The sequence below is a fragment of the Amborella trichopoda genome, chromosome 3, assembly GCF_054954075.1.
Source record: "Amborella trichopoda isolate Santa Cruz 75 chromosome 3, AtrichopodaSantaCruz75HAP2 v2.0, whole genome shotgun sequence".
Classification (NCBI taxonomy): Eukaryota; Viridiplantae; Streptophyta; class Magnoliopsida; order Amborellales; family Amborellaceae; genus Amborella; species Amborella trichopoda.
This window is the reverse complement of record NC_142338.1, coordinates 11,937,734-11,996,437: the sequence shown is the minus strand read 5'-3', so window position 1 is coordinate 11,996,437 and position 58,704 is coordinate 11,937,734. Positions and strand designations below refer to the sequence as shown.

Here is a 58,704-nt window from a genome sequence, read left to right as displayed (position 1 = left end):
CATGCCATAAGATGTAAACAAAGGAAATATGTGGCATTAGGGCCACACAGTGGGCTTTGAAATAGAGTGTGAGGATAACTTCTCGCTCCGAACCCCTGAGCCGCCTGCCGCCAATTCCTCTCTCTCTCTCTTTATCACTGTCTCTCTAGTTCCAATACTTCTCTCTCTAGCTCAAATCCTCTCTCTCTAGCTCCACTGTCTCTCTAGTTCCAATACTTCTCTCTCTAGCTCAAATCCTCTCTCTCTAGCTCCACTACCTTTCTCTCCAATACCCCCTCTGTCTCTAGCTCCACTACCTCTCTCTCTCTCCAATACCCCCTCTCTCTAGCTCCAATACCTCTCTCTTCATCACTCTCTAGCTCCAATACCTCTCTCTTCATCACTCTCTAGCTGCAATACCTCTCTCTTCATCACTCTCCCTCTTCATCACTCTTTAGCTTCAATACCTCTCTCTTCATCACACACTCGCTAGCTCCAATGCCTCTCTCTTCATCGCACACTCTCTGGCTCCAATACCTCTCTTTCATCACTCTCTCTCTAGCTCCAATATCTCTCTCTCTCTTCATGTCTCTCTGGTGGAGAAGCCAAAGAAAAACTCGGTAGGGCGGGAGCCTGAAGTTAAAGCGAAAAGACCCAAAAGAAGGCGCAGTCCACAATCATATCAAATTATCATATTAAAAATTAAATTAAATTCTATGCAAAATGGACTAATGTAAAGCGCACCAATTTCTACTCCTCTCTCTCTCTCTCTCTCTCTCTCTCTCTCTCTCATCTATGTTGTTATTATTTCTACTCCTCTCTCTCTCTGTCTCTCTCTCTCTCATCTAAGTGTATTGTTATTATTTATAAAAGCGCGATCGAAACACCGAACGAGGGTTTGGTCTCGGGCGCACCACCACCTCCACCACCACCTCCTCAACTCTTCCTCCCCAAAACCAGACACGCATAGAGTAGAGAGAGAGAGGGAAGAGAGAGAGAGAATTTTTGGAGGGGAGAGGGCATCACAGGAGTAAGATGAGCGTGGATCCGGTGTCCAACTCCCATGGCAACCTCGACGCCCAGATTTCGCAGCTCATGCAGTGCAAGCCTCTCTCAGAGCAAGAGGTTTTCTTCGCTCACTTTCTCCATGAATCCACTGTTTTGTTGAGGTGCTTTCTCTCATGTGGAAAACCTAGGTTTTCTTTTGGAAAGAGGGTTGCTTTTCTTTTCTCTCTGGTGTTGGTGCCTTCTTTTCGCTGGATCCGAGTGGATTTGGAATTCTGTTTCGTAGTTTGAGTTGTAATGGGATGGAGTGAGTAGCGTTGGCCTTGATCCGGTACTTTTTGTCTGCTATTCCTTGTTTGGGGTTTGAATGGGGGAGCTTCGACTAGGTCTCTCATTTGTGCATCACATCTCGTTTCAAATCGTTTCTTTTTCCTTACTTTCTCTCCTCTTTCCCTCTCTCTCCCTCTTTCGTTCTTTTGTTCTCTCTTTTCTGTGGAGTATTTTGATTGTTGGTGTTTTTGGGAGCTTTTGTGAGATCAAGCGTTTTTGTCGTGTGATTTTGCCTTATAGGTTTGTTTTTCTCTGTGAAACTGCTGGGTTTTAACTACTGTATGTTGTAATTTCCTGGTCCTCATGGATCAATTCTAAAAGCAGTGATATGCATCTTAATATTGAAAAGGTATCTTCTTTTGGGGTATACATTCGTTCTAGCTAGAATGCACATTGGGGTTAGTGACTCTTTATGGCGGGGTGAGTGGTTGAATACTTTGACACATTACCATTGTATTATTCATCTGACATCTGAGTGCGATATCTTATTTCCAAGGAATTCGCAAACCATAAATATAACTGATGGAATCCATTGTATTAGTTTACTTATTTTGCTTATTGCTGAAAGCTTCCTGATAAATGAATCGACTTTATCATATGCATAGTATTCTATCGTGGATCCCCCATGATGAATATATAGTTCTTATGATATACAATTGTTGCTGAAACAGCAGTGCTTTTCTGTGATGCTTTTAAAGTTACTCTATAAAACTAAATTCTTGATGTTTGCATTTACTATTTCCTTCTATTCTTCTTTTCTCTCTGTGTTTATTATGGTTTTCCACATTTTGCGGTAAAATATTGTTTCTTTTTAGCTGCATATGCCACACACTAGGTTTCAGTTGGCATGTTGCAATCATCTCCCGAGGAATATACTTTGGCTTATGCAAAAAACATGAGCAAAGGCATTTGTGCTTTAGGGAGGATGTTTGGCTCATTGGGTTTGTTCTAGAAATGGGGAATCTAGTAAGGTATAGCAGAGCACAATATTGGGCTTGGGAATTCCCCTGACATGCCTGGGAAAAGTTTAGGTTGGTATCATGTATATGATAGCAGATATGAGTGACCATAGCTTTGGCGTGGGAATTTTTTGTGCTATGCCTGAGTGTAGTTTATGAAGGTATCATGTATGGTATAGAGGATAGGAAGGACTTCTTGTTTTGGTGTGGGGATGGGACTTTGATTATCTTTTTTCACCTTTTTATTGTATTGCTTCCTATAATTTTTTTTTTTTTGGGGCTTTGGTTTGAGCAACATAGAGAGGAGAGAGAATTGGATGGTCTTCTTCCCTTGATTCTGGAGGAGCTCAACAAAGATAGACGAATTAGCTTGTGTGTTTGAATCCCTTGAAGAAGTGATTTTGTCTTTAATGGAGCTCATGAGATTATTAAAAATGCTAGATTTTTTTTTTCTCCCTTTGTGGGTCAATTTGGATTACTCCTAAGAGCTATTTTGGGTGTTGCAGTGGGATGTCAATTTGGTTGCACATTTTGAATGCCTAAATATCACTCACTTCACATCGTCATGTTTGGTTGGTTACTTGGTTACCCCTTGTTTGCCTGCAAGTGAAAATTAATTTACATATTTTTCAAGATGCAGATGGCCATCTGTTGGATTTTCACTAATTGCATTTAATTGAGTGGTTTTGGGTTGGCTCTGCCATTTAAGAGCGCATGGCCAAGGTTACCTTCTACACACACAGTTGGTCTAGCCAGACTTGGAATCTGACCTTGTTATACTGTTACCTACACACACGGTTGGCCTAGCCATACTTGGAATCTGGCCAGGATAGTTTAGGGTCCTACACACATGGGTCGGTCTAGCTAGATGTGGAGGAGGATCTGGATAACATGGACCTATCTAGGCCTAGACCTGGATGGGATTGGATCTATTGGACTTAAATCAAACCTCATAGGTCCACTTTGAGGGTCCAAATTTAGATCAGGTCGGGTTGACCATACCCGATAAGAAGCCTATCATAGACCCCATTTTGCATGCATCTAACCACCCCAACACCCTTTAGGGTGGATAATGCCCTTGCCCACAGTCCCTCTCTCTAATCTCCCCTATACTTTCTTTTTTTGGAATCCGCCTCTCTCTTTTTAACCATCCCATCTATAGACACGTCATGGTTATGCTCCACGAGCCCTCAAAAACTCAGCTTGTCTCTCTCTAGATGTTGGTCCCATTCTTGTCCTCAATGTCCCTCAAAAACTGATAACAAAGCTACTTTCCTTTGTTTCCAATCTGCCCATGAATAGATACTAGAATATCTCTTTCTTCCCAATCCCATGAATCCAAGACCCAACATGCTATATCACATTCAAAATTGATGGCTTGTTTGCGGTCACAGTTTCATCTGCCACCCATCGAAGCCTAACTCTCAATAAATTGGCCACTTTTTGCCATCATAATCTCCAAGGCTCTTATTTTTTCTCTCAAAAAGACAAATCTTTCTCTCTCTAGAGCAACAGGCCCAATTGGGCTATATGGTCCATGGCTACCTGCCCTTCAGTTCCCCTATAATCAAAAGAATGTTGTTTTTAGCTCTTCGCCATCCAACATGGAGGGAAGAAAATGTTCGAGGTAGATTACCGAGATGATTTAGGTAGAGATCTTGGATCTTGCGTTTATTTCGACCTTACGGTGAAGAAGCAAACAATGACTTGCTTTTACGGTGTAGCCTGGTATTTTGCGAAGGATAATAACTCATATGTTCTTTTTGGTGTCGATGATTGCCTCTTGATGATGTGGGGTTGGGTCATGAGCCATATTATAACGTCCCAAATTTATGCAATTGGGAATTTCTAATGGCCTCCGAGATGTGGACTTTGTGTTTTACTTCACAAGAAACTAAAACCATGAAGTTTTGATGTTTGATATGGACCATGCTCTTTGTGCCGGATTATCTCAAGGTTTAACAACGTCTATGAATTCTTTCAACTCTTTTGCTTCAGTCTCAGGTTTTTGGGATATTTTGCTTCCTGTTTCAGTAAGCTTCATGGCCCTTGATATCCTTTTTTTTTTTTCTCTCTCCCTTCTAAGCTAGCGAGGGGATTGAGTGGGTATCCTGCCTATTATATTGATGTATGAAGAATGTACAATAGGTGATAATTACTGTGAAATTGTGTTTAAACCCAGTGTTTGAAAACTCGTCGAGTCGAATCGGACTCGCCCTGTTCGATACAGGAATCGGCATCCCCATACCGGTTCTACCAAATAATGCTAAAACGCCCGTGTCTAGAGAGGACCGGGCAATTCGGAACAGTGAATCACCTAGTGACGTCATGATTCGTGTGTCGCTACAGTAACTCACGCCCCGTGACATCATCCTTCACGTGTCGCTACAGTGTTTTCAATTCTTTTTATTTTTCAATTAGGTAATAACTTTTTTTCAGTGTTTTTTTATTTTTCAATTAAAAATTCAAATTATATGCCCCCACCTTCTTGTGTCATGCTTACGTTAGCATACTGACTTACCCACTTCACTTCCACGTAGCGTACTAGCATCCGCCGTTTATAAAGCTTGTTGTCTTGCTTATTTTATACAACCCTTTCATCCTACATCTTTTCGATGTGGGATAATTATATATGTACCTTTGCTTTATTCAACTTACATGAGGGTTCATGTGCTTTAATCCCACGTCTCTTTCCTTTTAGGTTTTAAGTTTTAACATATTAGTCCACGATTTTGTACCCCGACTGTGTACCCCCGACGGTGTATGCCCATCATGAATAAGAAGACTGTACGTCCGATGGTAGTAATTAAATTATATGATTAAAAAAGGAAAAAATTATTAGAACTAATAATTAGGTGCTCACCACCCCTATCTTTCACCAAAAAAATTTAAATTTACCTACCCAAATAAAACATAAAAATTCTATTAGGCTATTATCTCACGGGATTATTTTATTATATAATTAATAATTAATTGAGTAGTTAATTGAGATTAAAAATTAGTACTATCTCATAGGATATTAGAAAAACAAGAAATAATATTAGTTCTAGTTTATTGAATATTAACAAATATTAGTTTAGAGGATATTTTAAGAGTGAAAAATAACACTAACTCATGCCACTTTAGAATTTAATTCTACATTGACAACCAAATCTTTTATTTTAATTTATTTGCATTATAAATTATGTAATGTATTTTGTTTCCTTACAGTTGTCAATAATACATTTTAAGTTAGATGATCTTATAAGATGTTTTGGATTTGCTATTATTTGTGTAATAAAATACCGATAAAATGTAAACCAACAATTTCAATTTTAGTATATAGTATTATAGTTAGTTAGGTTGTAATAATTTTGGATTGTAGTTAGTTAGGTTGTAAATTTTTTTTTTTTTTTTAACAGATTTAAACCATAATCATCGATTTAAACCATTCTTTATTGTAGCCCATGTATGATTATATATTTCATCCACTATAATTCTATAATTTTTCTTCTATTTGATGTTAATTTAATGGTTAACATAAGTTCATACAGGGAAAGAACATCTTAAGATTCTCATATTTAAAAAAAAATGAAAGTTAATATGGTAGTACCCTCATTTCTTATTGGATTCCTAAAAACCAACATTTATAATGAATTTTAATAATTTATTTGGATTTTTTCTAAGGCCGATTTGGCCGATTTCCAATCCGGATCGCCGATTCACCCATCCAGATGGCTTTTTGTGGTGCCCGATCCGAGGCACTGATACGTTTTTTAAACCACTGGTTTAAACAATAGCCAATCCCAACCTAAAATCGCTTATCTGGATTAGGAATCATGCATGGGTGATTCGATCTTGGCCTGTATCAGCGTTTTATGAATATATATATATATATATATATATATATATATATATATATATATATATATATATATATATATATATATATTTAATATGTACTACTTCTATAGAAACGGTTAAACAACTTTTGTGGTTAGTGCTTCTTAATGTCACTCATGGGGTTCACAGTTTGATCCCTACGACAAGCATTTTTTAAACGAAAAATAATTTTTTAAGGTAAACATTAAAATAGGGTAAGATTTGATCTTGTGATCTTGAAAAACCTATCCCATGGTACAACCAGTACGCCGTTTCACGTTTAACATGGTAAAAGTATGAAATATAGATTATATATGCTAATTGTCCTTTGAAAGAAAAAATGCCAAATCCCCAATCTGGCCCCTATCCAACCAATCCGGATTGACGTCGGTGGTGGACGATTCCCTCCACCGATCCGATTTTTAAAACGCTGCTATAATTGATTCTTTTGTGTTCATCATTTGGTAGAGCAAACATGGTATGGGGATGCTATTTTTATCTTCCAAGCTATCTGCCTTAGAACCCTTTCAATTGCCTCCGATGTCAAAAAGGGTTATTGGGCACAAAGGTTGTTATAAGATATCAGATGTTGTCTTGTGTTTTATCTATCCGTTCATAAAGTTTATAAATATCAATTGGAGGGAGGCTCGTGAACTTCTTGATCAAGTGGGGATCTCAAAAGCATACTCTTTCTGAAAGGAATTTGGAGCTGAACTATGCAATGGCTACAGAAGGGGGGGGGGGGGGGGAGAGTTCGGATGCATACAGTGAATGATTGGCAGTATCTAGAGTGAGAATATATAATGTAGGTCTCTCGGGATAGAAAGTATTGGGGTGGGAAAAGAGAGTGAGAGGCTAGGCATATAGGAGGCTAGAGAGAGATAGAGGTGGTGTGTAGATATAGAAAGTACATGGTAGGTTAGGGGCAAGCTTCAAAAAGTCGGCACCTCACTGCTAGGCAACTAGGCTTTAAAAACACCTAGGCGGCACTTCGATGCAACTTGGCTGAGGGTGGAAACATGCCTTCGGCCAAGGGAAAAAAAATACTTTTCCCCCCCTAAAAAAGGGGGAAAAGGTTTTTTTGGGGGGATTCTAGACTCCCAAAACCCTATGCGCATAGTGCCACCTGCTTGAAAAAATAAAAAAGCCCCCTTAAATATAATAAACAGTAGTTAAGGCCTATAAAATTGATTAAGGCCCTTCTCTCTCTTGCTCATTGATCCATGTGCTCTCTACCTACAAGAAGAAGAGGAAATTGAAGATGGCCTCCAAGTGTTCGATGTGAGGCCTCTCTCTCTCACACACACATAGACCTATATGCTCTCATATAAGAAGAAGATGACCTCCATGTACTCTCTGTCTACCTACAAGAAGAAGAAAACGAAGATGGTCTCCAAGTGTTCGATGTGAGGCCCCCCTCTCACTCTCTCTCACACACACACATAGAACCATATGCTCTCTCTTTACGTATAAGAAGATAATCTCTGAGTGTTCGATGCGAGCCCCCCCTCCTCCCTTCTCTCTCGCTCTCTCTCAAACATGGTGCCTGAGCCTTGGGATATAACTATTAAGGATTCTGTAGTCATAAATGATAGATGGTTTTATGTCAGCATGTCTCCCACCTTGTTACCTATCTGTTACCATTTTGTTTCTGGTGAATACATATTATGATTATACTAATGCAGTTGTCAATTTTTTTACTTTGCTACAACCTTTCTATAATAGAGGCTCTTTTTCCTGATGTATAAACCTGACACTGAGCACTTTCCCCCGGTGCTAACACTGGCCAGGCACTTCATTTGTGTCCTCTATGACTACTTGTTATGAGGCTAGTTGGGAATTTATTCATACACTTATTTATGCAATTTTAAGGTGGTACCAAGTAGTTTATCAAGGGATTCTTAAGATTTCTAATTTTGAATCTCTCGTGGTTGTTATATTGTACTCATGTTGTGTCATCCAGAAGCAAGAGGCTGGTATTTCTTGTCATAGCTTCTGCTGAAGTATGTGTGGAATGGTTGTAAAAGATTTCTTAGGTCATGTTCTTTCATGGATGTTCATTTGATAGCATGGATTCATCAGCCCTCTAAGCATAGTTAGTTCAGAAAAAGTAGCATGGTTGTGTATACCTATCTTCGAAATTTTGAACAACAAACAAGGACGTCATTGAACTATAGATATATCAGGTATGCACCTTGGAAATTGGTTTAATGTAGGAAGACACTCTTTGTATGGTATTAAATTTGATATCTTGCGTTCGAGTAACACCTAAGGTCTTCTCTTTTATCACATTATTTCGCGAAGGGTGTGAGAACATTGTTGCATGTATATAGATGTTGCATGTATATTGATGCTGAGTCTGCTGACAATTGTTTATATTTTTTGTGATAAGTTCTAGTTGAGGACTTCACCCTCTATAAATTAATTTCATGCATAGGACACCTGATATATCTGAATGGTGTCCACATGCATATTCAGTTTAATGTGTTTCTACCTATGTTTCTGTTCTTTTTCAATACTTAGAAAAATGATAAGATGTAGCAAAATGAAAATTTTGTTTCCATTCATGGCTGTGGTCTATCTCGAGACTCAATTAGTTTGTCAAGTTAGCTGTCATTTTAACTTGTTCCTAAAATGCGGATGAATGGATTGAGATGAGCTATTTGATGATAGGAATTTATTGGCTTGCGTCAGTAAATAGTTACGTTTGTTGGGAATCTATTGACATTATTCTAATAAAGAATTTAGGAGAGCTCATTCTAAAAAAAAAAAAGAATTTAGGAAAGCTCATCAATTTTGTTGACATTACCTGGGGCCCATCATACTTTTGATGCATAAGTTATATATATATTCATCTTAAGTGTGACCGAATTAGACTGAAGTGCTTAAGGGTGAAGAAGCCACCCTTACGGAAATTAGAAACCGTGCGCTTATCACATCGAGAAGGACCTCATCCTAGACAAAGGCTCTGGGAAATTGTGAAGGCCTCCACACACTCTAGGGTGTCATGGTTTTTACATGGGTTGCCTACTAATTCAAATTGCCCACAATAGGCATGGTGTAAAAAACGGTGCATCCACATGCAATTATGCATCTGTTGCATGCAAAACTTGGAGAGCCATGATCATCTTTTTGTTAGGTACCCATGTAAGTAGTGTAATAAGCAAAATATATCCTTTGGAGGCTTGACCTTTGATATCTAACCTGAGGCCAACCCTATAGTGGGTGAAGAAACTGTTCTGAGAAGAATGCCGCCCTATGGAACACAAGTGATTTGAGTGGAATGGAAATGTGTGTATTCAAGGATGGGCCGTGCACCATTAAAAGTCTGGTGGGGAATCGTACTTGGAGAGTGAGACACACCATCAAGTCCAACTCCGCTTCTCCTCGAAGTAATGGCAAAGAGCTGTTGTATGTAGAAATAAGTAAGCATTCAAACAAATTGCTGATGTGCCCACACCCTTAACTTGAGTATTGTAATGTCTTGAGTGAAACAGGTACATCTTGTACTCCAAAATTGTAAACCTAAATCATTGCACCCCTCCACTTTCTTAGTGAAAGTAAGGGGCTGGAGGGACCCCACAAAACCCCAGCTTCTTGGCCCAAAGAATTACTGACATGAAATTCGTAGTAAGAAATGGCATTTGTAAAATTTATTACAAGTCTTTAGTTGTCGAAAACATATTAGTGGCTATTTTGCAGGGGGACTTTTGTTATAGTCACAAAATTGAGATTTACTAGGAATCAGATGTCATCTTTTGTTTTGAATATTTTTTTACTAATGCAATTTCAGAAAGAAGTTCATTATGGAAGCAAATGATAGATGCAAATCACATAGAAAGAGATTTTCATATATACAATTCCAAGCTGGAGAGATTTTCATGCATTATGTAATTTTTGTTTGATGATTGTCACTTTCAATTCACTGAAATGGTATTATAGATTAAGGTGATGGGGTCACTTTTTTGTCTGTTTTTTTTTTTTTTTAAGAAAGCTTTTTTGTCTATTTTGTCCATGGTTGATTTCCATACTGTGACTAAGTTACTGGTGCTCAAATGTTTGGCATATTTCTTCCCTTATATTACTTCTTGACTATTAGAGAAATGAAAGAATAAGGGAAATGGATATAAACGATAATGAGTTCCTCGTTACCTAAAACCAATATTTATAGGGTGCGAATGTAGAAGATGCAGTTTTTTCCATTTTCTTTTTTGTTTAACCTTAGCGATTTCAGAATTCAGATGCAACTGTGCCAGTGAAAGATATACATGGGTGTCGAATTGAAGGGTTGTGCAACGTTATGTTTTGATGCAGGTAAGAGTGTTATGTGAAAAGGCCAAGGAGATATTGATGGAAGAAAGCAATGTCCAGGTACAACATTTTTCATTCTCTTCTATGAGAAACAATAACTTTTTCCTTTTATTCCACTTATCATGTTTGGGCTTAAAGAGTGCTCGTGATGTTATTTACTGTTGTCTATTATTTGTCATTTTATTGGTCCGTATTTGGAGTTGCGTGTTTAGTTGCTTGAGAATTTGGGTGTTTCATACAAGTATATAATCGATTGGTACATTTAATTTGTATTACATATGATCTTTATTCCTCAGGTCTTGCTTTTATGATTTGTATGATTTTATTGGGGATCTGCAATATGGTCCAAGAAAGTCTTAAAGTTTTTGGTGCCACTTATATCACCAGTATAATTAGAAGCACGGTACCTGATATGGACTAAAATTGAAAATATAGACTTCTATATTCTGAATAATCATATTGTATGGATTGAGTCATATAAAGTGGTTAGGCCTCATGGTCATTTTTTCAGCAGCTTTTTGGTGGAATCTAAAAAATTTAATGTATTTTGAATATTTATTCCATTGCAATGCAGTTTTAGATTTTATGCGTTATTTTTAAATTTTATTCGCACATTGACTTTTAATCAGTGCAATCTTTTTGGGGTATGATTATACTACTATTTGTAACTTCTCTGCCAAGTAGTGATCCAAACCCTATCGCTTTAAGTTTTGAACTGTGCATGCTTCACAAGTGAATATCGTGTATGCTAAGGTCATTTAAGTTATCTACCTCTCCTGGTGGTTTTAGCATGATCAATTATGTGGAAACGTATATCTTATGCATGGCCTTGAATTTCTTGAGGGTGCCATTTCTACTCAATGTTATGGCTCCTAAATGTTTTAGTTTTTATTGCATTGGAAGTCGTAATTGTGCTTGCATTAACCTTAGCCTAGCTTGTCACAGGTTTTATGGTCATATAAATTTGCTGAGGGACAATTATTTTTCTCACATTGGAGAAATTTATTTGTTAAATATATTTAATTTCCTTTCATCTGTTTTGGTGATACAAGGTGCTCATATCAATGGGTATGTGAAATTTAGATTAGTGAAGTTTACGATAGAATCTATTTGCACTATATAACTCCCAAAGTCTTTAAACTATTTTAAATATTCATTACTCCTTTTCGGTATACAGTCAAATACCTCCCCGTACTCCGTACCCAGCTTGAGTGTTATAGTCCGTATCCGTATACGGAGCAGGCAATAGAGTAGTGCTCGTATCCCATCTTCAATGAGAGTGGACTGGAGCAAGGTTTGTTTCTTGTACTCCCCTCGCAATAGGAAAGAGTGGTCTAGTCTGTTCTGTACACCGCCCGCAGTCGGAAAGAGTGTCTATAATCAACTATGGCCAAATTCTTAGTTTATCATTGTTGCTATCTTGATTTGTTCCTGTGGAGTTCATATTCTGAAGTGACTGAGACGTGTTCTTCCATGTCAGTTATTTTCTCCTATAGGCGGGAATTTGGAACTAATGATACTTCCTTTTCTTTATGCACTACATTGATCGGAAGTTTTGCACGTTAAAATTTTGTTCTCTGACATTTTTTCAACAAATTGGACCTCCAAATTATTATCGAACCCTTTGAATTGTGCGGCTGTTTTTCAAAGGAGCGTATAAAAGCAAAATGAGGGTAAATTGGTTGAATATTTGGTAAGTTAGTGTTGGTTAATTTAGTGTACAAGATTTTAGAAAATTGAGTATGGGGGCTGCAAAGGGCTGAGCATAATGGACAAAATATGAACCAAGCTGCACAGAATTGATGTATAGACAGTGAGTTTAGGTCAGTTGTTTACTCGATTTACTTACAATGTGGTTCTCTATATCCTTTCTCTTGCCAATGCATCTGCATATTCTTTTGATTGTCTTCGTATGTGTTTGAAAGAAACTGTTACTTTTTGAGGCTCACTCTAGAATCCTGACAAAGATTCTATCAAATCGTCAAGGTAAGCATCCCCTTCTTTGGCCCATTAGATAATATTTGCTGACTTCACTTTAATCATGAGGGATCCCTGCTCCCTGCTTGTTCCTGCTTCGACTGAACCTGTGATTCCTGCTGGGCCAGAGAAGGATAGTAACACTGTTTCTCTTTCATTTTTCTGAGATTAGAGGGATCTCATTATTGCAAGGGATTACATATGTGGTTCTGGATTCTTTGGTACTAAGCCTCAGATTCTGGAAAATGTAGTCAGAATTTATTCTATTTTAGATGCTACGAGGGACATCCTTCCTTGTTGATATCAAATGGAAACTTTTACTCAGAGGTTGACTTGCACAGTTGCTTGTTTTTATGAAACTGGTTAACTTTGTTAAATAAAAATGAAAGACTACAAAAAGACAAGGTGTGGTAAAAACGGCAGCCCACAAAACGGGTGCTCAGATTACCGAGGGGGAAAAGAAGTACAAGAAAGAACTCAAAAAGGAAAATAACAAAAAGTAAAAAAAGGCTACAGATAAGAAAAGTGCCAAAAAAAGAGGAGCGAAGATCATCAAGAAGAGAAATGGTATACTAGAAGGCCTATAGAACGATAAGTGGAGAGAGTCCAGAGAAGAGAAAAAGAGCCCAGAGAAAAAAGTAGGCAGCAGATTCCATCGCTGAACTGCGAGAGGTCGAAGATGCCCAGTTGCGAGATCTGTTGGAAAGCTAGCTTCCGTGGGCGAAACGGATGAGAATATGATGCTGAGAACCTCTTCTGGCCTTCCCGTGCAAGAATACATCCCTTAGAGGTAAATTGCAGGAAGAAAAGAATAGAGAAGGGGAAAGAGGGAGTGGTACTCCGACGTGAAAGTAGAAGAGGAGAAGAAAAGGGGGGAAATCGAGCCACAGGAAAGGGCTCTAACTAGGAGAGAGAGAAACAACAGGTGAGGATAGAGCTGAGAGAGTATAGGAGGAGAGAAGGGGTAGAATAAAGAGGCCAGAGAGAATGAAGAGGAAGAGATGGGGTAGAGCAGAGAGACAAAAGATGATGAAAGGGGGAGAATTTGTTAAGAGTAGAGAGAGTCAAAGAGAGAAAGAAAAGAGGAGAGATGGAGCCAAAACACCGGATATAGAAAAGAAGGGGGAGGGAGAGAGTGTCTATTCCAGCATATAATATACATATACATATGTTCTTTCTATTTTCTTCATATTCCAATTTTCTCCTCTTTTTTCTCTCTTTTTTTCCTTTTGCCCATCCTGTTTTTTTGGACTACCTAAGACAGGGGAAAGACAAGAGAGAGAAAGGAAGCATAGAGAAAAGGAGAGAAGAGGGAAGCAGGTTGCAAAGAGAGGGGCTAGGGATTTTTAGCGCACCTATTGTGAGAAAAAAAGAGTAGGGAAGGTGTTGCGAGCTCCTTCCTTAGCAAGGGCATCAGCTACTGAGTTGGCCCTCCTAAATGTGTGTGAAGGTCACAGTTGGCATGTCACTCCATATAAGAGCAATAAGTTCAAAGGTGGAAGTCAGCTGCCAAGGGGGCCGTATGAGGTTAGAAGCCCATCTGATGATGTTACTTGAGTCACACTCCACTTGAATACCAGAGAAATGTGTGCGAAATCGGATAGTCTTCTTATGCCCTTCCAACAGAGCCCGAGCCTCGGTAGTGGTGGAATCTAAAATTCCAAGAGGCCCCGAGAAAAAGAGGAAAATTTCATTGGAGTTTGCTAGGTACCCCTTTACCCTAAAGGTCCAGGGGTTACTGAAAGATGCACCATCTGTGTTAAGTTTGAGGGCCCCCTGTGGGGGACGATGCCATAGGGCTCAGACAATGGGTGAAGGGGAATGTAGTGCCAGCAAACTTTGCCAGCTACCTCTAAGTTGTGAAAGCGAGAAGTGAGAAAATGCGGGAATGCTACTAGCCCAAAGGGAGATCAGAGAGATGAATGAATCTGAGGAGAAAGGACAATGAATGAAAAGGTGAGGGATTGATTATTCTTCCTGAAGGCACATAATACATCGGTTAGGAAGGTAGATTCCTCTCTTCTGGAGTTCTTCCGAAGTTGAAGTGCTGCCTTCAAGAGATCCAAAGAAAGGCCTGGACTTTATAGGGGATGGCCTGGACTTTATAGGGGATGGGAAAGGACCAAATTTTATTGAGGAGAGGGGAGGGATTCAAATTAGGGAGGGGAAGAGTAAAAAGAGGAAACAAAGAAGATGCCCGAGGGGTTGGGGGACCCAATGAGAGAGTCTTCTCTTGAGAGTAAAGAGAATATAGCAGTCAGCAATTGGAGAAGGGAGTTAAAGGTAGGCAATTGAGAGTCAAGAAGGTTCCTTCTGAAGTCGGTTCCCAGACAGAGAAGAGCCCCTGTGTTCTACGTAATGAGCTATGAGGGTTCTTGATTGGCAGCTAAGAGAAAGAGGGAAGGCAAATAAGGTCCAAGGTCCCCAATCCAAAGATCTTTCCAGAATCTGATTCTAAGTCCATTTTCTATCTTGAATCTAGTGGAGGCCTTAAAGGCAGATTTAGTCGAAGCAATGGACTTCCAAGCCCTGGAGGCTCAAGAATAGGGGAGCGAGGCAACCACCCATTATATTCGAGACCATATTTGGCTTGGATAATATGCTTCCAAAGGAGGGGATGGGGGGAGTGACTTATGGCCCTCTGAGGCACCACCGTACTTGCACAGTTGCTTGTTTGTTTGTCTTTTTAGTTTTGAGCATGTATAACCTGCCAGTTTCATACGTAATGTGGTTACCTGTGTTGTGCCTCCGATTTGTTTATTTTTCTGTTGATTGTACAATTATGATAACAACTTTGCATTTTGTTATAACCATAGATCTGGCTATGCATCAGACGGTATGAGTTCTATGTGAATTTTGTTGTTTCCCTGTTTTACAGCCAGTGAAAAGCCCGGTAACTATATGCGGTGACATTCATGGCCAGTTTCATGATCTTGCAGAACTTTTTCGTATTGGAGGGAAGGTATCTGTTCCCACTGCAGTGACATTTCTGTTTATTTTGTTCTGACTCTTTTAGTACATATTTTAATAATAATGAACAAGCTGCCCACTCAAATATATGGCTTGCGAATTGTCATTGAGGATATGGACTGAGTTTTTGGAGATCTAAAACCTACCTTAAGTAAAGTAGTGGGTTTTCCTTGTGTAGTCCTAATATACATCGTTTCACACACTCTGACCAATGTTGAAAAACTTGGAGGTGCCCAGGCATTTTGGGGGCCTGGCTGCCTGGGCAGTGCCCCCCCTGCATAGGAACAAGGGCCGGCCTGCCAACTGCAAATGAGTTTAGGTCCCAGGGAGTTCTTAGGGCAGGGTTTAGGGAGTCCTTAGGGCAGTCCTATCGCTCCAAAACCACTGAAACTTAAAAAATAAATAATCACAGACATTGTCTTTCATTACATTCACATAAAAAACATAAAAATAAATTCAAATTGGCATTTGGCAAATGGCAACAAAACTCGAAGTACATTATAAACTCTGGTGGGTGTGGCCTGGATATTCATATGTACCAAGTCAGAGTTTACTGCTAATACCTGCATATTCATATTTACATTGTGTATGCATGTGAGTCTTTTTTTCCTTACAGAAGTATCAGGTTCTCAGTCTGTTCTGTCATAGCATAACAAAAATAAAAATGTCTTGAGCCAGCTGGAGGGTTTCGGATACTAGTAGCTTACAGATAAATTGTTATATCTTCTGAAGATTCTGTTTCAGATAAAATTATGGGGCCATTTGGGATTTTTTTATCTGTATGGCAGTACATTTTGCTATTTGAATTAATTTGATATGGTTGTGTAGCTGAACCAATTTGCATAAGTTGGAAGAAGAAATCTAAAATTATTTAGTTCTCATTTTTTTTTTCTGTTACTATTTGTTTTGTTATATCAATTCATTCTTGAGTTTAATTAGGCTTTTATATTTTCAACCTTCTTCTATGTTACTCTTCATCTATGATTTCGGTATGCCTTTTTTTCTCAATCATCACAATACTGATATACTTGGCTTACAATCCCACTTTGTCCATTTAATGTAGAGCATGTGCAGTAAGATGTAGGAAATTTTGGAATACCTCGAAAATCTAATATTTTATTTTAAATTTATTGCTATTTACAAGATATTGATTGACGGATTTTGTCGCTCTCGTTGAGGTCCATTGCTTTAATGACTTTATACTATTCTTTGTTGTGTGCTGCAACTTCTACTACAATTTGATATTGGCTTATCCTGGAAGTTCTTTGTGATATCTAATCTTTCTATATCTGTTTGTAGTGTCCAGATACAAATTACCTTTTTATGGGCGATTATGTGGATCGTGGGTATTATTCAGTGGAGACTGTAACGGTGAGTATGAACTGTACTGCCCTGACCTGTTATGTGTGAATAATTGATAAAGGACAGTGCAGTACAAATAGATTGTGCATCTTATAATGGGCTGTGCATGTGTATTAAGGATGTGGTTCTGCTATGATACTACTTTTGGTCTTAATCTCATCTTAAAATATAATAGGTTCTGCAACTTCCCAAATAATTACTTTTTATGGATGATGGTTGAAATTTGTAACTTGTAACCATGTCAGTTTTGAGAAACAACTAGGAGCTTTTGTTGTAAATGTTGATGGGAGTGGGAGCACGTACTCTGAAGAGCAGGTTGTTGCCTTAGTACCAGGTTATTGTCAATTAAAGTTGGAGAAATTTAAATTAAGTTACGATTAATTCTAAATTATTGTCAGCACTTCATGTGGTGTTTTCAGCTGTCTTCTTGTGACAAATTTACCTTAGAAATTCAGAATGCTTAGCGAAATCTTTCTTTCGTTCGTCCCCTTGTCTCCTTTGTTTCTGCATGTTTTATTTCATTTTTTCTCATTTGTTTTTTGTCAATGTTGACATTTGTCCCATTGATCTTTTCTTTGAGTTCGTTGTATGCATAAGAGATTACATGCCGCCTCAGGCAAAAACCCTACTTTGGGGGGATTATTTGGATCCCAAACATTGGGGATGTTCTCTACTCATCAGATCTAAAAAATAAAAGTTGAATTTACAACCTCAAACTACCTGAAAAGGATCCTGCCCAAGAGTGACGTTCTGATATATATATGTGTGTGTGTGTGTGTGTGTGTGTGTGTGTGTGGGGGGGGGGGGGCGGCGGAAGTTTTGTGTGAGATGGACCTTCCATTTTTGGACGTTCTGATCTAGGTGTTATGTATGTATGTATATATGAGTATTCATTTGGTGATTCAAGCGTTTGATACTTTTTGGGCTTTAGACATGTCCCTTCCAATGATTTATCTTGAAGAAAATGGCATTTACTGTTTGGGAAAGAATGTATTACACTAGGTTTGCTTTTATTGACTGTCAGTTGAACTTCTTGTGTTGCATTTGACTTGAATCTTCATGTGCAGTTATTAGTGGCCCTTAAGGTGCGTTATTCTCATCGGATCACTATACTTAGAGGGAATCATGAGAGTCGCCAGGTGCACTTCTCTACTTCAAGTAGCACTTTATTATTTTGGTTCCTGTTTTTCTTTTTCCTTCGTTATTGGATGGATGTTTCCTAATACCGCAAGGGCCATTCTACTTATATTTTAGGGTCTGATTCCTGTAATTTTCAAGTGAAACATGTAGGATGCATTTTGTTATATTTCACTTTATATGTTCGTTTATGTTGATAAAAAACCCTCTATTTATTGTCTTCTTTTCACCAAATTGGTTTTGGGAGTATTCATTATTTTTGCCAGGTGGATTGTTTACATTTCCAAGTGCCGAAAATTCTGGTTTCTGGAGTAGCTTCCAGATTGCTATGCCTCTGGAATACTTGACAGAATGGGACTTTATTCTTTTGCAGATTACTCAAGTTTATGGATTTTATGATGAATGCCTAAGGAAGTGAGTTTCTTACAGTCTTATCTTGTTCTTTTGCAATTTCAGCTCTCGTCTTACTGTATGTCATTGAAGCTTCATATCAGAACCTATATAAAAATGATGGGCGTATTGCCGGATAAACTTGAAGATATCTTTGACAATTTGGTTTCTCTTCATGGTACCTTAATTCATGCTTTCTTGATTCTTGAACCTGAATGACTATATCACACTATTCTAGCTATTCTTTCTGATTCTTCAATAAATGTACTTTCTGTACTTCCATGAGAAATTAGAACTGATATGCTCACTGCATCTTTGTTAGAATTGGAACATTTTTTTTTAGATGCTGGTCATCTGAGTACCATTGGGTTGGGTGGTGTTGGAATATGTTTTGATAAAAAGTTGGACCGTCTTTATTCAATCTTGAGGCATAAGGTTTTTTCTAGTACATAGAGAGCTTATTTGGGAATTGTTTTGCTGAAATTATTCTATGGGTTGTCAAGATTATATCCCCAAAATTTGAGATCCAAGAAGTATCTCTAGTGTGTGTTTTGCTCGAGGAAGTAAATGAATTGTATACTCTACGGGAGTAGGAAATCTCTATCGGGTATAGTTTTCAGCAGTTTTATTTCGACTGAACTGGTGAGGGAACTGGTCTGACAGGTTGGTCAATTTAATTTTTTTTTTAAAAAAAGAAGAGGAAAAAAAGGAAAAAAGCGGGAACTTAAGGAAAAAAAACTAAAAAATGGAAAAAATCTGGAAAAACATGAAAGATGCATTAGAATGAAAAATAACCATCAACATCAGCCATAAGTCAGTAGATTCCATACTCTATTGATTAACATTGAGAAACATCAAATACGTAACAAATATATTGACTCTATTGATTAACATTGAGAAACATCAAATACGTAACAAATACATCGACTAAGTATTGAAGGCGTAAGTCAAAAGTCCGCAATCAACATTGGCACAATTGTATTAATGCTCATAAAATTTAAAACTGAAAAGGCCAAAAAAAAAATACTATGAAATGACCTCTTTTTTTTTTTTTTTTGCTTTTTGAGTTGCTTTTTATCAGTTCTTACTAATTTTAAAGTCGCCTTAAAATTTAAAACCAAAAAGGTGAAGAAGAAATTGTAGGAAATAAATTTCTTTTTATTCTGTTTTTTTTCATTTTCAGTTGCTTTTTACGAGCTCATACTAATTTTAAAGTCCTTCAAAAATCGAAACTGAAAATACAGGAAAAAAAATGCCCCCCCTTCTCTTTTTTTGCATTTTTCGCTTCTAATTTTTTAAGGGCAAATGAAAAAAACCTGTCTAAAATCAAACCAAAAATATAAAGAAATGCACATCAAATTTTCTGTAGAAGCCTGAAACCAAAGAACTGAAAAAAATTCATTTTTTGTTTTTTGCTTTTTCAAACTAAAAAAAAAAGGTTACTTAAATAAATGGCAAGCACTAGGGGGTTGAATAGTTTGTCATTTTGGCCTGATTTTGATATAAAAGTGCCCTGGTTTCCACTCGATGCCTCCTTTTTTTAAGTTAAAGGGAAAGAGAAAATTGCCATATCTTTCTCTCTTAAAAGTGTTTTTTTATCCCCTCCCCAAAAACACTAACCTTTCGTTTAGCAAAATGCCCCAATACAAACCCAAAGTGCCAAGGATACCCTTACATACTTTTTTAATTAAAAAATGGAAAACAAAGGTAAAAATGACCTTTTTTCTCCCCCACCAGGCCTGGCCAATTTTGGCCCTTGACCGGTGGACTGTCCGGTCAAAGACATTGGACCAGCTCCTCCTTCAGTCCACTGTGTTCGATGGGCTAGTCAGTCTAGGGGCCCAGACCGGATTTGACAGGTCGCCAATTCGCCATTTCCCTGACAGGTATGGTATAAATAAATGAAGAAATCTGAGGAAATGACGAAAATTTCCTTACACATTCGATTCAATGTTTGATGCTTATTCCCTCAATGTTTTAGGATAACTAAAGAAATATAACAAATAGGATAGTGAAGATTATATTTTTCTATAATGACAATAATAGCAATGATGCTGTAATACTTCTGCTTGACATTTATTCTATTGTTGCCATATTGGGTGCTCTCCCACTTTGAAGTTTTAGTCTCTGCTCTCTTCTCTAAGTTTTAGTTTCTCCTGTCAGAATAACAAATAAAGAAAGAAAATATAGTCTGATTGCTTGTTTCTAGTGTGACATCAACTTGGATTTGCTCCATTTAAGGATATCCTAGTAATTTGCTACATGCTGATTATTTGTAGCAATAGATCTTGTTATTTAATGATAAAATATATCCTTGTCCTTTAAGTTTTGGTCCCATGCAGCATTTGATACTTGTCTGAAATTGATCTCTTCCCATCTTTTGTGATGGATCCGATATCATGGTATCAGAGAGCACTGACATTAAATTATTCTGACTTTAATCTTATTATGCTCTCTATTTCTGTCCCTTATAGATCAGCCTCTGAACTATGAGAACATTGAACGGCTTATTTTAATCTGGATAGTCATGTTTGCTTATGTAAATCTTTCTTTCACGGTTACTTTCCTTTTTCTTTGTGGTTTTGGTGGATCTTTGTTAATCTTTATACACTTTCCAGGTATGGGAATGCAAATGTCTGGAAGATTTTCACTGACCTTTTTGACTACTTCCCTTTAACAGCCCTGGTGAGAATGCAAAATCTGTTAATTTGTACAGGGTGTTGTTTTTATATGTTGATTTTGGTGAAAGTTTCATGCAATTATTTTCCTATCACTTGTATCATTTTTGTCGGTGTTTCTTGTTTGTTGATGATGCGAATTGTTTTGGCTACTGTTTTAAATATTGTTTGCCATATGCTCTTCCTCATTTCACCTATTCTTGTGTGTATTCGTTTTTGGTATTGGCGTAGGCACAACCTTTTGTTGCTTGTTCTGGCGTTTTATTTGAAGTGATTTGGATACTCATGGAGTTATTAAAAATTTGTCCTTGATGGTGCAATCTGCTTTGTCTGTTATGAGGAATTCACATGTACAATGCATGTTTAGTGCTGGGAACAAAAAAACTATCGGGAAATCTTGAAACAACTCTTCCATCTTATGGTGCTCAATAGTATTATTGTACTGTAAAATATCATAAGCAGTTTCTAGTGTCATGAGAAATCTGTTCATAGTAATATTTTTCTCCTTTCTATAATAGTTGAAGTAGCTTCAGGTTTTTGTTACAAATTCTGGGGATATGGAATGTTCTTGAAGGATAATGATGCTTAGGGACTAATAGTTTAGAACTGGTAGGTCTCCTGCTGTAAATATGTTTAGGGTCTCATAGGTTTTATGCTGTCAAAATGTTCATTATAACTCTCATAGTGGTATATATTTGTCATGTTATCCCCACCTATAAAATGGTGATGTTGGATCCTCCACAAGATATTCATTATATCTCTTGTAATACGGTGTATTTGTGATGTTGTAACATGGTGGTATGGAACTCACCCAAAAATGGCGATCATGGATCCGCTTGAAAATTGTGATGGTGGCCTCTATTTGTGTATCTCATCTCATGCAAAATTGTACATGACCCATCTTTAATAATTTCACAGATTGCCCTGTTTTGCCCCTGTTTCTATCTTGCTTTAGTTTCTTAGTGGACAAAGTAATAAACTAGAACTCAGCTCTCATTGTTTTCTTTTTTCAAAAGAACTATATTTTGGTTCAACATTCAAGACATAAAGTTCACTTGCTTTTATATTGATTCATATGAATTCTAAAGGAATGCTCTCTTTTAGAGTTCCCTGTCTTCTTCTGCTCATGGTTCTAGTTAACAGAGGTTTTCTGCTAGGAAAATTTGAATATAAATCGGGTGACTTCTGAATTTTTGCTCTTCTGTTGAATTTCTGAACAGGTTGAATCTGAGATATTTTGCTTGCACGGTGGTTTATCGCCGTCCATTGAGACCCTTGATAACATAAGGAACTTTGATCGTGTTCAAGAAGTGCCCCATGAAGGCCCCATGTGTGATCTCTTATGGTCTGATCCCGATGATCGCTGTGGGTGGGGCATCTCTCCTCGTGGAGCTGGCTATACCTTTGGCCAGGTATGCAATTCTGTTTTGCATGCTCAAGGTGTGGTTCTCTGGTTCACCTATTGTATTGTTGTAACATCTAACATGCTAGTACTAATTAATAAAGGATATCTCTGAGCAATTCAATCATACCAACAACCTGAAGCTGATCGCCAGAGCTCATCAGCTTGTTATGGAAGGGTTCAATTGGGGCCATGTAAGCTTTCTATCTTCTCAGGCTAGATCATAGGAACAAAGTGAACTAGGAGGGATTATCAGAGTTTTATTTCTTTCTTGCAGGAACAAAAGGTTGTAACCATATTTAGTGCACCAAATTATTGCTACCGTTGTGGGAACATGGCATCCATCTTGGAAGTTGACGACTGCAAGGGGCATACATTCATTCAGGTCAGCTGAGATCCCATTCCCCTGGTTCTTCAGAGAGTTGAATACTTTCTTTCAATACACTTATCATCTTGGTCTCTCTCTGTATATTGGATCGAACAATTAGGACCCTAAACTTATGTGATTTTCTGTTGGCTCCACAGTTTGAACCAGCTCCAAGGCGTGGAGAGCCAGATGTGACCCGGAGAACGCCGGATTACTTCTTATGAAGAAGCCAGGTTAAGGGATGTTGGTCTTGCTGATTTTCTCATAGCAAGTGTTGTTCGATGCTGGGGAATTCAGGTAATATTTGAGATAGGTCATCTAAGTATTGGATTTACATTTATGAATTCTCGAGCCATTTGTTGGGCTTTTTGGGTGGGGCGGGAGAAAGCATGTAACATGGGCAGATTTTTAGGGAGGCTCCTCCATTTATTTGCAGTCAAAACTTTAGTCCTCTGGGTGGGGAGCTGCTGAGAGTAAGGGGTGCATCAGCATGTATCATTTCTATGAAACTTACTTCTTTTGTGTTTGTAGAGGGAGGAATTATATTTTTTTGTTAAATTTCTGTCTTCTTTCTCTTGTTTCTATTAACAGGCTAATTCGAGTGTTTATTTAAGTGATAGCCTTTCTCTTGCCTTCCGATTCTTCCTGTAACCGTAGATTACTTTTAATGCTTTTCTCATCTTCAACACAGTCAGCTGTATGTGCATTGGCAATATTATTGGGATTTTCTTAATTCTTTGGATTATATTAATGGTTAATTTCCGGGACCTGAACATTGCGTTTTGCAAAGGCTTGATAATAAATATTATTATCATTATTTTTTGGTAGTTCAGCTGTAGGATTCAAACTGTGGATGTAATTTTGCAAGTCCTTAACCAATCGGGCCCAAGGCTGAATCCTTGTAAGTTTAGATGTTTGTTTAATACGCTGTTTTTTTTTTTTTTTTTTCATTTGAATCCTTTTTATGTGATCATTCTTGGACAATGCTTCATGGTTCATGCTTGTAATGGATGGGACCCTTTTAGAGAAATAAGGCTGATGCCACAATATAATGTATTTTACTATTTTGCAGTGCATAGGGCTGTGGCATTTCTTTTCATGTTGTTTTCCTAGTGTCATCTTCACTCGCACCAAAAAATTGTGCTTTCTAGTATGCATGAAAATTAACATAAGAGATTGTTTAAAATAAAAATTGCCGTGTCTCGACGTTTAGCTAACCATATGCTTATACACTAGTTAATGGTCAAAGATCCTGTCAGCCCACGGGCTTGAATAGTATAAGCCCAATGGTTTAGATTGAGTCTGGATTAATCTGACAGTCACGACTATATTTGGAATTTTAATTTTAATATTTTTTTACAAATCTAAATCACGTAAAATTTGGGATGTTCATTTTTTTATTTTTTTTTATGTTTTGGAAAAACATTGACAATATTATTGCACCATCAATGCCAAATACATCATCTAAGAGTCAAAAGGACCCTTACCACAAGAATGGCACGAAAGAAATTAACGAGAAAAACAAACATGATATGTTAATACAACAATTAAAGTTGCAGCAGCAACACCAGCTTTAGCCAACTTATCCGCCTTTTTTAATCAATGCGCATCTAATAAAAATATTTAAAAAATGATTTATAAAAATTAAATGGATCAAAATACTTTTAAAAATATTCTTTTGGTGAATTATTGTTTTGATATTTTGATTAGATTTGCTTATTTTTAAAATTAGATACTCTAGATTTCAAATGATTTGATTTTGTAAAAAAAAAAATAATCTAAAATTCAAATACAAAATTCAATTGTGATGGGCCTATTGCTGTTTTAGCTAGCGGGCTGACTTTAGATTATCCTTTACATCAAAATTAACCAAAGGAACTCTTGACCATCAAAATTCAGCTCTCTATCTTTAAATAATGCGCCCACTTCACATCAGTCTATGTAAATTGGAGCTCCCTTATAGTTGCGGGATGAAAAATATAAAAAATTTCTATTATAAATAGGGAAATTATTATAAATATATTTTAATTTTTGTCATAACTTTTATAAACCTTGCTTACGTTCTTTTTCTTCAATTTTGAGCTTTTTGTTTTACTAAAATAACCTTCACGGTAGTCGTATTATCGTAAAGCATCATTATAGTATTTTCAGTATCGTAAAACTTAATCCATGTTATACGACATTTTATATACGGTAAGCAGTTGAAGTGTTATTACAGCATTCAAAACCTTACCCGAAATCTTTTTCTTCGAGTGCCGTAATAGTATCGTACCTTATAAACCCTACTTGAAACTTTTTTTTCCTTTACTTGTATTTATCTATTCTTTATCTCTTTAATTTTTTTTATATTTATCTCTTCTTTCTCACTCAAATTCTTTTTAATACTTATCTCTTCTTTCTCACTCAAATTCTTTTTAATACTTATCTCTTCTTTCTCTCTCTAAACGGTCAGAGAGAGAAAGATTTAGGGAGAAAGAAGAGGTAAATATTAGAAAGAATTAGAGAGAAAAAGAAGAGATAAATATAAAGAGAATTAGAGAGAGAAAGAAGAAATATATACAAATATAATCATAAAGTAGAAAATATCATTTTCTCATTTACAGTTATGTTTGTATTTATCTTTTCTTTCTCTCTCAAAATCTTTTTATAGGTATTTTTTTTTTCTCTCTCTAATTTTTTTTAATATTTCTCTCTTCTTTCTCTCTTTAAACTGCCGGACAGAGAAAGATTTAGAGACAGAAAGAAGAGAAATATTAAAAAGAATTAGAGAGAGAAAGAAGATATAAATATAAAAAGAATTAGAGAGAAAAAGAAGAGATACATACAAACAGAACGGTAAATGAGAAAGGGGTTTCGGGTAGGGTTTTTAGGGTGCGATATTATTATGGCATTACGGCATTTTGAGTGCCGTAATAATACTTCAACTCCTTACAATATATAAAATATTGTATAATTTTTACGATACTTAAAGTACCGTAATGATGCTTCACGGTAATACCACTACTCTAAAAGTTATTTTGGTAAAAAGAAAGTCTAAAATTGAAGAAAAATGATGTGGGCGAGGTTTATAAAAGTTAACAGTTTTTCTTCTTCTAAATAGAGGAAAATTAAGGTATATTTGTGATTATTTCCTTTATAAATACTGAGCAATGCTTTGCTATGTTTCATGTTATCTGATTACATTTAATGATTGCCCTTTAACATTATTGACTTGCAAAAATTTTATGTATAAACTTCATTCTCTGTAGAGATCTTGCCTCTACCTCATTTGGCCTGCTTATACCGCACCGTCTAGAGTATGTAATAATAAAATGGTTCTTGTACCTAGGAATTCCCATCAAAATTAAGTTTAACATAACCTCAGGTTTACAAAAGCTAGCTGTTTCATCTTTTATAGTTATTAGACAAGCCACTTCCAAATCGGTAGAGATTTGGAAGTGCATGGGGGTGATTGGCATTGATTGGCTGATGAAGATGTTCAACACGGTGCTAAGAACAAAGAAAATGCCAGGTGAATGGAGGAAAAATATTGTGATATCTATTTACAAGAACAAATGAGACATATAGAACTACGCTTACTATCGAGGGATCAAGTTTATGAGCCATACTACGAAGCTCCGGGAGAGAGTGATTGAGCAATGACTAATACATTTAGCGAGTGTATCTAAAAATCAATTTGGTTTTGTGTAAGGAAAGTCAACAATCGAAGTTATTTTCCTACTTAGGCAACTAATTGAGAAGTTTAGGGCAAAGGGAAAAGACATCTACATGGTATATTTTAACCTAGAGAAAGCTTATGATAGAGTATATTGATATTTGATTTGGAGGGTTTCAAAAAATAAAAGAGTCTCAAGACACTACATCGACTTGGTGAGAGATATGTACAATGGAGCGCTAGCTAGTGTGCAAACAACTAGTGGAGAAATGAATGAGTTTTCATTCATAATAGGTCTACATCAATGGTCCGTATTGAGCCCGTACCTCTTTGTTTTAGTTATGAACAACCTAACTAGGCGCCTGTAGGATAATGTACCTTGGTGCATCATGTTTGCATATGAAAGTTTTGATCGAGGAGACCCGGAACGACATCAACACAAAGTTAGAACTTTGGAGGGATGTTCTAGAATCCAAATGTTTTAAAATTAGTCGGACTTAGACATAGTAGATGAAATGCAAGTTTAGTAATAATAGGAGTAAAGACGAGGAAGTAGTTAAGATTGACGACTATGAAGTAGATCACACTTTTGATACCATGAGTTGATAATCCAGGGAAATAAAGAGATTGAAGAAGATGTCACACACAGAATTAGAGCTGTGTGAGCGACGTGGAGATGTGCAACTGGAATTTTATGTGATCACCGCATACCAATGAAGTTGAGAGGTAAGATCTATAAGACATGTGAGACCAGCTTTGCTTTATGGGGTGGAATGTTGGGCGGACAAAAAACAAAATGGATGAATGGAAAGACAAAAAGGGATAGAATCGAAAATGATCTATTCGAGAAAGTTTAAGTGTGGCATCAACAAGTAATAAGATGAGATAGAGTAGAATTAGGTGAGCTGGCCATATGTGGCGTCGACACAGTACATCACCTAGGAGGTGCGAGTTAATTCAATTGGAAGGATTTAAAAAGACAAGGGGCAAGCCCAAAAGGACGTGTGACTTCAATGAGGGTATGACCTTAAATAGAGTAGAATAGATGAACAAGATTCGTGTAGCCGACCTCAATGAGTTTGTTATCATTTCTTAATTCTATCTTGCATTCATTTGTTGTGCTCAATGTGCCCCTGGGGCAAGATTTTTTACTTCTGAGTCCTTGACTAACTCGCTCAAATGTTGTTTTATTTCGTTCTCTTCAAAGTTTCGTCAAAATAACCTACCAAAAATCTCCACCATACCATGCCTGCCTTTCTCAGACAATAATGCAAAGTTACGGACCATTGTTCAAAGAATTGCCCATATATTTCTAGGTCAAACCCATTGTATATCCATTTGTAGAGCCCAACACCATGAATTTTGTACAAGTAATGTATGAAGAGATGATCATTATCATTTTTCTAGTGTATGAATTTTTTCAAAATTAACCAAAAGAGGTGAACCCATGTCTTTTGGTTTGATTTCAACAGTGTCGTTTGGTTTGATTTCAACAGGGTGTCGTTTGTATATGGGTTCAATATTAAACAATCAATATGACCTCTAAATCTTGCTAAAAGATGTTTCGATGCTGTAAACTCTTACAATGCCCACAAATATTTTTTCACCTCTAATTATAAAATTTGATGCTCCAAAATGTTGTTGTTCGAGCAGTTCTATAGACACTTAGACATTTTGAAAATGAATGACTCATATAATGTGTAATAGGATGCACTATGGTTAGAACTCGAAATTATTTTTTTTTTCTTTTTTTTTTTTAATATTCATACATCTCAATATCAAGATGATTAATTGTAGGTTTTTTTTTATGTCGTAGCACCTTTTTCTGGTGGATTTTTGATATGCATCTTACTTCTACAATATAAGGTTGGTACCTTTCATAAACTTTTTCCATTTTAAAGTACCCATAACAAAATTTATGGTCTTGAGTAGGAATTGTTGCAAATGGGTAAATTATTGAATAGTTCATCTCTTATAGATACTTTGATAAATTTCCTCTTTACACATAGGCGCACATTATTTAAAATCATGCCTCTCCTTCTTGGCTTGTTCACGGTTAAAGCCCATCTCCCAAACAAAAGCATGCACGTTAAGGGGCAAGGGGAGGTTTCAGATTTTGAACTTTTTAACCTTGTTTGATCTTGGATTAACATAGCATGTCATCATCATTATCATCACCATAGGTTTTTTTTTCAATTAATTGGGGTCGGCTGTACGAATCCTGGTCCGCCATTATATTCTATTTAAGGCCATACTCTCAGACTTAACATAGCATACTGAATCAAACTCACCCTGAGCAATCCCGCGCATGAATTCGTCTCTCATGGGGAATTAATGCAGCCTTTCCATCAAATTAGTAAATTGATTAATGAATGTGACTGATATCCTTTTGATATCTTCATTCAGTCGTCCAGACTGTATTTCGCCATTCGCTACGAACAACTTCCCCATGGCGAATTGGATCACCACTGTTCAACATGTTTCAGGAAGTTGAGCTTTAAGGGTCTTTCACCTGGTCATTTATAGGGCCATAAGCGGGTGTCCTTACCCACTAGTGGTTCTGGGAATCTGAAAAGCAAGATTTAAGTGAAGCTTTTGAGTTTCCAGCATTCATTCATTGGTCCCGGACTTGTAAAATTCCACTTTCAAATGCCATGGGATTTTGTACAGCTTGACACAGTTTCGAATATGCAATTATAATCTCGGGAATAATGCATGATTTGGGTTCTAAATTTGAAAACGGTACTATGACTTTTAGGGCATGCTGTTTTCATTGGAAAGCTTGTTTTTTTGGGGTCTTGGAGAGTTCACTTTCTGTTACCTGAGAAAGATCTTTCTCACACGTTTCCATTGCACGCTATGAAAGAATGGAACGTGTTTTCCCAGCCACTACATACAGAGTCGAGAGCACTTTCTCACACGTTTCCATTGCTTGCTAAGAAAGAATGGAATGTGTTTTCCCAGCTACTGGAGAGTCTACTGGTTTCCTATGAAACAAACATGGGAAAGCAGTAGCCCAACCCAAGGGAAAGAACTTCCTCAGAGTAAACATGATAGGGACTAGGCCTCAATTGCACAAATCAACCATATTTTGGTGTTATTCATGCACTTGGTTTCTGATTTGTGTTGAAATAGTGTGTGCCAATTTAAAATACGAAATCTTAATAGCAAGATTTTAAAAACCGCTCATCTGAATCGCCCATCCAGATTTACGATCTAGTTCGGTAGACTGACTATCTGAATTGTAGAACCAATCATTAAGAAAAAAAGAAAAAAAGGTGGAGTAGGTTCTAACTGGCTGGTATGTTAGAGAACCAGCCAAAACTTGTGAACCGGCCTGGTTCCCGATATTTAACGGGAACCGGTTCACCCCCGATGATCCTGATCTAGATTAGGCAATTCGAATTCCGATTCAAATCGGCATTTTTTTAAACCTTGCTTAAAAGTAATTCACAATTATGTCAGAAAAAATTGTACGCTTACATAATAGAACCTAATTAGTAGGCTTTTTTCACATAAGATGAGTTAAATTCCCGAACTATTTGGATTTCTCTCTTTTATATTTTTCAACAAGAATTAGTAGCGCTTTTCATTTCTAATTATTATTTCTATTATTTGTACTGTACTTAAGAAGTAGCATACAAATTTGATTAATTATGCCTGTGCATTGCATAGCCCATGGCTTGGGATTGTTTGAGCTGTGTTGAAAATTCCAATGTCAACATGGAGCTAGTCAAGAAGGGGCTCTTTTGTGTGGATGACAGCAGATCTAATTGGGGGTGGATTATTTTACTCAAATTTAATATACTCTGCATAACATTATTTTGTTAATTGTTTAGTATATGCTTTATATTTTATTGAGCCAGTCAACTTTTTCAGCAATTTTCAACTATTTTTTAGCTATTTTTAGATATGTGATTTTCAGCATATTATTTTGAATAAAGCAAAAACAAGATAATTTTATAAGGGAAAGTACCCAACAGCAAATAATCCATCATCAAAATTAATTTTATTGAAACAGTGGTAATGAGTACATCGAAATAAGCCCCAATGAATTAAAAATCATTTCTCTTTATCCAAATAAGCCCTAATGAATTAAAAATCAGTTCCCTTTTTTTTTTCTCTCTCTCTCTCTCCTTTTTTTTTTTTTTTTCTGAAGAGTTCAGACACTGTGTTTTGGCAGTGTTTCTATGATAAGTGCATTCAAAAATTTCCTCACCACTAAATATTAGGAGTTGACCAAGATGAGCCATTTTTCACTACCATATGGGGGGAGGAGAAAAATAGCCCTATAACCAAATTTGTCCCACCAAGGAATACCTAAAATGTCCAAAACTGAAATGAATGTATTTCCACGTGCCTCAATGTAACGGCTACAATAAACCCACGGCTGTCAAGCATTGGAATGAGGAGAATATTTCAAAGTTAGGAGCAAGAATCTTCCCCTGATGTAAAATGCAAGAAAAAAGTGTCCAACAATATTTCAAAGTTAGGAGCAAGAATCTTCCCCTGATGTAAAATGCAAGAAAAAAAGTGTCCAACAATCTTTCATTGGAAAGGCTTCTATACTTCCCCTATTAGAAGATCTATGCTTCTCCCTATCATCCAGTAGTTCAATTTTGATCAAGATAGTCACTCACCGTTTGATCTTAGATCTGACTTCAATATTTTATTTTTAGTTTTTTTATACAAATTGTATGAATATAAAATTTGGTATGTGCCATCTTCTCATTAAGACGCACCTATAATAAATATTACAAATAATTTTTTGATAAAATATAATGATTAAAATACCCCTTGAATCTTTCAAAGGTATTTTGGTCATTTTATTTTATTAGAAATATTGTTTCACTACTACGAGTTTAATAGAGGATTGGACGTCCAAAATTTGGTGTCAAAATAATTTATAAAAAAAAATATTAAAAATAAAATAGTATAAAGACGTGACATTGTGATTGTGACAATCTTTTCAAAATGGACGGTTGGATAAGGGGAAATCAATAAATTTTATGTTGTAGGAGAAGCATGGAAAGCGTGCCCATCTTTCATTCTCAAAAGGACTTTTCAAACCCATGCCAAAGAAACAACGACCATTAGAAAAGCGTGCCCATCTTTCATTCTCAAAAGGACTTTTCAAACCCATGCCAAAGAAACAACGACCATTAGAAAAGTTGATTGAACTGACTGGTGGGTTTGTATTTTGCAAGACACATTTGGAGAGAGATGTCATTTCTTTTGCAATTGGCTTTAAAAAAAGGATAATTGGATGAACAAAAAATTTGACTTGTAAACATTTATTTTGACTCGGGATAATTTTGCAATAAAAAACCCTGAACAAATTTCTCAAGTAGATAGGTGGTCATTTCGGGCATCAACTTAATATTGAGTTATACTACATTTGAGTAGGCATTATAATTTAGGAAAAAATTTATAGAGTCGAAGCTCTAACCTATCAAATTAGAGCCCACGTCAAAAATTTCACTAGAAGAGGGTGTTTCGATGCCAAATATCTGCAAATTAATCATTTCGACATCAAGATGCATGGACATGAGAAAAAAAATAGATTTCGAGTTTCGAAAATAGTGCTTGCCACGCATTTTTAGACTGTCCATTTTCAAGATTTTTGAGGTTTCATAGATCTGCTCGATCTACACTAATTTTGAAGCTTTAAATTTTATAATTGGAAATGAAAACATATTTTAAAATTATCACAAAAATTTCCAGTATTGAAACCACATTTCTCGATACTATTTGAACATGTGCTTTACTTCGATTGTTTAAAGCCTCGGCTCTATACAAAACGCACCCTTATATTTGTGGAATTGTATACTATAAAACCATTTAACTTGATACAAGAAAGGCAAAATCATCCCTAACCCTCGTATATAGAAACGGATAACTAAGAATGTGTCTTGAGAGAAACTTTCTCGACTCTGAGCACGATTTCACATCCAATTGCTAAGGGTGATGGTGACCAAACATTAATGGTATTCTTATATGCTTTCTCTATATTTATAAGAACACTAGGCCCCTCACTACCTGTTCCTTTTACCCCTGTTTGGCTGAAGTTCGCTTTGCTCAGCATGTATCTCATGTTCCAATAAAATGCGTGCGAATATTGCCATTTTCGATTTTCGTTTCTCACCAGAATGTAGCATTTTGGAGTTTTAAAAATTGCATCTTCTGACCAATCTTTACAACAGAAATGAAAAACTTAGAGCTTACAGACTTACTGTACTTGTCACAATAAAATTATAGACTCGCCCTGTTGCCAGACCAAGGCTCAATCTTAGATCATCTATGTGCATTCCTTGAACTTTTTGTTAAGCATATCACGTTACTCAAAAATTGTTACAGCCATAAGCATACTATGCTTTTTTTTAAGCAGACATTATCTGTGTCCTAGACAATGGATGATGGTGAATACAGCCATAGTTCCATTGATGACAAATGGCAAGCATTAAGCAGTACCTAAAGTCACGGTCGGATGGTTGTGGATCTCATATCACATACGTGGGTATCAACAAAACTTTTTCATGGAAATATACTGTACAGGATCTGATGCGTGCTGCCATTGATTGAAGAGATGATATCTTCTACCACTATCATCACCATGTCACCTAGTTTTGCTTAGTTGTATAAAACAATCATGAAACATATACAAGACCCATTGCTAGCTGGGAAAAGCAAGCACCCTTTGGGTATGGGGTTCCCTTCAGATTCAGGCCCACTAGTTAATCTTCTGATAAACCTCTCTTCTTTCACCCTCTCTTTACATTATTGAGACCTCTCAAGAATCTTAGCAGTACAAGGTACGGCCCTCTCATTAAGTTCATATGGCCAAGAGAAAAAGTAACATACTAGAAATTTAAACAGTAAAGGGGCAGTGCAGTACTGCAGTGACAAACCAGTAAAGAACTATATTCAAAAGTCCTGATAAAATTTAAGAAAAAAAGGAGTCCTGATGGGGACCGGACCTGCATTGAGAGACAATTTATGAGATCCACTCTTACTCTGGGCTAATAGCATTTCTGAATATTTCTTTCGCAAATTTTGAGCACAGCTGCTGTATTTGACAGATTGTGACTTGTAACACATATAACTGGGAAATCTTGGACAACAAATAAAAAAACAAAAAAATAAAAAAACGATGACCACATTATCAATAATAATTTGGGCCTTCACAAAAGCACATACAAATGGAGCATCTATTGCAATACAAGATGGTATTCCTCACGTCCCTTGCATTGAAGCATGAAAGATCACCATCTCTCCAAATTTCAGTGGTGTGCATCAGTTTCACTTCTTTCGGGCATCTGGGGAAGGTGCTCTCATGTTGGTAGTAAATCAGTAACTTTCAACAGAACCATGCCACTCACTCTGGACTGGTTATTGCATTTGACCTTTCACCAGTTCACCTTGTGATTCTGAATTTATGTCAAAGAAAAACTACAGAGAAGACAAGCTCCTAGTGCCAATAAAGCACAAATTATAATGCAGGCACATATGAGAGAGTTGTAATCCTCTTTCCATCCATTAAGCTAGTGGGGATTTGTACACGAACCCCACCTGTTACATTGCTCTCAAATGATACGTATGATAGGCCTGACACTATAAAATCAACGGTTTATAGTCCAAATATGTGGATGACTATAAGAGATTATATCATGATGCCCAACTCTATAAGCTAACATAAGAGGTACAAGATCCGTTACTGATTCAAATGTCATTTAGATTATGACTTGCTGGGGCATTTTGGGCTTTCTTTGCTCCGTATTCAGCCTGTGCTACTGCAAAGGGCATCTGTTCCCTATTTTCTTGTCATTTTCTGTCTTCAACTCCTTTTATTTTGATACCATGTTGAAGTATGCTGAGTTATTTATGTGCTACCTATATAACTGCGTTTTTACTGTAGGCTCAATGTAATCAATGGGGCTATATGACCATATGGAATGAGTTTTTACTGTAGCCTGTGGACTGAGTTTTCACTGGATGCGTCTCATCCTGTTCGTTTGCTACACTCTGAGTAACACATTGCTCTTCATCCTCAATGATGCCTGTACTTTTTTATATTTTATTTTTTGAGTAGTTCAATAGTAGGAATCGAACTCGAGATGAAGTGCTGCTAAATGTCAGCTGCCAAATCCAAGCCCAAGCCCGATTCGTAATGATGATGCCTGTATGAGCTGAGAAATAAGTACCTGGTGTTGGGTCTTTACTCTGCAATGTGGCTCAATTACAACACCGTTGCATCTATTATAATGACATGAATATTATCCTCCACGATTCTAACAAGAGAGACTTGTGTACTCCGAGGCACATGGCTGCATGCTAATATAGAATCATTGAGTGTAGAAAGGCCCTTGCTCTTCTCTCTCTTTTTAACTGATAATATCAGGAGGGCATCTGTTAGATTTCATTTCATCACCTTTATCTATGCAGGACTAGTTTGCCGTACTCAGAATTCATGGTACTAGAGAAAAATACCAAAGAAAAAGTGGAATAAACAAATAGTACTATTTTTATGTTCAGACCCCACAAGATGCATGGTTTGGTACCTACACCATGATTACAAATGAACAAGAGTCACCAGGCATGGCCTAACAGCAAACAAAAGCAATTGGTTCAATCGTGTTGGCATTTCTTATCCAACTGAAAGTCATCGGGTCAGCTTGCATGCACATTCATTACCACAGCCTAATGATAACAAAAATTGAGGTTTTAAAATTTATTTGAAATATCCATTATTACATTTGTTATAACAGGAATTGCTGTTGGCCCTCGAGGAAACATCGCCAAGTGACTGAAGATATTCGAAAATAAACACCATTATGTCCATTTTAATGGCTATTACAGCACAGCAACCCTTTCCCAATAGAGTGGGGCATAACAGTTTTAAAAGTTTTAAAATATCCATAGAAGCTGATAATAAATTACATTTGGCTCTTTCGAAATCAAATACAAATCCTTTTTACTCTATTCTACTTTTGGGTCAATGTTTAGTTCAAAATTAAAAAGGTTGATTCAAAGGAGCATCATTCCGCTAGACAGGAAATGCTGCAAGCTGGCTATTCACAAACTACTGTTTAAAGAACCAAGTGCACGGAGATAGTATGCATATTGCAACATGTCTAACACATAGGAACTCACAGAGATCATGGCATCTGGATGAGAATTTTGAAGAGCAAGTAGCTATTAGAGATTGAGCACATGAAAGATCAGCGTTGCACAGCAAAGCCTCCGTGAACAAAACAATACCCTAATGCGAACCAGTATAATGAACAACTTTGATGGCAAAGGAACTTCTCATTCCATCTAGAAAGGGATATGTGATAATCTAGATGAAAGAGTAAAATATATTAACGATCAACAAAATGTAAAATACAGAACAAAGAGAATAGCATGTTACAATCTCAGGTGAGAGAAAATTGATGGGACTAGATCCACCACTGACCAAGCAAGACCAGCATACTGAAGGAACCTAATCCCAGTATCAACATCATATGAGTCCTCAGGAGAGAAGAAGAAAGTATTTTGCAAATACCGGAACATCTTGTTTTCACACTTGGTCTTATATTGAACAGGTTTCTTGAGAGCTGGAATATAGCAGGAAGATCTAATTGGGATACCCAATGCATTGCAAATGATGGGTAGAAGCCACTTAGCCAAAGCCTTGCTGCAGAACTTTACAATGAGAATAATAGGAATGCCTACCATTATTCTTCCAATAAAAACCATAATGGAAAGCTGCTCACTGAGTATTCTTGGCACATCCTCATGGTGGAACTGAAGATAGGTCTGCTGGATTCCACCCACCTGAATGGAAGAGCAATCATCTTCCAGTTAGGCACAATTAAACTGATGTCACATTTTCCATAGAAACTGAAGCAATTTTCTAGTCTTGCACAAGAAATAATCCAAATAAGATGGCAACCTTGTAGGCAATGACACATAAAAGAAAAAAGAAAAAAAAGGAAAAAGAAAAGAAAAAGAAAACAACCAACTTCATTGGCTGCAATTTTTTTTTCATTTTTATTTTCTTTAAAGATCTAAATTGAAGGCAGTACTGAATCTTCTCTGCGTGACACTAAGAGCTGGAGTTTTTGTGTAAAAATTATTACCACTCCTAAGGCAACTCCATTGAAAGCTGTGTGGTACTCAAAGCTTGGTGTAGGAAGTTCTGGTGTAGGGTAAGCAAAAAGCAGCAGAAAAGCAAGGCTTGCCCAGAAAGATGTAACTGCAACACAGCAAAACATTAACACATCTTAACATTGATAGTATCAAAAAGCTAATAATTGGCCTCGTTCATTTTCTAGAGATAATAAGAGAAAAAAAAGGCCTACATCAAACTGAGTTTTTTTTTCTAACTATAGATATGTATACCATTTTGTCCGGACACAATGAAGGTGTCAATGAGTTCATGAACCGACAACCATGCCGCAAGAATGGCAGACCCAAGAACAACTCCCCCCAATACGTCGATAGGGCTGTGCATACCAAGGTAAATCCTTCCTAAAAACAATATCAACTCCCAATTAGGAATAAAAAGAATGAGAGCATCGATACACTGTGATTTGGTCGGAAAACAGAGGATTCAGAACATACCCAATCCAATGAGACCATCTAGAACACAAACCATGATGAGAGCCAAAAGCTTCAGACCAGGATTGCCTGCATGAGATGATAGAGTGTAACTAAACAGAAGCCTGCACTCAAACCATAGAAAACAAATTAACTCAGCAAAGTTTCTCCATCTTTAAAGGCATAACTGTCACGAAAATACAAACATATAAAAGATCAAAAAACAACGGGGAGTACTGACCGTACCCAAAAAGGCAAACTGTGTTAAGAGCATGGGAAGAAGGCAGTCCATATTCCTGGGCATTCCCTTTCTCATCTTTAGTGGCAGTCACTCGCCTAACGGGCGGAGAGCTGGGTCTTGGAGCCGAAATCAAATCCTGATACAAAAAAAAAGAATCCCAAGTCCACCATATCAGCCTTTGTTTGATTTCCATCATAGTGGTTCTTTGTAAATTTAAGAACTTAATTTACAAACCATCCGAATTTGAAGGAGCTGAAAAACACCTTAAGAGCATTTCCAACATAATCACAGAATGCCATCAAAAGTGTCATCTGCCTCGCCAATTTGCTATGCCCACTCTGCAAATAATCCATTCATTAAAACCCCAGATCCCTAACAACCAATCAAAACAGAGTGACCCATCAAAGAAAACAATAAATTAAAAAAAAATCCCATGACCCAATTTCTATTTCAAACAAAATAGAAACCCCAATGGGGATAGAACCAAAAGTTCACATAGCCCAAAAAACTCATGAAAATTTGATTTTTGACAGCAAGGTGAAAAATTGCAAACTCACCCAGAAGAGAAATGGGAGGAAAGCTGTGTAAAAGGGTACAGAAACAATGCATGACAACGCCGAGAAGAATACATCGAGAGTGGGACATTGGAAGCCCTGCAATCCATAAAAAAAAGAAGAAAAAACACATATTCCATGATTTCAATACCTGGAAAAAAAAACCTGTATTCTGAAATGTCTAACGGTCGTATTGTTTGGAAGCAAAAAATTTGAATTCATACCTGAATTTTGAGTATGAAGGGGGTTTCAGCGTTGACATGACGAGTAACCCCAGGTTGGGTAAGAGATCGCAGGAGGATGGTGAGATTGGTGAGCCTTGAAACCCATATCCAACAAAGAATTCCGACCAAGCTCCCTATCTGCCACAAGGGCACGCTTTCCATCTCTCTCTCTCTCTCTAAGTCTCTGCAACAACAATGGAAGAACAAGAGCGAGGAGAGAGAGGCACAACCTTTTCTCTCTCTAGAATCTGATTGAGAGAGAGAACGGGAAGAGAGAGAAAGAAGAGGTTTTCTGCGTTTGTGGACGGTGCTACCCAAGCAGATTCAGGGAAGCCGGGGCAGCCGTCAACTCTCACCCATCGCCAGCTCTGCTTTCCTTTCTTCAAGTGTTTTTTTTTTTTTTTTTTTCACTCCCTCTAGAATTTGGACTAATAGAAATTTATGCTAATTTCCCCCATCAATATTTAAATAAAAAAGTTTATGCAAGGTTGCAACTTTAAAAAATGTTGAATTAAAGATCACCTTAAAAAATCCATAGAAAAAGAACTTTGAAAAACTTCTAATTGATCATCTCGATATCGACACATACGAATTTGTAAAAGAATTATTTTGAGTCCCAAAAATAGTGCATCTTGCAATACATTATCTAAACCATTTTTTTTATTTATTTTCATATGCTTGATTTTTAATTCTTTTTGGAGTTTAAGATTTATAATTAGATATGAAAATAGGTTTCCAGATAATCCTAAGAACTTTCTATGCCAAATTACATCTTGTGAAAAAATTTGGAGGTACGCCTTAATTGGATCGTTTAATGTTGCAACTTTATAGAAACCACACCTAAATTTAAAATATACACTCTTTTCATTTTAATGAACAATCACATAAAAGGAAAAATTGAAAATACAACTTAGAATGTATTTTTTTAGCCCAATTAACAGAGGCCGTCCATCTTGGTGAGATGCTTAGATCTAGGCCTTAGAACAATATTTTTTCTTTCCAAATTTTTTAGATTATTTCATTATCATTTAATTAATAATATTACAGGAAAATTGATTTTGAATTCATAAAGGCCTAGATATTGAAATTCATCAAATGGATGGTCTATCTTCTTTGTTGGAAGGGACTCATTTTGACTATGTATAGGGTGCAAATTAGTTGTGCAAATTATTATTATTATTTTTAGGTTGACTACTGAAATATGAAGAGAGTGTGTATGCAAAATTTTGGATCATACAAAAGGGAAAGCTTTCGATGTTCCCCATACAACATAGAGGTTCTATCCTCCTCTTATCCAACCGTCCATTTTTTAATGAAGGGTTAGGATTGCCCCAATCACAATGTCACGTCTCTACACCATTTTATTTTTATTTTTTTCTATAAACTGTTTTGACACCAAATTTTCGACGTCCATTCCTCTATTAAACTCGCACTAACGAAAATATAAAAAAAAGGACCAAAATACCTTTGAAAGATTCAAGGGTATTTTGGTCATTATTTTTATCAAAAATTATTGTTAATAGTTTTTATAGGTGCGCTCCATTGAGAAGATGGCACGTCCCAAATTGCATATTCAAAAAATTTGTATTAAAAAAATTAAAAATAAAATACTTTGAGACGTCGAATCTAAGATCAAACGGTGAGTGACTCTCTTGATAAAAAATGGACGGCTGGATGGTAGGGGGAGGATAGAACTTCTATATTGTAGGGAGAATATAAAAAGCTTTCCCCATACAAATACTACAAATATAGTTTTTTAAAAGTGCGGTTGCATTATACTGTGATAAAACCCATTTCATGAAATAAAAGCGCCTATAAACATTGTTTCACATGGAACGCTAATAATCCCCTAATATTTTTTTTTTGAAAAAGACGAAGTTTCTATAAGGCCTAGGCTTTATAAAAGCAAAATAAAGCCACATGTCAAATTCTCATTCGGAAGACATTTTCAGCAATGACAATCTCCATAATGGCTATAAAATCGATGTCCAACACCGAAAATAAACTTTGAAACTGAAAAAATGACATAGATCTTGCAGATCATTAAACACTTATTTTTAGGACAAAATAGACAGTATGGATAATTTGTTACAACATACACTATTTTTAAAGCTTGAAATCCTATTTTTTTTCACAACCATAATGTTCAAGCCGAAATGATCGATGTAGAGGTTTTTTCAATGCTTGAATGGCAATATTCAATGAGTTATTAGGTGAGGCTTTCTTTATTTTAATAAGATGCAGCCCTATCAAACAATTTTCCTTAAATGTCTCCCATAGGTCTCATTCATGTACTATTCTTTTAACGACTTTTTATAATGGGATCTTATACAATTAGACAAGGACATGGTTTCTTTAAGTCCAAGGACTCACATCTAGTAATGAGGGCCCCTTAATAATTTATTTTTGAAACAGAGTTTGATCCTAATTTTTAGGGAATGTATAATCTTTAACATGGAGATTATTAATCTATAAAAATAAATAAATTTTAAAAACTAGAGATGATATTTTTTAGAGAAAATATTTGAACCGTTAATTTTACTTTTTCTTTAGAGGACTATTATTTATGGGATCGAGTTCTGGTGGTTGGTGTAAAATCTCCAAGCCCCCATAGCAACAATGTGGGCTTGGACGCACCAAACAATTTTTCATTAGACAAGTTCTCTATATTAAAAGGGGGTCACAACTGCTACTAGCAATTAGAAGTGAAATTGGATGGCTTAGCGTATAATACAAAGTTCATTTTTTTTTTTTTGAACTTTGAGTCTAGTCAAAGACACATTCACAACCACCCGATTTAAAATCTAATGTACAAGAGTGATTGTGAAGTAACGATCAATTGGTACACTTTTCCTTTTAATTCCTCAGGTTTGGAATTACTAGTGGTAAATAATAAAACTTGTACGTAACTAATAGTTCTATACGAAAGCATTTGCTTTCAAATTGATAATTGCAAAGAATTAAATCGATCTGGAACTAGTAGTTCCAAACTGCTCATTGCAAGCAATAAAACCGGTTAGGTTTGGATTGCTCATTGTAAGGAATCAAAGTGATTTGAAGTTACTTGTTTCAAATTAGAGAAAGGTTTCTATACTTCCTTTACAACATAGAAGATCTATACTTGCCCTACCATCCATTCGTACAATTTTGATCAAGAGAGCCACTCACCGTTTGATCTTAGATCTAACATCTCAAAGTATTTTAATTTTAGTTTTTTTATACAAATTGTATGAATATGAAATTTGGTACGTGCCAACTTCTCATTAGGGCTCACTTATAAAAAAATATTAAAAATAATTTTTCGATAAAATATAATGACCAAAATACCCCTTCAAATTTTTAGGGGTATTTTGGTCATTTTATTTTATTGAAAATTTTTTCTTTACATTTTTCACTAGTGAGAGTTTAATAGAGGATTGGACATTCAAATTTGGTGTCAAAATAATTTATAGAAAAAACATTAAAAATAAATTAGTGTAGAGACGTGACATTGTGATTAGGGTAATCTTAGCCCTCCATTCAAAATGGATGGTTAGATAAGGGGAAGTATATAAGTTTTATCCTATAGGGAAAACATAGAAAGCTTGCCCTTTAAATTAACCATCGGAAGGAATTAAAGCGTTGAGATCTAATAACTCTTAGACGCTTTGATTCTTACAAAAAGTATGGATCAAAATGGACCAAAGCCAATAGTTTTATACCACTTTGGTTCCTTACAAAAAAAGTATCGATCAAAGTGGCTTGGAACTATTAATTCCGAATCACTCATGGTAAGGAATAGAAACAGTCCGGACCTCTTTGATTCCTTACGAAAGTGCAAATCAAAGTGGCATGGAATTAATAATTTTGAACTGAGGGCAATTTGAAAAGAGAAAGGTTTCTGTACTTCCCCTACAACAGAAGATCTATGTGTCCCCTGCCATCCAGCCGTCCAATTTTGATCAAGAGAGCCACTCACCATTTGATCTTAGATCCGACGTCTCAAAGTATTTTATTTTTAGTTTTTTTTTTATATTAATGTGAAATTTGGTACATGCAATCTTCTCATTGGGCCGCACCTATATTAAAGATAAATTTACCATAAAATATAATAAGCAAAATACCCTTTGAAGGTGTTCAGGGGTATTTTGGTCATTTTATTTTATTAAAAATATTTTTTTTTTATATTTTTCACTGGTACGAGTTTAATAGAGGATTGGACGTACAAAATTTGGTGTAAAGATAGTTTATAAAAAAACATGAAAAATAAAATAGTATAGAGTCGTGACATTGTGATTGGGACAATCATAGCCCTCCATTTAGAATGAACGGCTGGATAAGGGGAAGCATATAAGTTTTATACTGTAGGGGAAGCATAGAAAGCTTGCCCATTTGAAAATATGAAAATATGAAAATATGAAGACGGGCATGAATGTAAAATGTAAAATATATGAAACCAGTTTTAATATTGCTAATTATGAAAGATATTAACATGAATTTCCTTATAATAAAGAGTATTAAAATATTGGAAAATTTGCAAAAATATCCCATTTTATTTTCAGAATTTAAATTTTTTTTTATATATTAGTCTTACTTTTTTAAGAGCACATACTGTATGCATTTTAATTTTTATATATATCGAATTCATCTCAAATATAAGACCTTCATAATTCTCCCCATTATCACCTATAAAAACATATACAAAAGAATAGTTAAATTTTTTTTTTTATATTACAATCCCCTTTATACGATTGCTACAAAAAAATTAAATTATTACAATCCCCTGTATATGATTGCCACATAGCAGCCCGAAATTTGGAGATCCATAACCTGGCAAGGAGAAAAACAAAGAGAAACATTTATTACGTGTATGTTTTATGTATTTGGGAAAAAAATTACTTTATGAAACTGAATGAATGCTGTCCAAATTTGTGAATTGCCAAAGTTGAGTATTAAATAACTCAATACCTGATTTATTTTCTTTTAAAACTACTACATATGATCAAAATTTTAAATGGAAAATATCCCCTCAAGTTGATTATATTATCAGGGCCACAAATTATTGGCCATGGGCCACAAATTCTTTGGCCCTCATCAACATTATTTTGTAGTGCGAGAAAAATAATAACTAGTGTTCGACAAATCGAATCGGACTCAGAAACTGGCCAAGGGCTGTAACTCGGAAACCGCCCGGTTCACCCTGCTTAACAGGTAGGTCTTGGGTGGGCCAAAACATGTTTAAATAAAATAAAAATAAAAATAATCTTAAAAAATATATTTAAAGCATATTTACACAAAGGAAAAGTATATAATAAGACTATTTATCTTTGATACAAAGCGGTCACAATTAATCTTGCCCATTGGATATGAAATTGGGTGGCTGTATTTATGTCATTGACCAAGCTCAAAGTTCAAATTTTTTTTTTTCGAACTTTGCGACACATCGAAGCTATCAAATTTCATATCGAATGACTGCAAGTAATTGTGACCACCTTGTACTAAAGTAAATAGTCTCATTGTATATAATCCCTTAAAAAATACATCTAGATGAAGTTGAAAAGTAGTGAAAAAAAATAAATTTTTAATATTGGATTTGTGCCCCATGGGTATTATTAAAAAAATAATAATATAAAATTAAGTATTCATCGCTAAAATGATAAAAAAACATTAAAAAATACATTATAAACAAATCCTTTATTTTGTAGGATTATATATATATATATATTTTAATTTTAATTTTAATTTTCTTTTTAAATAACCAGGCGGACCAATTAAACCGTCCAATTCGTCTAACACTGTTATTAACAAGGAATCCGACTTAGGCTTCCACCTACAGCTTAACTAGTACCAAGAAAAACAAAGAAAAGAAAAGAGAGAGATGCTGTTCTGTTTTACTTTTTTTACTCCTTACTATTTAGAGATTCCAAGGCATGCCAAATAATGAGACTGAATAGCGTTATTTATATAGGGAATTTTATCAAAAGAAAATGTATATATAAGGTGTCAATTTATACTATTAAAGTAAAGTCATTCATTTTCAATATTTTTAAATGTTTTTAGATTTGCTCAATTTATAGTAATTTTTTTTAATTAAAAATAAATTTTTTTTTTTAGATCATCGCAAAGGTTTTCAACATCAAATCTGCATCTTTTAACACAATTTGGATGTGCGCCTTGACTGTTTAAGGTTACCTTATTCAAATTGCAACTTTATCAAAATATATTTTATTTTTTAATTATTTAATATTTTAGTCTTTTTTTACTTTCAATTCAAAAATCATGGTATTTTGACAGGGATAGTAAATCAAACTAAATCAATAAAATATTAAATAATTAATATCTTAGGTATAGTTTGACTATCTTTTGTATTATTTGCTTACTAAAAATGAGGAGCCACCCTTCCAGCCCATTTTGTATGGCAGCCGCAAGCTACACGGTTTATGAGGTGCAGAACAGCTCTCTCTGGTCCACTCCTTCCCTCTTACTACACAATTGAATCATGATACATCCTCACCGTCAATTCCCTATTACGATACAATTGGAACGTGATATCCTCACCGTCAATCTTGATACCCATTACCTCTGTTAAGATTATTGTGATTCCAATCTCAAATGCCTTAATGTATGTATTTTTTTTTTCTTAAATGTAAATTTCAAGTTTAGAGATCAGATGCCAAGTTTTTAATAAACTTGATGATTCTCAAAATATAAGCAAGAGTTTCTTTTCATTTACATCTAAAATATTTGCTCTGGTTAAATATAAAGTATTTATTCAAAATGCATATAAAAGCACTAGTTAAATTGAAAATTAAGTAAGCGTCGGTTATGTTAGGGTGCTGATGTATATTAGTATTTCCTTCAGGTGCTTAATATTTTTTGGACATTTGATATCCTTATCACCATATAGTAACTTTTTTATCTAGGGGTATTTTAAGTAATTAATGAGGCATAAAATAAAAAGAAAATAATTTGTTAACTACAGTGGACGATGATATCATCCGCATGAGATGTGATATCACCCGTATTATAAGATAAAGGATAATGAATGTCCAAAAAATATTGAGTATATTAAGAAAATACTCATATATATAAGTATCTTGACATATCCAAATGTGGAATTTAAAAATTGTCCCTATTATTTCCTATTTTAGCTCATGGCCCACATTTTAGAGCATGTATCACATTTTAGTTTTATTTTTTTATATATCCGACTAAGCTGAATCTTGAATAGCAATATCTCTCACAATCATTCACCTATAAAAAAATACAAAATAATAATTTTCAATAAATAAAATAACCAAAGTGCCCCTAAAATTTGTACGTATATTTTGGTAAATTTTAATTAATTAATTTTATATTTTTCAAATGCGTGGTGATGAGAAATATGAATATATAAATTTCAGCTCAATCTAATATACAGGGAAGAAAAAAAAAATTCAAATACTAGATATGTTCTTAAAAAGTGGGACATGAATATAAAATATGAAATGTTGAGAATAATTTTTATATTTTAAAAATGTAGGGAATATTTATGCAAATTTCCTTTTATTAAATAAATATTAATTATTTCTAATAAATATTCTCAAATAAATTGCAAATAGAGGTTACCCTAAACACAAGTAAAGCAGCCCTCAATAGGCACCACTGGCCAACACTCTATGCCGTGGGTCTAACACTCTTTGAACCCTGCTTGTCACCATCCTTAACTTAACTGTGCCTAATACTAGAGGGGTAAATAAACAAATGAAAATTTACATGCATATTTTTCTAAAGGGATCGTACGCTATGGACCACCACTATTACAAAAAAGTCACAATCACTTTAAATATCAAAATAAATGGTTTGGGGTACATTACAAAGTTCAAGAATTTGATTTTTAGAACTTTGAGCTTAAGTCATACTAGACACCCAAACTAACATAGGAAACTAACCTGTACGTATTTTTGATACCCAGAATCCTTAAAATTGACACCCTAAAGTCCGGGCCTTGTTGACCCTTCAAAGCTCGTTCAAATTAGTCCAAGGTCCATTTAAAATTGTAGAAAAGGTCCTAATATTTTCAATGGGCCAAAAATCACTCAAATCCAATATACGATTTAAAAGTTATGATATAAAAATTTTATTTATAAAAATTTCATTTTGAACCCTTTGCAAGCTAGGTTTATTCACTCAGTTTATAGGTATGTGACAAAGTCTTATGTGCAACCGAATTGAGTCAATGCACAAGCAAACTTAGGCCACTCATAGATCATGTTTTCCCCAATTTTTCAGCTACTTCCCTGAATGCGAGTAAGACTTTATCGCATGCGACTAACCTTAGCTCGCAAACACCTTGAAAACATCCGAAAACACTCGTCTTTAGGGTGTACGTCCCCCATGTTCTGCAAATACCTTCAACATGTAAGTTAGGATAGTTTGAAAGCTGGACAGGGTGAATTAGCACGATATATACGGTTTTTTAATTTTTTTCTTTTCTATCGACTGAAACACTTACAAAGGTCCAAATAATACAAAATAAATTCAAAATAAAGAAAGATGAATCACAATACGGATTCTTACTTGTTGCCTCTTAATATAACTTTCTTGTTTCAAAGAAGAAACACAATCTGTATAAACAGAAAATAAAGCGCTTGAAGATTATCTCAACTGGACTTGATACACCCCACTCCAGATCTCCTCCTCCGATGACATACGAGATCAATGCCATTCTCAGATGTTATAAGTATGGGAAGTTTAGGCCATGAACCCTTCAATCATAGAGAGCAAAGTGGATCAAAACTAGGCACATGCTATTGCATGAGGATTACTTACTTAAAGCTCAAAACTTAGGTGAATGTGCAGTTAAGGAAGGGAGTGTTCTTATCAGTGAAGTGAGTGTTAATTAGAGGGGTTTAGAGAGAGATGAGAGAGAGGGTGGCGTGCCACCTTATGAGGGAGACAAAGAGAGCTAGGTAAAGGTGTGAGATTTGGGACCCTCCAATAGAGAGTATTTATAAACTCAGCCTCATGGTTAGGGTTTTTTTACAGTTAGCCAACCTTATGGAGGCTAGATTCAGACCATTGATTATATGAAACTTGTGGGGTGAGAGATATTAAGCTTACAATCCTTAGATCAACTATCATGCTCAAAATGAAGGTGCTAGAACCTATAATTTAGTTTCTTTTACTTAATTCGATCAAATATATATATATATATAATACAAAACGCCTATAGGCAAAAATGAACAGTGATTTCGCCTACCCTTATCACCGTCAAAAGTTCAACGCACGGTCATAATTGTCTGATAGTGTTTCATTTTTTATTTTATTGTGCGGTCAGATATGATACCAGATCTCGAGGAGAGATGAGGATGTCAGCTCATCGGTAAAGGCAGTAAAAAGGAATCGGGTGAAATTATTAAAGTCAAAAAAAAAGAAGAAGAAGGAAAAATGGTTTAAGTACATATGATCTCACTAATAGAAACAATATCCAATTCCAATTTTGGAAAGACCACAATAGAAATATTGTCCTTTTCTTTTGAGATGAGAACGTAACAAGATAGGAAAGTGTAAATTGCATGTAACAAGATAGGAAAGTGTATATTGCATGTAACAAGATAGGAAAATGTGTATTACACAATTGTATTACCATTATATATACAATGAAAGAACCACCACAAAATAGTGTGGGGCACAATTATTTTTTTGTTGAAAGAGTTCATCTCTCTCTAAAATTCTATATCATATCAGAGTATAACTGATCCTCTCAACAATTCATCTTGAAGTAGTTTCTCGATCTAAAGTGGGTAGCAACCTCATCTTGATCCATGGTACTTCAATCTTTTCCCATCTTTTATTTTTATTGAGCCAATAAAATATCCAGCATATCAACTGCAACCCATTCCATTCATTTACAATGAGAGAATCGAATTGCTCAAAATATCACATCAAACCTGTTAAAAATTGTCAATAACGGACAGACCGAGAGGTTCGAGCCTTCCATCTATTTACACTGTGGAGAGAGAAACACACAATACAAATGCAAAAAATTTGGCCCTTGATCATAGGACATATGGATCTCAAAAAGTAACCAATGGAGTATAGGGGAATTCAATTGTATCCAAAGAAAAAGAAGAACCACCATTATACATAACCGCAAAAATTAGCCTATCAAAATTAGCAAAAAAAAACTCGAACCAGGGGCTTCCCATCTCTCCTCCTCTTCTTTCATAGTGGGCAACGGGGCTTCTAGCCTGAATTCTTGACTTTTCAGGAAAATTTCCAATGACCTAACAAGCTTGACTTTTTGTTCTCCATGGAAGCAGAGAGAAAGAGATCAGAGATAGAGATTTCATGGGATTTGTAGGCACGTCTAAAGGCAGAGGGACTGGTTTGGTGAGGGCAAGAGGGGGGAGGATTCCCTATGTAGATTTCAATGAGCTCATATTGTAGCAAGATAAGGATGAATTTTAGAGAGAGAAGATTCAATGTGTAGATATGGGTAGGCACAATTGGGAGCAGGAGAGTTTTTGGGTTATGACGAGATAAAAGATTTAACTGTAGAACGTGAGATAGAAAAGTTTTAATAAAAGAGCTAAAACCACTCCAGGAGTGAAAAATAAGTAGTTTCTACAGTAGAGAGAAAGTGTAAAAGATCAGTCTAGGAGAGAGATATTGGATACAGAAGACCCATTCATAGAGAGTCGTGGGGTAGACAATAGTTTCTATGTGTGTGTGAGAGAGAGAGATGGACCTGGGTTCGTTTGGGTAAGTTACAGTGCTAGTTCAGTGCTAGTTCAAGAGATGATAGTTGCAGCGCTGGTTCAACGATAATAGAGTGGGCGATTGAGATTGGAGTCCTATGTAACCCGTATGTGTGAGGGTCTCATAAAATCATTGTTCATATGAAAAATATATTTCTCTTTCCTTTCTTTTCCATAAATTTCTTACTCACGTTTTATTTGAAAACTCAAATCTATTTAATTGAAAAACTTTCCTTTTCAATTCAAATCTCTTAGATGGCACATAACATGCCCCATAAAATAGGAAAGTATATCAAAATGTGTGGGGCGTGCCTCTCATGGGGCCACAAGTGGGCCTCACACACTACCTACATGCAATTAATCTAGTAGGCCCCGTGGAGTATAATGCTCCCCATGTGTATTATTAATTTTAAAATAGATAACATTGTTTTTAAAAAACGATTGCTATTTTATTTTTCTCTCTAATTTATTAATTACTGAAAATTCAATTTTATCCATTTATAAATCTATTTTTTTTTAAAAAAAAATACCTAGAGACTTCTAAAAGTTTATTTTATTAATCTAAAATTTATTTAAGAGCAAATTAATTTAGATTTGGATCCAACTATGTTAAGGAATATTAAAATTACTAAAGCACTCAATCTTCTACTAGAGACTATAATCCACACCACTTCATCAAACTGATCCAATAATTCACATGACCAACAGTCAATCACAGAGATTCATGATTGGGCTACCAAAGTTAGCCAATAGGTGAGGGGACACAATCTTAGTCTATGGATTATGATTCCCCTTACGAACAAGTCTAAGGTCATACAGACCTTTGTACACTCAACTCATATGGTGCATATGGGGGTCATCTCTTGCACAAGTGTGTGTGTGTGTGTGTATATATATATATATATATATATATATATCACCCTCAATGGTGATTTGCTTCCCAATACAGTTATCATGTGTACATGCCGTGTGAGGGTATAAGATGAGGTTTTGGTCTTTGTCCCTTCAGGCCCACCAATCACACACAAGAGTCACATAATCCGATTGGCTCACTACCCTGAGCAACTCCGACCTCATCAAGGGATAACCCTGCTAACCCTTATCGGTTGTACTCTATGCCTAGGTATTTAGGGTTTTGGAACTCGATTGGCCTAACTTTTTAAGCTTAGTTTGAGTCTCGACAAATAATATTTGCCAATCTCGATCCCTCTTAACCATACTTCTACTGAAGTTTAGTGTTCCACTGTAGTAAATTTGGTTACATACTCTCATCAGGCCTTTAAATGATCACAAAACCCAACATAATTCGCACGAGATAGATGACTTAGATTGAGCCGCAACTTGATCAGGGCCTTTACCATGGTGTTTTCCTCTAATTTTTTTCCCTAATTTTTTTAAAGTCTATCTTTCTAATTTTAAGTGATTCTTAGTTGGCATTTTTCTTTCATATGTAATTTGACGGAACTCATAATCAACTGTTGATCGATGAGTTTACAAAAGCAACATGGAGGATGTTGCATTCTCTACCGGAATTTTGACTATAAGCATGGATATCCGACTATTTCTATCGAATAGTGCTTTGCAGTCATCTATGATTCTAAGCAACCAAAATCCCTCAAATTATTGACTGACTCTAGGTCTTGAAACCTATAAAATATTGAACCCCCACCTGATTCCATTAAAATCCAAATCTCCAGCTCCAACCAAGTTCAACAAGATCAAGGAGAGGTCGAGTCTTAATCCTTGAATCGAATTTAGCCCCCGGATTTGGGTGCCAAGCCTGTGGTGACTTCAACCGTTATTTTATTTTTTATTTTATTTATATTTCTTCCATCTTTCATAAATTCACGTATTTCGTTGTTTTTTTTGTTAGATCAATGAGGAATGGGTCTTTTGCGTGTAGTAAGAATGAAATTCAAGATGTCATGTTGTGTTACCCACCACCCTGATCGCTTATAGCTTGAGTTCATTCCTACATATTTTATTACTAGAGTTGCTATATTTGCAATATTTTCTATAAGTTCTAAGGTTTTAAGCAACTTCTAAGTAAAATTCTGATATTGTTAAAAAAGAAATGAAACTTTGATGTTAGTTTAAATACAATCATTGAAGGGAGGTCACAACTTTCCTCACCCGATTTTGGGTATAAATATCCCCATTCTTGCTGAGGACCACCTCCTATACGTAGGCCATCTTCCTTTTTCGGAGCACACATCCTATCCCATTGCACAATATTTATTTTATTTGTACATTCGGGATCTCCTTGCAAGAATATTCCAATGACCTTTTTAAAGTTTGAACTTTAAAAAAAAGAAAAAGAAAAAAAAACTACCCGTGTGTCTTTGAACCATGGGAAAGCAAATATCCAATTATTTCATTATGATACCCAAATCTTATTATTAAATTATTTTTTAAAATTTTTTTCAATGTTAAACTTGAAAACTGGGGAGCAGTGGAACTCTAGATATCAGGATCTAGCACCCTTCCACCCTATCCAACTAGGCCCAGGGGCCATTCCTCCGAAACCCTCTTAGCTACAGTTGGTTCAAATGACTCTTAGGCCAATTATATCCTCCAAAAATTTTATGGAAATGTATATAATGAGACTTTTTTACTTTCGATACAAAAAAGTTACAATTATCATTAACCATTTGATATGAAATCAGGTAGTTGGGAATGCGTCACTTAGTAGGCACAAAGCCCAAAATCAATGCTTTTGAAAATTGTGATGCATTTCAATGCGTCGAATTTTACATCTAATGGCTATGACTTATTTTGACCTTCCTATACCAAGTAAGCGATCTTTATTTCCACTAATTGGACATTCAAGATGAACTTTATCCAAAAAAAGCTACAGTTTTTGTAGAGGCCACCATTTGGTGCTTTAGGCCTCCAAATTTTCTTAACCTTCATTTATTTCATGATTTAGCGCAATTATCCTATTGTATTGTAGGGTTGTAAGATAATACAGTGTAATTTTTTCTATCTTTTATTAATAAAAAACAGGTAAAGGGCTTTCTCCAATATATCCAAAAATATATATATATATATCTATATATATATATATATATATATATATATATATTTATCCAGGTGCATTTGGCGCGTGTATGGTATGGCACTGGAAATGGTGGGAGTCATACCTCCGGCAATGCACGGGTCTTCAGTAGTCAGCTCCAAAGACCGTAATCTAATCTTCCTCCGAAATTTAACAACTTGAAAGCGTACCACCTACCAACTCTTAAAGCTTACCAACTATTTGAAAGCTTTTTCTTTCAACCACATACCACAAACCCCCATCATATTTTGAGAAGAAGAGCCTAAATTCATGTAATAGGCTTCAATAAAGTGATTAATGTTATATTTTGTATAAACTATTCTTCATGGTTGCATTTGAACTTTGTAGTTGGATTCAATGTTTTAAAAAATATATTGGTGGGGTGGATTGTCTATCCTCAATCGGAATTCAGATCATTTTTAGATCGTCTAGATCGATGGTATAGAAAATTTTTTTTAAAAAAAAAAAAAAAAAAAAAAAAAAAAAAAAAAAAGGTTTATAGTGTGGGGATTTAGAGGGGACCAAATACAATATTAGATAAGTTTAAATAAAAGTAAAAAACAATAAAATGAAAATGACGATTTCAAGGGGAACTAAAGCAGGATCCATACCATCCTAGAAAAGATTCAACCGCGATTGATTTTGAATCCAAATCGCGATTTGGATAAAAAATATCGGGTTTTAAAACATTAGTTTGATTTAATTATCCCTCACTAAATTTGGTGTAATTCCATGAGTTGGCAATATTTTTTATTGAGCCTCCTTAGGCGTGAAGAGAATGGGCACCAAGAGAGCCTCCTCGCAAAACTCTCACCCAACACCCCAATACCTCAAATATAAACCAAACATCCCTCCTCCCCTTCTCATTTTCCTCATTTTCCCTACCCCAAACCCACTTCCATAAATCTTCTTCTCCTTTCTCTCTCTATCTATTCTCCATTTCTTTCTCTCTCTAACTTTTCTCCACTTCCATTTTCTCTCTATCTTTCTTTTCCCTTTCTTGCTCTTCCCTCTCCTTAATATTGCTGTGCACCATGCAGACCATGCTCCTTAACCACTCCTTTACTCCATTAAAGCCCACAAACTCTTCTCACCACACTTCTCTTGCCACCACTCTCCCTTCTCTCACTAACTTTCCATGGAAAAGGACCAAAGACTTGCACCATACAGCATGTAATTGCACCGCCTCTAATGGTGGAGCCACCTCTCTTCTCATTACAGAGCCCAATGGCAAGGCCATGGTGCAAAACTTTGTTCTCTCCCCTAATGGCACTACCCAAGAAGAGATGATGGAAGATTTCAGCAAGAACCAGATGGGTTTTGATCAAGGAATCGGGATTGTGAGCTTTCTCGAGCGAAAGAGTTTCCTCATCACCGGGGCGACTGGTTTCGTCGCAAAAGGTGAGTGGAATTTGAGATTTCCATGATTTGTTTTCAGAGAAAAGATTAACATGTTGGTTACTTCTGCATTTTTTGTATTGTAAATTTGTAACTCATGGTTACCTTCTTCTTTTCTCTTTTTTTTTTCCTTTTTTTTTTAAAATACAGTTCTGATAGAGAAAATATTGAGGACCCAACCTGAAGTGGGGAGGTTGTTCCTCTTGATCAGAGCTGAGAGTAGGGAAGCTGCACTGGAAAGGATAAAGTCTGAAGTATGTGTTAATATTCTTTCATGGATCATTCATTCGTCTTGTATTATTTGAGAATTTTTTTATCAGGTATTTTTCTAACCTCTCTCTCCATTGGAACTTCAGATCATAAACACAGAGCTCTTTAGACTTGTACAAGAAATTCATGGTGAGTCTTACAATGACTTCATGTCGAGCAAACTCGTGCCAATTGTGGGGGATGTCACAAAGACCAACCTCGGAATAGAAGTAGATATTGCAGGTGCGATCGCAGACGAGGTTGATGTTATCGTCAATTCTTCGGCAAATACTACCTTCGACGAAAGGTTTGCGAGTTCAGATTTCCGACGGTAATTAACGTCCACATAATCAAGGAAATTAAATCCATAAAGCATCTTTTCCTTCTAATCACAGGTATGATGTTGCCCTCAATATAAACACCAGAGGCCCTTGCAGGCTCATGAGATTTGCAAAGAGGTGCAAGAAACTCAAGCTCTTCCTGCATGTTTCAACTGGTAAAACCAACATTTCACATAACAATATTTATGAAAACTTATGTGATGTTTTTTTGCATCAGAAAAGAAAAGAAAAGATGTTTTCCTCTTATATTTAATTCCTCTCTCATATGCAGCCTATGTAAATGGGCAAAGGCAAGGTAGAGTGATGGAGAAGGCCTTTTCTAAAGGTGATAGCATTGCTAGAGAGAGAAACTTATCCGGATTTCCTTCAAACCCACTCCAGGGTTTGGATGTTGAAGCTGAGCTAAAGCTGGCAATGGACTTACTTGACACCTTTCAAGATGATAAACTGGTGGCCAACAAAATGAAAGAGTTGGGTTTAGAGAGGTGATCTTTTAATTCTTTCAGTTTTCTCTTGGAGCCACTTAATTAGAAGTTAACAAGCACTGCATTTTTCCTATGGGTGGTACATGCACTTTTGCATGGGCTAACTAACAATCCCCTTAGACATAGGGGTGGGTAATGGGTCAGGTTGACCAGCCAGTTGACGGGCCCACCAGACTTTGGTCTGGGTTTGGGTCCTATTTCTAGACCCTTTGGGTTGGGTATGGTTCCAGAAGTTGAGACCCAGCATTAGATAGGGTTAGGTTTGGATCTAGGTCGACCTGATCCAAATATTTTAGATGCAATATTTGTTTTATTATAATAATATTTTATATTAAATAATCTACTATTATTTCATTGTACTTTTTATTTACCATATGAAAATTTTTAACATAATGTATATTTATACTATCTTATAGCTAGGAGCTTAAAGGGATTATTAAGAAGAAGGTTTCTCTCTCTTTCCTTGCGACATTTATTTTGTTGTTGAAAGTTAAGAGGCATAAATAAGAGACAGGAAAGAGAGGGAGAGAGTTATGAAAGCAAAATAGTGCTTGACGCAACTGGGTCCAGGTTGGGTCTCCCACTTGACCTTGACCCTACAGGGTTTTGGTCTGGCTCTGGCATGGCTCTTATCTGGTCTGGTCTAGGTTGAGGCCAAGCCGACCATAATATATTAGTATAAATTACATATAAATAATACAAATTATGTAGTATAAAATATATAACATAATTTTTTATATATTTTTTATTATAGACTCAGACCCAACAGACCCAGTGGGTCAGGTTTGGGTCCAAATGATTTGGACCCGACCAGGCCCGAAATCGAGGGAGTTTTGATGCATTTGAGTATAATGGGCAGGGCAAGAATGTATGGATGGCAAGACACTTACGTTTTCACAAAGGCCATGGCTGAAATGGTGATAGATAGCATGAAGGGCGCCCTTCCTGTTGTCATAATGCGCCCAAGTGTAATAGAGAGTACCGCACATGATCCATTTCCTGGGTGGATGGAAGGGAACAGGTGGTACTCTTATTCTCTAAGTTTTCACCTAATTTCATTGCTCATATTGATACCATTTCTCCTATGTGATTTTTTTCTCTCTCTCTAAAATAGAATGATGGACCCCATTATTTTGTACTACGGCAAAGGCTTGCTCACTGGTTTCCTAGCTGACCCTCAAGGAGTTCTTGATGTTGTGAGTCTGTCTCTCTCACACACATTCTCACATCTCAATATTTACTTACATAAATAATTCTTATTATCAATTGCTCTATGATAGGACTGTAACACTATGATTCGTATCTTCTCTATTTTTAGTTAATGAAACACGGGTACGGGCCTTCTCCCCCACTGACTTACTCAAAAAACCAAAATCTTAATAGGAAAAGTGGCGTGGGTCCGCATATCTATACATGCGTTCCTTGATGCAAGTAACATCCACATCAAAGATGGACGTTAGAGGGTGGTCGTCCGACCACCAGTTATAAATTAATGGTGTAAGAAGAATAAATCAAAAAAATTAATTTTTGATTTTTTAAAAATGATTATTTTTAAAATTTATTTTCTTACATTCACATTTATCATGATATAGATTGACAAACCCTAAAATTTTTTAATCCAAAATGCTTCACTAAGGTAGATTTAGAAGAGAAGACTCATATAAATACATGAGTCTTGTCCTTCTTAGTTAAAAATTTTGCCATTTTGGGCTAATGGTTGAGGGAATGAGGCAGGTACCAGCTGACATGGTTGTCAATGCAACCTTAGCAGCCATGGCTACACATGGGAGAGAAGGGAAAGCAGGGATAAATGTATACCAAGTGGCTTCTTCTCTCACAAACCCCCTTGTGTTTGAGGAGTTGGCCTCTCTTATGCACCATCACTTCTCCACCTCTCCTCATGTGGATTCAAAGGGGAGGTCCATACATGTGCCAATCATGAAGCTCTTTAGATCAATGGAAGACTTCTCTTCGCATGTGTGGAGCGACGCCCTGCAACGCAGCGGCGGGAGAGCTTCGACTCTAGAGAAGCTGCCCCAACGCCTGCAAAATATCTTCCTCAAATCAGTGGAGCAAGCCAAATACTTGGCTAATATATACCAACCCTACACATTCTATGGTGGCAGGTGCTGTTCTTCTCATCTTTTAGCTTCGATTTACTGACTATTTTTTCATTTATTTTTCACTTGGGCCTTTCAATTTCATTTTTTTCCTTTATAACCATGATTCCTTATCTTATTTACACCTTTGTAAGGATTTTCAAAGGTTATGTAAAAGAGAAATTAATATAACCAATGGAAAACCATAAGAAATACACAGGAAATAATCCTCCCTGGGCAATTGGATTGGAAGCAGGTTTGATAACACAAATACACGGAGGTTAATGGAAGAGATGTCTGAAGAAGAGCGGAGAAGTTTTGGTTTTGATGTTGAAAGCATTAACTGGAAGGATTACATCTCTAATGTCCATATCCCTGGCCTCAGGAGGCATGTGATGAAGGGACGAGGCACCTGCTCTAAGGATTAACATGTTAATATTCATAATATGATTCCTAATCTCTAAAGGCATATCCAAATTGAGTGACCAATAAAAAAAAAAAGAAAAAAAAAAAGAATGTTGGGATTGTAGGTGATTCCTACATGTCCTTTAATGTAATATGTTGATAGCTTAATTGATATAAGTGATTTATGTTAGAAGCAAGAATAGTGCAACTGATTGAAGTCACATTTTGCTACTATGTGGTGTGATTTGTTGTCTTCTTTTTTTCCCTTGTAATCAATTTTCAACAGTGAGGCTACAAATGCATCGACTTCTTGCATTTCATGAAGATCAAAGAACATAAATCATTTGGCCAATTGAAAAATAAGTCAAGTGCCTCAAATAACTTTCTGAAAACAGGTGGTGATAAAGGATATTATGGGTTCGCAAAATTATATTATAGCACGCTCCACATTTTCCCCAAAATTACGTGGAAAACAATCCCCCACGCCTCTTTTTTCCTAATTTTTCCCTGATATGAAAATATCGGAGAACTGCGAAATTCATTTTTTTTTTGTGTTTTTCTTTTTTTACTTTTTTTCTTTTTGAGGTCTAGCTGATGTGAGAAATGCCGAATACACCTATCTTTTTATCTGTTCAATATCGATGATGTCAGATAGCCTTTCCCATCGTGTGTGTGATGTCAGTGATATCAGACGTCTCCAAATCTTTGTCCTTGGGTTTTCCAATATTTTAAACATTGGATACGTCTCTTGCTGAAGGACAAGGTATTAGCAATCTCGGACAGCCTGAAGGCAAGGATTTGGAGATGTCCAATATCAGTGACACCCGAATGCATCATGGGTTTTAAATCTATCCAACATTGTCGATATTGAATCTACCAAGAGATATGGGCGTTCAATGTTTCTGATATTAGCCAACCCTTAAAAAGAAATTCTTTTTTCCACCTTTTTGATGTTGAAAATGTCGGACAAGGGGCAAGATAGGAAAAAAAAAAATATGGGCCAGGGGGTGGTCTTCATGTAATTTTGGGGAAACTGTTGAGTAGACGATAACAAAGTGGGGAAACAACTGGTCTGTACGTAAGTTTTCCTTATGGGTTTAAAGCTCATTTTATAATCCATGTGAACAAGCACATTGGTAAGAGGATTGGAAGTAAAACCTCTCCTTAAATTTTTCAATCTTTACGATTAGGGCTGTAAATAGGTCAAGTCAAGTTGAGTCTATGTAGACCCTGACGAGACTAGGTCAAGTAGATACTGTTGGGTCCAAGTCAATTGCACCCTGACCTGATATATTAAGTGGGTTCGGGTCCAGAGCGAGACACATGTATACACACACTTACACACGTGCATTATCACCGGAAAAGATTCACATAGAGAAGACGTTTTCATAGAGAAAGTACAAGTCTTTGTAGAAGTGATTTACAAAAAAGTTTACTGAGTAATGTAAATAAGCAGAAGGCCCTTGGGAACATGGTAACGATGGGTTATACTTGATCAGACCTGATTAGGGCAAAATTCATTAAGTAATGGGGAGTGCTCATCAGGCTAGAGGGGTAATGGCCTAATGGGGAGTGCTTCTTGTGTGATTAGAGAGAAAGATTGCTGATGGTGTGGGTCCGACCTCATGTTCATGTAGGTGTCCTTTTATTTTTATTTTATAAAAATAATACCTAAATCTTTGCAGTAGATTGACATTATGTGGAACTAGGGTACCTTTGGTGTCTAGAAATAAATAAAATATTTGGATTGATAGATAGTGAGAGACCCGAATACATTAATTATGATTTATTTCATTAAGGGTATGTTTTTTTTGATAAAGCAGAATGATAGACCAAGATTCGTATAACGAACCCCAAATACAAGATTCGCGTAACAAATGCCAAATACAAGATTTGCGTAACGAACCCCAAAGGTTTGATGATGATGATCGAGGAAAGTTGCTCTTATTTGCTAATATTTAAGTA

The 58,704-nt window shown here is 36.0% G+C and overlaps 3 protein-coding genes across 4 annotated transcripts; 2 read left to right on the top strand and 1 right to left on the bottom strand.

Annotated features, from left to right (window-relative positions):
- The first annotated feature begins 870 nt into the window (after positions 1–870).
- Positions 871–23,461, top strand: PP2A-4 (protein phosphatase 2A-4). Its single transcript, XM_006842708.4, has 11 exons — positions 871–1,104; positions 10,449–10,505; positions 15,301–15,384; positions 16,692–16,763; positions 17,822–17,893; positions 18,265–18,305; positions 20,900–20,966; positions 22,180–22,371; positions 22,466–22,555; positions 22,639–22,746; positions 22,887–23,461. Exons 1-11 carry the CDS (start codon positions 1,015–1,017, stop codon positions 22,950–22,952), a joined length of 939 nt encoding a protein of 312 aa, XP_006842771.1. The 5' UTR covers positions 871–1,014; the 3' UTR covers positions 22,953–23,461.
- Positions 23,462–35,669: 12,208 nt separating this feature from the next.
- On the bottom strand, positions 35,670–38,335 carry SPP1 (Phosphatidic acid phosphatase (PAP2) family protein). 2 transcript variants are annotated; one of them, XM_006842709.4, is made up of 8 exons: positions 37,984–38,335; positions 37,763–37,858; positions 37,469–37,543; positions 37,211–37,341; positions 36,989–37,089; positions 36,767–36,895; positions 36,505–36,620; positions 35,670–36,199 (listed from the first exon to the last, which is right to left on the bottom strand). In XM_006842709.4, exons 1-8 carry the CDS (start codon positions 38,143–38,145, stop codon positions 35,789–35,791), a joined length of 1,221 nt encoding a protein of 406 aa, XP_006842772.1. In that variant the 5' UTR covers positions 38,146–38,335; the 3' UTR covers positions 35,670–35,788. The 2 variants fall into 2 exon arrangements, with proteins under 2 accessions (XP_006842772.1, XP_088719555.1); XM_088863429.1 differs by lacking the exons at positions 37,469–37,543; positions 37,763–37,858; positions 37,984–38,335 and having other exon boundaries at positions 37,206–37,341.
- A 14,292-nt stretch (positions 38,336–52,627) lies between these two features.
- On the top strand, positions 52,628–56,936 carry LOC18432608 (fatty acyl-CoA reductase 2, chloroplastic). The gene is made up of 9 exons (XM_020666285.2): positions 52,628–53,163; positions 53,311–53,414; positions 53,517–53,716; positions 53,805–53,905; positions 54,022–54,235; positions 55,095–55,256; positions 55,350–55,431; positions 55,970–56,361; positions 56,591–56,936. Exons 1-9 carry the CDS (start codon positions 52,797–52,799, stop codon positions 56,760–56,762), a joined length of 1,794 nt encoding a protein of 597 aa, XP_020521944.1. The 5' UTR covers positions 52,628–52,796; the 3' UTR covers positions 56,763–56,936.
- The last annotated feature ends 1,768 nt before the right edge of the window (positions 56,937–58,704 follow it).

Excerpts from the sequence above, each read along its gene's own strand:
- PP2A-4 (XM_006842708.4), top strand. The coding sequence starts at position 1,015 with ATGAGCGTGGATCCGGTGTCCAACTCCCATGGCAACCTCGACGCCCAG. Across the intron at positions 15,385-16,691 it reads TTTTTCGTATTGGAGGGAAG|TGTCCAGATACAAATTACCT; the intron begins GTATCTGTTCCC and ends ATCTGTTTGTAG. Across the intron at positions 20,967-22,179 it reads ACTTCCCTTTAACAGCCCTG|GTTGAATCTGAGATATTTTG; the intron begins GTGAGAATGCAA and ends ATTTCTGAACAG.
- SPP1 (XM_006842709.4), bottom strand. The coding sequence starts at position 38,145 with ATGGAAAGCGTGCCCTTGTGGCAGATAGGGAGCTTGGTCGGAATTCTT. Across the intron at positions 36,896-36,988 it reads AGATGGTCTCATTGGATTGG|GAAGGATTTACCTTGGTATG; the intron begins GTATGTTCTGAA and ends TATTGTTTTTAG. Across the intron at positions 36,200-36,504 it reads ATGGAGTTGCCTTAGGAGTG|GTGGGTGGAATCCAGCAGAC; the intron begins GTAATAATTTTT and ends TCTTCCATTCAG.
- LOC18432608 (XM_020666285.2), top strand. The coding sequence starts at position 52,797 with ATGCAGACCATGCTCCTTAACCACTCCTTTACTCCATTAAAGCCCACA. Across the intron at positions 53,717-53,804 it reads AATACTACCTTCGACGAAAG|GTATGATGTTGCCCTCAATA; the intron begins GTTTGCGAGTTC and ends TTCTAATCACAG. Across the intron at positions 53,906-54,021 it reads CTTCCTGCATGTTTCAACTG|CCTATGTAAATGGGCAAAGG; the intron begins GTAAAACCAACA and ends TCTCATATGCAG.